Source organism: Triticum aestivum, chromosome 6B, assembly GCF_018294505.1.
Source record: "Triticum aestivum cultivar Chinese Spring chromosome 6B, IWGSC CS RefSeq v2.1, whole genome shotgun sequence".
NCBI classification, from domain to species: Eukaryota; Viridiplantae; Streptophyta; class Magnoliopsida; order Poales; family Poaceae; genus Triticum; species Triticum aestivum.
This window is the reverse complement of record NC_057810.1, coordinates 725,586,741-725,657,465: the sequence shown is the minus strand read 5'-3', so window position 1 is coordinate 725,657,465 and position 70,725 is coordinate 725,586,741. Positions and strand designations below refer to the sequence as shown.

The window sequence follows — 70,725 nt, the reverse complement described above, 5'->3', positions numbered from 1 at the left end:
CGGAGGTCAGCATCGCCTCCCTGTCAGTCCAGGAGGAGCGCTCGCTCTCGAACTCGGCCAGGAGAGCGGCTTCCTTCTTCTCGGCCTCGTCCTGCGCCTTCTTGAGCATCTCCTTCTGCTCGGCCAGCTGCGCCGCCAGCAGGTCGCGCTCCGTGGCGAGCCTGTCACACTCCCCCTCCTTGGCGCGACGGGCGGTATTGGCCTCGCCCAGCTGCTCCTGAAGAGAGGCGTTGTCTCCTGAAAAACGAAAGAGGAAACAAATCAGTCGTCAGCAAAGAAGATCGCCGGGAAGATCCGGCCCGACTGCTCAGCAGTCGGCCCGAATCTCGAGGACTATAGCCCGCGGGTGCGCCAGCGCGCCCCCGCGAAGAAGAAGAACTCACTCCGGCTTTCCGACAAGTCGACAACCCGCTTGCTCAACTCCTCAACATTGCGGTTGAAGGCAGTGGCGCGGAGGTTGTGATACTCCTGCAATAAGTCATTGAAGACGAAGTTAGTGTTTGGAACTCGCAAGAGGGAGTTCCGAACCGCCTGCTCAGCAGCCGGCCCGGAACTCGGGGACTACACGCAGTGGGTGCGCTGGCGCGCCCCCACAGAGAAAAACAAGAATCAAGAAGGAGAAGAAACTTACTCGGCCGGCCATTCGCGCGGCCAGGTGCGCTCTGGTGCAGGCTTGAAAGGCGTCGCCTTCGGCCCGCAACTTCGCCTGGACTTCCAGGAGCAATTGATTTAGCGGCCCAGTGCCGCCTCCGCGCACCCACCCGGTGGGCGCGGCGCTTGTGGCCTCGGCGTCTAGAGTTGCCGAGCTGGCAGCGCCGATCTCCCGAGGTCGCGGCGCCGAGGTCGCCCTCTCAAGACGGCGATGCACCGGCGAGGCGACTTGGAGAAGCAGCCGCGCTTCGACCTCGTCCATGGCCGGCGGCTCCGATGGATCCACCGGCTGTTTGTCGTGCGGTCTCCCAGATGGCGGTGGAGGCGGCGGCGGCGGCACGAAAGCGTCCGACATGGAGGCCTCGCCGCTCTCCTTCTCCGCGACGGGGTTCTCAGTGTCGGCTCCCCCGGTCTACCCGTGAACTCCGGAGGCGGCGGTGCAGACGATAGTGGGGGGACGAGCATTGCTGATCGGCGATGCGCGGCCTCCTCGGCACGCCGTCTTGCCGCAAGGGCGGCTTCGGCATCATCCAGCTTTTTCTGGGCGGAGGCGGCCGCCCTGTCGGCCTCCGCCTTCTCCAAACGCGCGGCCTCCTCCTCCTCGCGCTTCTCCCGCGCATTTCGCTCCGTCGCCTCCCGCAGGTCAGCGGCAGGGTCGGGCCGCCGAGTATTGGCGGACGTCTCTGCCGACCCCATGACGGAGGGGACGGCGACTCTCTCAAGGGAAAGAGGGACCCTGAAGAAGAATGAAGGGAGTATATAAACGAAGACTCGGGCAAGATTCAACAAAGAAAATAAAAGAGCGTAAAGACTTACGCGGATACTAGCGGCGGCTTTCTCACTTCCCTTCGGAAGCGGTTGGCCTTCGCGGGCGCCTCCTCTCGTCTGGTCGCGGCGGCCGCCCCCTTGAGCTTTTTCAGTTTGCCGCCAGGCGCACTCGGCCCGGCGTGACGCCTCTTCGTGTCGCCTTGGCCGGTGGAGGAGCCGGCGCCCGACGGGCCGATCCTCAGCTGGTGGCATGGAGCGACTTCGCCTTCGGCGTCGTCATCAGGCCAGTCGGCGAAGGTGGCCGAGCGCCTGAAGTCGCCTTCTGCCCCTCCTCCCCCGCCTTGGGCGTCGGCTTCCATCGCCGCTGCCCCCAAGTCGGGGTCGTCGACGTTGCTCTCCGCGCGGTCGGGAACATACTCGCGGGGCTGCCTCGTGGCGCCGGCGGCAGGCTGCATAAGAGGATTCTAGTTCAGAAGAAGCCAGCAAGAGTCAGAAGCCGGAGCCGGCTGCGGAAAAAGATAAAACAGCAGGGAGACGCGACTTACCACTGGTGGAGGGTTGTCGCGCGAGTACGGCTCCTTGCCGAACTGCCAGTCCTCCTCGTCCTCGCAGTGCGCGATGTAATTCACCATGTTCGCCACCTCCTTGCGGGGCATCTCCTTGGTGCTCATCCGACTTGGGTCTCGGAGGCCGCTCATCTGACAGATCAGGTGAGGCCGGCCTTGGAGCGAGAGAACTCGGCGCGCCATGAAGGCGGCCAGCAAGTCGGCCCCGACGAGTCCCTCCGACTGCGTCAAGACTCGGAGTCGCGCCACGGCGGCGGCTTCGGCGGGAGTCAGCGTCTTGACTTGGTGGGACCAGCTGGGGAGCCGCCCAGTCAGGGGAGCGGCGTTGTAAGGCGGCAAGTTGACCCAGTCGCCGTCGGAGGCGAGGTTCTTCACGTAGAAGTACGAGCGCTGCCACATCTTCACCGACTTGATCAGCGTGATGGGAGGCCATCGAGCGCCGCATCGCGATGAAGGCGCCGCACTAGGCCGGCACGCCGGCGATGTGCGTGCCGAGCTTAGAAGAGAAGAATTCTCCCCACAGCTCGATGGTGGGAAGAACGCCGAGGAAACCTTCGCACAGGGTGGCGAAGGCAGAGCGCAGCACCACCGTGTTCGGTGTGAGGTGGTGCGGCTGAAGGCTGTGGAACTCCAGGAACGAGCGGAAGAAGCCGCTCGCCGGCAGCCCCAGGCCGCGCATAAGGTGCGAGCGGAAGATGACCCGCTCGCCCTCTTCCGGCGCCGGCCGGATTTCCCCCTCCGGCGCGGCGCGGGCACGCACGAGGTCCGCGCTCGGGAGACGGCGGGTCTGGCGGAGGAACTCGATGTGTTATTCCTCTACCTCCGAGCCGTCCCATACGCCGGAGACGGCAGAGGCCGCGGCGGAGGAAGAGCTCATCGCCGCGGTATGATGTGCTCCTGCTCAATGGCGGAGGAAGGAGGGAGAGAAAGCAAGATGAGGCGGGGGAGCGGGGAAGAAAGGCGCGCAAGCTGTGCCGCTCCACTTCCCCCCGCCTACTTATAGCCCTGCGGGCTGAGAAGCCGAGGGGGCGGGCGCGGGATTAACTGCGCACGATGCCCCACGCCGCCCCACGATTTACCCACGAAGTTACTGCACGCAGTAACGACGTGGGAAAACCAACCGCCCTCAGCCACAACGGATCCGTCCGTATGCCGAGGCGCGGTAGTGGCGGGCCCTGCCTGACGGCCCGTCCCGTCACGCGCGTGGGCAGGCAGACTGTTCTTCCCACGTGGCGCCACGCGATAGGACCGCCCTGATGGCTGCGGGGAAGCGTATCAGCCACGCTGCCTGGCTTCCCGCCGCGACTTTCAAACTGGGGCTCTTAACCGAAGATCCGGCTTTCGACAGTCGGCCCAAGGGAAGACGGCAGCCGAGTCCGAGAGTCTGCACTGTTAAAGATTGAAGCTGTTGAAGCCCCACAATACAGCGACCGCAGGGTTTCACCAGCTTTGGGGACTACTGTCGGAGTAATGGGCCACGGGTAGGCTAACCCGAGCCCCAAGACATTTCAAGACATCGGGGCAGGCCGCGCCCCTCAGGCCGAGTCCCAGGGGCGGCTCCAAGGTATGCCGAGTCCCAGACGGCGACTCCCAGATAAGCCGACTCCAAGCTGGCGACTCCCAGATAAGCCGACTCCAAGCTGGCGACTTCCAGGGAGGCCGACTGTAGAGAGTCGGCCCAAGACTCCTCCCTTATCCCGAAGTATGACGCGGGGTACGGTCACGGCATGGCCTTTCCCCCCTGCTTACGAAGGGCCGGCATGGCTACAGTGAGCCGTACCGCTGGAAGATCTCCGGCGAAGATGCGGCACTGTTGCCATGCCTGCCCTGATCTCAGCCACAGTACGCAGTATACTGTGCCCACGACGCCGGCCTGTACGACCCGAAGGCGGTGGGGCCGCCTGTCAGTGGGTGGGCCGAAGGCGGCCTGGGCAACCCGAAGACGGACCTGTGGGAGTCGGCCTCCCTGGAGTCGGCCGACTCCTCCTGGGGCCCCACGAGCCATTAATCAGATAAGATGGGGAATGGTGACAGTGATCGCCCGATAGACGGCGGCACTGTTGCCACGACCCGATGACCGAGCCTGCGTCATCAGGAGTGCCGCTACAGTATCAAGCCTGTCCGCGGGACCCGCCAGTCGGCGGGCCCCAGAAGCCGGCGGGAAGGACGGCGGCCTGAGAGACAGACGGCTGGGACCCGCGCCCAGCCGGATTACTATTGTACCCCCGGGGGTAGGCCTATATAAACCCCCCGGGGCACCCATGCAAAGGGTTGGAACCCAGCCAGAGAGAGAGAGAGAGAGAGAGAGAGATAGACCAGATAGCCCAGGAAGGAGAGAGCTAGCCTTGCCCTCTCCTACCTCCCGAAACAGCTCCAGGAGCACCATTGTAGTCACTTCGCTTTAGTGATCATGCGGAGACCCCGCAGAGCAGCAGTAGGGGTGTTATCTCCTAGGAGAGTCCTGAAGCTGGGTAAGTTCCGCCGGCGTGCATGTCTTCGCCTCATCCCGCTTCCAGGCACCGACGACGTTCTACTCGCTCCCACCATGATAAGCCATCCTTTGGCATATGTCGTATCCAACCCCCGACACGGGTAGTCGTTGCTAAGTGGTCCATAGATCTAAATGTATTTATACTACATGATGGAAGATGAATAGATCGTTAAGTTTTTCCAAAAAAAAAGAGTTGAGTAAATAGAATAGCTGCTTTGAGAATACTAGTTGGCAACGGCGGAGCTATGTGGAAGCTTGAGGGGGCCGTGGCCCCCCCAGCCCAAACAGGATTTTTTTACTAGGTATTACGTAGTCATGTAAGTAATGGGCTAATGGCCCATCGTGCACGCACGCACACTGCAGGTTCAGAGCTAGCGTAACATGCTTCCATCCACTGTTTGCCTCTATTCCCCGTTCGGCCATTCCCCAACCACGCTCGTCCCGCCCAGCCAACCTGCCGCCATGCCGCCGCACTCGCTCGATGCGCCTGCGCCGACTAGAAGCTTGCCCTGATCCGCGCGTGCCGCCGTCGAACATCCCAGCACAGAGGAGGGAGGAACAAGGGCATCATCGTCGGGCGTCGGCTGCTCTTCACCACGGGCCTCGCGGGTCTGGTGGTCGTCCACATCGGCCGGCCACCCGCCGTCACCGGCCACTCCTCCGGTCCTCCCCGCGGATTTGTAAGTGCTCATGTGGCTGCGCCCACCTTAAACTGTTGGACACTTGGAATTTGGATCCCCCGTCCGGCCGTCCGTGTGATATGTACGCAGGACTAGGATAGTGAAATTGGGGAAACAGGGGCAGCACCAAAATTTGGAATTTTTGTTGCTTCCTGTAGGAGTTTGATTAGTAATTTAGCAATTAAGTATGTCTATTCATCTGATCTAATTGTGGATTTTTTGTGTTTTGCATCACAAATTTGTATTTCATCTCAAAACGGGATAAGATTGATCAAGTGACCATGGTTAATGGCAGCAGCGGCAACATTCAGTCCTACTTCAAAAGACAAAGGACAGATCAACAAGATGCAGTAGCAGAAGATCCTCCACCAGCCCAACCTTTACCTCTGCTTCTTGAATTGGAACAACAACATGAAAATCAAGATGAAGAGCCTCAAACATAATATCCAGTTCCTCTTCCTGTTGTGTTTCGAGGTATGGAATTCTTGGAGCGAGATCCTGCATTGCCACCACAAATTTGGCAATACCCACAAAATCAAAGAGATAGCGTGCGGAGATCAGATTTGTTGCTAGGTCCTATGCAACCAAAACTGAAGGAGTATAAAGCTTCTGGTAAAAAGGGCCATCAGCGTTGCTTTCAATATAAGTGGTTTGAAAAATTCCCATCATGGCTAGAGTACTCAGAGGATAGTTATCGTGCATATTGTTTATTTTGCTTTGTTTATAGCAGAAATTTCTCATCAAAAGGAGACTCTGATGTATTCACAGTGCATGGTTTTGATAACTGGAAGAAGGTAAATGTTTTGGTTTGCTGCAGTTGGTCAAAAAAAAAATTGTCTTTGGCCCCCCCAAAGGTTTTTGTCAAGCTCCGCCACTGCTAGTTGGTTCATATTTAAGTAATTCTGGGCGTAAATCCCGACGTTCGTCCGGCAGTTACAAATAACTTAATTCGTTGTGTCAAATAGTTCTTAGTATAAATCCCAACGATGGGTAAACGGCTAGAAAGTTTGCCGATGTTCTAGTCTCTCACGTAAATCCGGCCCATGTTCGTGAAGGTACGTGTGCCTGCGCTGATATGTCGTATCGACTGAGATGGGATGACACTGTTGATCAAAGAATAATACGGTGGCTGTTAAATGGCTACGGGGTGAAATACAAGCTAGCGAATCCTACTACGTCTGCACGCGTCTGCCACTGATCGCAAGCTAGCCTAACGCGCAGGATAGCGAGCGCCAGGCAGCTCGGCCACCAAACGGCATTTTCGGATTACAGCTAGCTACCAGCTTGAGATTTCGAGACCTTGTGGATGATTTATTGTTAATAAGATGGCCGTATGCATCATGCTGATGCAGAGGCCGGGGATCCCCCCTTTTCGAAAAAAAAGCTAGCTACCAGCTGCTGTTTGCTACTGACAGCTGGAAAGGTGGGACACCTATGAAAAGAAAAACCTGTAGAGAATAGTGTGGCTAGAGGTAGCACGGATTCCAATTTTGAAAGACAAAACTGCAGGCGGACAAAATGACCGGCTAGATGCCGAGATGCCGCCTCCACTGTCCTGTCTTGTGTACACTACTAGCTCTGAGGCCACGCAAGACATGGACGTTTGAGCTGAAAGATACTATACTACTGCAGATGGGATTACCTTTTCCAACAATCATTTTGTTTACGAGCCCCACTTTTCTTTATCTGCATCGAACCACTTACGGATGATATAAGTGATGTTTTCCATCAGGTTCTGCAATATTCGAAGAAGCTACGTGTGCTCCATTTGAGCTACTACAAGGTTTTGGGAGGATACGTGGCTTGGGGAGATGCCCCTTGCACTTCAATATCCTTCTTTGTATAACATTGTTCAACGTAGAGATGCTTACGTTGCAACAATTCTACACTCCATTGCACTCAATATTCATTTTCGGAGGACGCTAGTGGAAAATCGTTGGGAGGCCTGGCTTCATCTTGTGAGAAGATCAGCCAGATCAGCTGTGTTGGAAACTCACTAAGAACGGAGTGTTCTCGGTCATCCTTCCTCGAAGCATGTCTGGAAAGTTAAGGTTCCTTTGAGAATCAAAGGTTTATGTGGTTTGTGCATAAACAAATTATTTTGACCAAGGATAATTTGGCAAAACGTAACTGGATTGGTTCTGTAAGATGCAGTTTTTGTGACCATAATGAATCTATCAAACACCTCTTTCTTGATTGTCTGCTGGCCAAGATTTTATGGCGGTCGGTTCACATTGCTTTTAATATTAATCCGCCGAATTCTATCAACACGTTATTTGGGACGTGGCTCGATGGGATAGATTCAGATACAGCGAGGCACATTCGTGTAGGCGTTTGTGCTTTATTTTGGGCAGTCTGGAACTGCAGAAATGATATGGTTTTTAATAGAACAACAAACATTCACTTTTTGCAGGTTATCTTCAGGGCCACTGCATTGATCCGTATATGGTCGCTACTCACTCCGACGGAGGTCAGGGAGCGTTTGGTTACTGTGTCTACCCGATGGGAGATGGTAGCATGGGATATTTTCAACCGGTTTGGATGGCGGTCATGTAATAGGATAGGCATGTAGTGTTCCTATTTTTTATGCCAGCCGGTTGTGGCTTTGCTTTTCATGTTTTGCTCTTTGTGAGCATTTGTTTACTACTATGTGTGAGACTTGGAGACTCTTGTTGGATCTTTTACATTTTAATAATATTGGCCGTATGCATCATTCTGATGCAAAGGCTGGGGCGAACCCCCTTTTCGAAAAAAAAGAAAAAAACGTGTGCTCCATTTGGGCTTTTACAATAGTAGCAAGCTGCCTGAATCTGTAGGTGTGCTGAAGCATCTTCGGTATTTGAACCTCGTCAAAACTTGTGTTGCCGAATTGCCTGGATCATTATGTGGTCTTTATCAGCTACAGTTACTTCAGTTAAACCATGAAGTTAAGAGCTTGCCTGACAAATTCTGTAATTTAAGCAAGCTACGGCATCTTGAAGGGTACCACGATCTGTCATACAGGAGGTATGAAGTAGCTCTGCCTCAAATACATTATATAGGCAAGCTAACTTTGCTCCAACATCTTAAACAATTTTGTGTGCAAAACCAGAAGGGGTCTGAGTTGCAACAGATCAGTAACATGAAAGAGCTTGGAGGCAGTTTAAGTGTCAGAAATCTGGAGAATGTCAGTGGAAAGAATGAGGCCCTAGACTCTATGCTATATCAGAAAAGTCACTTCGGAACCCTGTGCCTTGTCTGGAGTTCGAATAATGACACGAGTGTGCAGGATAGTTTACGGTTGGAGATTATTGAAGGTTTGATGCCGCCGCTTCAACTTCAGTGCCTCGAAATTGAGGGTTACAATTGTGCCGCGTATCCAAGTTGGCTACTTGAGGGTTCATATTTTGAAAGTTTGCAATCTTTTAAGCTTGTGAAATGTAGTGCATTAGAAGGCCTACCACTCAATACCGAGCTCTTTAGGCATTGCACTAAACTGGAGCTCGAGAATGTGTCAACTCTGAAAACATTATCTTTGTTAAACACAATGTATATTGTGTCATATCATGTCACGTGTGGCAGAGTCCAAGGGCGCAGGATATAGGATAGATAGTTGGTTCGGTTCACATGTAATTCTATCTCCGTATCTCCTGAAACTACTTCTATCTCTTGTTCTCCAAGTTGTACACCTCCTGTAAAATCTCCAACGATGTATGCATTTCAGGGAGGTGCGCCCCTGCCTATAAACACGAAGCACGTCGCATCAGGTCAAGGTAAGATGTTTCCGCATATCGCACATGGTAATCAAAGCCTCCTCTTCCAAACCCTAGCTTTCAATCTCCATTAGTGCTAGTCATGTCTTCCTCCAGTGCCACCCAATCAAACCTAAGTGGTCAGGTCACAGAGAAGCTCTCTCGGACGAGCTACGTCCTGTGGCGCACCCAAGTCATGCCGCAGTTGAGGGGAGCCGGGGTCTATGGCTACGTTGACGGCACCATTCCGAAGCCACCCCGCCTTCTCGTCCCCAAGGACAAGGACGGGAAGGAGACATCCGCACCCAACCCTCTCCACCCCATCTGGGTGAGGGAGGACCAGTAGGTCCTTGGCTACCTGCTCAACAACCTCACAAAAGAGGTGCTTGTCGTGGTGACCATGGTGACCACCACGCACGCTCACTGGACGGCACTGGCAGGTATGTTCTCGTCGCAGTCCTTGAGCCGCGTCAACAACATCCGCACTGCCTTGATCAATACATAGAAACGGAATCAATCGATGGCCGCCTACTTCGCCTCCATGCGTGGTCTTGCTGATGAGCTCGCCGCCGCCGGGAAGCCCATCCACGACGACGAACTCATCTCCTATCTGCTGCACGATCTGGACATGGACTACCAGCCGCTCGTCTCTGCCCTGGATGCCCACATCACGCCGGTGTCCCTTGATGAGACTCTATGCCATGTTGAGCAACTTCGATCAGCGTGTCGCCCAATACCACAGCACCAGCGGCGGATTCAAGTCCTCTGCGAACGCGGCAACCCGCGGGCATGGCGGGTACTCCTCTCGTCATCGCAGTCCTCTTCGCACCAAGGGCAAGCACAGCGGCGGCAACACCAATAACTCTGGTTCCCGCGGCGGCCGCCTCATCTACACCAAGAACAGGGGTCACCGCGGCTGCTCGGGTCGGTCACGCCCTGATGTCGTTCGCTGTCAGATATGTGGGAAACCCGGACACATCGCCTAAGATTGCTGGTATCGCTTTGACGAAGACGGTGCCTCTTCGGAAGATGATGACAAGGTCGCTGCTGCTGCTGATGGATCCTATGGCATCGATAAAAATTGGTACCTTGACAGCGGCGCGACCAATCACCTCATGGGGGAGCTAGAGAAAGTGACCCTCCGCGAGAAGTATCACGGAAAGTACCATATTCACACCGCCAGTGGTGCAGGTATGAGCATACACTACCAGGGAAAACCCTAGCAGTAGCGCGGGTATTTTGCCTATTAGTAGCGCGGGATGCCGCGCTACTGATAAGGCGCTACAGCTAACATATAGCAGTAGCGTGTGTCACCCCACGCTACTGCTATACATGGCTAGCAGTAGCGAGCTTTAGTGCAGAGCGCTGCTGCTAATATCTGCAGCACTTTTTAGCAGGAAGCGCTACTGGTAAGGGAGCGCTACTGCTAACTTTATTCCCCTCGCTACTACTAGTTTTATTAGTTTCTGTTTTTTTTTTTGCATATTTTTTTATTAGAATAGGCTTTATATAATAATCTTTAGCATATACATACAAATACAAATGTAATCATAGCATATACATACAAATAGTCTCATCAAATCATGTCATCATCATAATCATCATCCAACACAAAGTGGTCTCACGTCATCATCTCAAAATTAGCGATACAAGTCTCGATTATTTGTAACTACATCGTCATTCATCTAAACAATGATATACGCGAGAAGAGCTATCACTATGAGTGATAGCGAAACTATGCAGTACATGAGTTCGTATCCCTCTCTCGCATTAGCGTGAACCTAAACTAACTACTGGTTGTCGCTCGGAAACCGGAAACCGGTACACCTGGGCCTGACACTTCGGCCACTCATCGTATACTCCTGGCGTAGCACTTCTTCGCCATCAATGATCTATGCACCTGCATCGTCACATGAGTCGAAGATATGCAACCTATATAGTTGAGCAATAGAAAGAGATGGACTTGGCAAAAATAGAAGCAACATATCATAAGCATAAATAACAAAGTTCATCGTACCCAAAATGCCCTGACTAGAGTGATCTTCGCTAGTTGAGGAGGACGGTTTAATTACATCACAAATAAAGTTTCGTCGTGCATAACTCAAAGTTTTGTCATACAGAAAGTATGGACTAAACGGACACATTGTCATATATTGACAATCAGTCCAACATGTCGTGCCATCCATCCAAGTCAGGGAGATAGTCCCCGCGCTTAGAGAAAGGCTTCAGGTCGAGACGCTGAGCGGCTACGCATGCTCGGACGTCTTCCCGCGACATTTGTCCTTCTTCGTAGAACATCCCTGTTTTTTCGATGACCTCCTTCATGATGATTTGGGCAAGTTCGCGTTGGATGTGATAGAACTCAGCTCGAAGTCGATGTTCCTCGATATCTCCTAAGTTCTTGGCCCATTGCAGAATATGGGCATCGCCTTATCTAGGTGACATGCGAAGGTTCTGGTGATCCCGTCTGTACTCCAACATGTGGTGTAGGACATAGAATCCATCATTAAGAGAATCACTCGGTTGCTGGATGCAGCAAAAGTCGGTCTTATGGCCGAAGGCGGGCCTGCCGTCCGTTTTCTTCTTGTCCTTGACCTCTCCACCCCGTGTGCCGTAGTAAAACATAGCACTTTTGAGAACAGACTTATTGTGGGTGTAATCTTTTTTGTTAATGTTCTTCGACGAGTCCAAGTAAAGAGTGTGGGAGTATCGAGGATAGACGATGATGAGGACGGCGCGCCCACCGCTGCGCAAAATAAGTACACCTCAAATTAATTAGCCTCCACCATGCAAATGAATGATTGAAGTCGAAGGAAGGATATCCGCGCGGATGACTTATAGGGGATGATAAGGCATGAGAATCGCCTCCTTGTCCTTATTGGCGAGCATGAAATTGACAATTATTCCCTCGCGTATTGACGGTGCTCTGCGCAGACTCCCAAGAAGCCCGCGTGCATGAAGTACGGGTCAGCGACACAGATATGAGGTATCTTCTCAACCCCGATGAGGTAGTTCATGTGCAAGGCATAAAGGCGGACAAAGGTAAAATACAACTTCTTCAAGTGAAACATGTCGAAATAATAGAATCGAAGGAAGAACTTCTCCGCGGGAATGTGTTAATGTACGACAATTGCCGCGGCATGTTAACCACGTAGAGTGGGTATCCTGGATTTTTCGAGGCGATGAGGCCTTTTCTATCTGCAACACATCGTCATAAAGTCTCCTTAGATTGCCGAATCTGGCCCCTAGAGCTGCTTTAGGTAGGATTGGTTCACCAGGGATATGCCATTTTGCCGCACCGAGGATATCTATACGGTCTTGAACCCAAGGTTGCTGGATCATAGAAGCAGCTTTGTTGCCTTTCCTCGATCTCTTCCTAGGCTTCTTTGCTACCGGAAGGTCGTCCATAATACGTTCAGACTCCCGAGGCGGCAATTCAAGCACCGACTCATGACACTCAAACCCTAAGTAGGCGCCAGTATTGAAATATTGTTGAGTGTCATCGTAATCCTCATCCTCATCTATGGCGACGTCACCAGCGACTAATGGAGCCTCTTCCTCACCCCATCCGCTATCATCCAGCACGACAGCCGACACTAATTGGGTAGGTGGGGTGTTGATGTTCATACCTAACTGCGTGCTCGTGGGTGTGCTCTTGGCCGCCTCCGGTCAAGCCTGCAAAGACATGTCTACGACGTGAGACATCCGAAAGGCAACGGAAACGGAAGATTATACATTTATTGAAGACGGTCGGTGTGAAGAATACCATGAGAAATTGGCAAAAGAAATTGACACTGCAGTGCCATTCATGGTACAGACTACAGAACAAGAGCAAGTCGTAAAAAAGAAGCCATGGGAATCCTCAGCTTGTTCTTTTGCCAGTAGCGAATTAGCGATGTATGTTCATGGTACAGACTACGGAAAAAAGAAGGCCCTGAAAAATGGAACACCAAGAAACTCATACTGTAGAAGTGTTATAGAAGGTACAAAACTGAAAACTATTTGCCAGAAAGCCTCCATAGTAAAGAAGAGATTTCATATTTTTGACTGAGTTCAGCAGTAGAAAAGGGAATTGAGTAGCAGAAGCGCACACACACACACACGCGCGCGCATATATAGTAATGTTAATCAACAGAAAGAATATACACATGAAAGAAAACAGAGCTACGGGAAACAGGGAGAGATTAGCAGCCGGAAATATCATTGCAAGTCAGACGATTTCTTCACCAGTGGCATCGACCATTGGCGGCTTGTGCTCCAAATTGACGGACCAATGGCTTGAACTTGCCATGATGATGATGATCCATTCCACCCTCTGCAGTTTGGCTGCCAACGTCACCATGCCCATGTAATACAGTTTGAGGCATCTAATACGGTTTCCTTTTTTTTTCAAACGACCATCAGGGCCAGATTTCATTACCACTGAGATAATGGAATAGTAAGAGAAGTGTCGGCATCCAGAGTTCCAATGCCGCCTACTGAAAACTTCAGACTTTACAGGAAACACCATGTGTAGTGGTAACGGATCAACCCAGGATCCCCAAAACAAGTTTCAGTTTCACCAACAGAAGATGTGAAGTGAAGGGCCATCAAACATCAGTCTTAACTGTTTAACATCCTCCACAGTTTCATCGTCATCGGTGATCCGGAGCATGACATGTGCAACTTCTCTCGCCCCATCAGCATGATGACAAAGAGCGTCTCTTTGAAGCATAGCCGCCCAAGCTTCCAGCCTCTCCCTCCGTGGCATGCAGGTATCCTCTGCATCTCGCGACAGCGAAGCACAAATGGGGGAACCAAAGCCATCATCATCTTCTTGTAGTTTATTACACTGCAGTGCAATACACAGTCACTACGAGTAATAGCAATACAAACAAGCAATTGCAGGACTTCTGCAGGAATTTGCCCCAAAACATTTAGCAGCTGCTTGAAAAAGGCCCGGTACATAACCGAGCGTCGCATCAAAGTATGACCAGGCAGTGGGCATCTTCCACTTGACATACCAAAACATTGGCTAAAGGAGATGATGAACCCAGTGCGAAACATGAGTGCGTTTTCTTTTCTTTTTCCAAAAACAAAACAATGCTAGCCACGCATGCAAAATGGAACCATGGGGACGCTCTGTAAGTAGCAAGCAGTCAAAAGGAAGTTACATACCCTGTACGTACAAGGCATGTATCGCACTGGGTTGAAATTGTCGTTGATGCATACAGTACCTCGTTTATTAGAGCACATCTTGTTCTGTCAGACGAATGACGTTCTTCAGACTAATTTGTTGCACCAACTGTTAATTAGAAACCGTGGGTTGCTCTTTTGACGAACGAGAATGAAAGAAAACCACATCTTTCACGTAGCCATTTTGTGGGTGAGGCACAAACAATAGGAGGAACTGATGAAACTAACCTACTATGACGGGGAACTGAATGAACAATGCACAAAACCTCTGTCTCCCTTGTAAATTAGAGATCCGAATCAGTAAGAAGAATGGTGCTTCGGTAATATATATTCACGGTACAGGATAGAGAAGAAGGAAGGAGGCTCCAAAACACGCGACATTGCACACTCTTTATTGAATTCAGCATCAGAAAGGACGATTGGCACCCAGAATCATCATAGTGAATCAGACGATTTCTTCTACTATGCCATCACTGTCATGGTAACCGGCGGATTGACCGGTGGCTTGTTCCTCGGCGGCACCACCACTTGATCTTGAAGGACCAGCAGCTTCCTCTTGGGCAGTGGCGGCCCTGCTGACACCAGAAGTTGATGGGCCATCCCCATGCCCTCCTCCGTTGCGATGGTGATGGCGATGATGATCCACCCTCTGCAGTTTGTCTGCCAAAGTCTCCATCCCCATGTAGTACAATAGGAGCCAGACATAGGTGAGGTACTCCACGCCTGTGCCCAGACCCTTGGCGTGCAGGTACCCTCTGCATCTAGCGGCAGAGAAGCACAACATCTCCACCCACACGCCTTCAATCACAGTCCACATCTTGTCTTCAGGGAGATCCGATAACACTTTGGAAATTCTCCAAGCGTCGCGGATAATTCCTCCCTGGGGGTGTTGGGTACCTGCACCTCCACCACCCACCTCAGCAATTATCCTCTGTGTAAGCTCTCTTTCCTTGGGAGGTTGCTCGTCTCCCTGGATGATGATGCCCTTCAGTTCCTCCAGTTCTTCATAAGCATCTGTGAAAAGCCTCCTTCTGCTGCCTGCCATTAACATCTCAGGATTCACATACAGCAGGTACGCCATGTAGTTAGACATTTCTCTGCACTGGATAGCCCTCTTGTGACGGCCAGACTTTCGGCACCAAGCATGAGGACATGAATCATGTGTGCACTGCGATCCATGCTGAGAATGAGATGCACCCTTGTATTGTAGTAGCAGAAATCCGTGGCGAGATGCCAGAGAAGAACACTCTCATCGAATGCAGCCTCTAAGCTCCAGCCCAGTTTCTGGTAGCATCCTTGGCATTCAAGAGTATACTGGCCCCTGTTGTCATTGGACTTCCTGTAAGTAGAAACATCTTCTATTTTGTACTTCCACCCATCTTTTACATACTGGAGCACTAACTTTGTAATGCTGAAGGATGAGAAGCAAGACTTCATGCGCCAATGTTGCTGAAGGAAGTCGGTGCATCCCAAGACTTTCACGATACTCGTCATCTTGGGATGCTTCCTGTTGCGGACAAGGAGTCCTATAAGGTTGTATTGGGAAACCATATCATGATAAGGCTTCATTTTTGTTGATAACCATGAAACTCCGCGGACCCTTGGGTTGCTGTTTAGGGAAACGCTGAAAAGCTCCAGGACAGCAGTACAAGAGAGCAAGACATATGTAACATTGACATCGTCTTCACTGTAAGCTTCTCTGTGACTGGTGGAAGAGGGCTATGGCTGCATATGGAAGGTACATAGCTAATTGACGGAGAAGAGCACTGCAAATGTAACCAGGTGAGGATTGAAATATTTTGCTGCGGGAGAACATCTTTTCTTTGGTGTAGAGGAGTTGGAAGGTATCAGAGAGCCAACTGTGCAGCATACGATAGACATACTTTTCATCAACTGCTAAGAAGAGCTGTCGCATCCTGATCCGATCATCCGTACAAGGAGATGTAAGGTCCACAAATAGGTTAAAAGGAGTGCGGTCTACCAGCATATCTGTTGGCCCCCGAATAGGCTCACCGGAGCTGACAAGGCTATTAATGCTAGCTCTATTGAGAGCCCAGGGCTTCTCGAAGCATTTAAGGATACCAGGGATGAAGAGCAATATTGCTGCCTGGAGCAGCCTCCTATCACTGCTTGGAAATGATTTGCAGAAGACGTAGATGGCCACGGTGACCTGAGACAGCGCGGTGAGGATGTGCTGCGTCCACAACTCGTTGTCTTGGATGTTGTAGGCGGTTATGCCATCCTGTCCACCGAGGTGTATCAGGAGAATAGGAGCCCACAACACCTCCAGAACACCGTGTCCATCCTGCTTCTTCTGGCGGTTGAAGAGGGTGGCAAGCCCATAGATTGCAATGGCATCACTGCCAAGGTATGCGAGCCAGATGACAGGTCTAAACCAGGATCTGATAGGGAACTTACGTGCGGTCGAAGCAACCAGAAGGATGTACTGAATCCCCAGGCTAGCAAGGACGAGGATACGCAGCTGCCACTCCTCCCACCATTGCACAGCACCTGAGACACCCATTACAATTAGAGCTCTCTCTCTCTCTCTCTCTCTCTCTCTCTCTCTCTCTCTCTCTCTCTCTCTCTCTCTCTCTCTCCCCCTCCCTACCCCATAAGATTGATAGGTGAAAAGCATATCCTCGTCCAGCTCGGGCACGCACATGCATGCAACCCTGTCTTTTCTTCTTTCTATTTTTTTACTTGCCCTGTACACAATATTTTTCTCCTTCACTTTCCTTCTGGTGGAAGCAAGGCATCACTGGTTCATTGTGCATGTATGCTTACTGTTTTTTACTTTTCCCTTTCTTTCCTTTTTCCTTTTCTTTGTCTGCTGTTGAACATTACCACCCCACCAATCAGTCTCTTGTATTCTGTTTTTTCTTTCCTTCTTTTTTTGTATGGTACCATGCCCGACTGACTAATGAGTTCAGGAGCACCAGACGGACTAATAAGTTTCGAGCAACAACCAGCCAGTTGCTGCCAGGAGGATATGAAGTCACAACGAAATGCCATATATTTGTATGGACATGGGAATATATAAGGATTGGGTGCCTATATAGTGTTCAAACAGTTATTTGCTACAATATTGTACCTTGTTTAATTGAATCGTCAAGTCAGTCAATCAAGCATCTTAACCTTGCCAGACAACTGCTTTTTCTTCCAGCACATTTGTTGCAACCGAAAATTAATTACCATGGTTCGTTTTTTTCACAAATCAGAATTCTACAAAAAAAAGAGAGAAAGCAATCTCCAACTTTTCACATAGCTGGTGGGAGACCCCAAATAGAACAAAATAACATATGATGCGAACTTAGTTTCAGCATATAATCGCATGTTCTTCATGATAAATGACCAATTAACAAAACTGCCTGGCAAATACAAATCATAATTACTGCAATTCATATTTTTGAACACATGAAAATTCTGGAGACTATTTGAATTTGTATTACAATTCCCAGATTCTGAAGTTCGCAAATTTCTCTCTGATATTTGCCCTGATTATTTACTACAATAACCATGATGATAGGGAAGAGGAAATTAGTCAAATTACTGCTGAAGCTGAGTGCAAACTTACTGGAGATGGCCCATAGAACATTGAAACTAATAATGAACTTATGCTACCCCAGTCCATATGGAAGTAAGAAATTCAACTCAACTGCAGAATAAGCCTTCAGATATGTAAGAGATTCTGGATAGGGGAGGTGGGCTTCGACTTCAAGATATAAACCACTATAAGTTACATATAGGTCTTCAGCAAGGTAGAAAGGGGTAGGGAGAAGTAAGGATCCTACTACCTGACTGTATCATGTAGACCAGAAAAAGATGTTTAATTTGAAAACTGGATGGCAGTGAATGCACAGCGAGTTGTGTAGCAAGCAGGCTGAGCCCTACATAAAATGTTTTTTTCATGTGTGAACCTTAGAGCAGTTGAACAAGATAAGCATGGTTCCAAATAATTGCTGGTAAAACTGCACAATTAATTATTTCCATAATGACATTACCATCCAGCCATCCAGGCTGTGCCGACTTACTGAGGCGGGTAGGGTGCCCCCCACCCAGTGCGCGCGGTGCAAGTCACCTCTCCCTCCCTCCCTCCCTCCCCTCTCTCCCTCTCCCCTTCTCCCCCCTCTCTCTCTCTCACACACACACACACTCTCCCTCATAACACCCAGCAAAGGCAGCCACCTGCATGCAGCCTTTTATCTTTTTTTCTTTAGGGGAGGCAAGGCATCAATGATTCGTTGTGCATATGTGCATGCTTTTTTTTTCAGTTTTCTCTTTCTATCTTTTTTTCTTTTTCTTTGTCTGCTGGTGAATATTACCACTCCACCAATCGGTCTCTTGTCCTTCTGTCTTTCTCTGCTTTTTATAGGCACCAGACTAATGCGTTTATAGGCACCAGACTGGACTGATGAGTTTTAATAACAAATGAACAGTTGCCGCCAGGAGGATATGCAGTCACAATGAAACGTCATGTACTTTATATGGGCATGTGAATATATAAAGGATTGATTCAGATAATCAAGCATCTTAACTTTGCCAGAAGACTGCTTTCTTATTCTTAGCACATTAGTTGCAGCCGAAAATTAATTGCCATACTTTGCTCTTTTCACAAATCAACAAGAAAGCAAACTCCAACAAACACGATTTGCCCCGAATATTATCTACTTTGCTCTTTGAAGTATTTGAAAAGTTGGGATATTTTGGTGCTCAAAAATGCTCAACAATTTTCTCTCCGATACCAGGTTGCCCTTTTTTTTTATTTGCCCTGATTATCTACTGCAGTAAGCATGATGATACAGACAGAGGATATTACTGCTGAAGCTGAGTGTAAACTTACGGGAAATGGCCCGTGGAACATTGGAACTGTATTGAACTTATGCATACCCCAGGCCATACTGAAGGAAGAAATTTAACTCGGACTGATGAAATTATGTTGAACAAATACATCTAGCCCTCATGTATATTCAGGATAAAGGGGGAGGTGGGCTTCGAGATAAAAAGCAGAAGTTAGATATAGGTCTTCAGCAGGTTAGTAAGGCTGGGAGAAGGGAGGATTCTATACCTGGTTGCTTTGCCGTAGACCAGAAAGAGATCCAAATTGTCTGAGATTCTTCCGACTTTGGTAGGTCACCAATTTGCCAGTGAATAGCACCTTCAGCGGTTTGTACATCAGGAATGGTTCCAAATAATTGCTGCTAAAAATGGACCCTGCCTTTCCAACGAACAACATAAAAGCTTAGTATATTTTTCCAACAAAAAAACAGAATTCAGAAGTTTAAGAAAAATCTGGAGTGGACCAGTGATAATGTGGCACAAACTGGACCGCATAAGGAAGTTATTGGACCCAGAATTTGAGTGGTTTTTATACCTTGCTCCAGTCCTGCCTTGTATGCAGCCCATTCAAATACTGCAAAAATATAAACCACAATAATTCATTTATGATCTTCAGTACAGCTGCTATTTTTGAGTTATCTCTCTCCAGGCCACGGCTAACAAATCCAGTATGATGTACAGACCATGAATTCAGCTAGGAGCATTTTATGATCTCAAACCTCACAAATAATGATTCCAGAATAAAGGGACCAGGAGGTATGCAATCCCAGCAAAATACCAATGCTACTGTTCTTAGCATTTTGTCAACACCATGTACTTAAATACAGTGTATAAAGCTCGGTTTCTCGGAAATAAGAAATGTATAAGGCTGGAATATGCTGATATGAAGTTGTACCTTGTTTATTAAAGTATCAAGTGGTACATCAAACATCTGCTGACAATGTATATATAAGGCTTGAATGCTCAAGACTGAACACTGAAGACTTACAAATTTGTTGCAAATGGACACTGATTACCACAAGTTGCTCTTTTCACAGATCAACACGAAAGAAAACCTCAACTTTACATAGCCGGTGAAGTAACATAGGATGGAAAGTTGATTTCAACATATAAACAATCCCATATTCTAGATGATGGCCAATGAACAAAACTGCCCCCTCCACTGGAAATTACACTTCTGAATCCGCAGAAAGAATGACGCTCCAGACTTCATGGTACAGAAAAAGAAGCCCCCAGAAAATGGAAAAAACAACAGCTTGCATTGTATACTCTTTACTGTTACATAAGGTACAAAACTGAAGAGTCTTGGCCAGAGAAACCTTCACTATTGCAGCAACGCCTCCAAATATTCATCAACATATGCCAAACATGGCCAATGATCTGTTCTTATCCTGACCAATGTGGAGGCATAGCCTACTTCCATTGAGAAGAGGAGGTGATACCTGGGTGGCAGGAATATCAGAACGCGCACGACACCCATATCCCTCTTGCTTAGATGAGCAAACCTCTGCGCAGCGATCGCAATTTCGTCATCATCAATGTGCTGAAGCTGGAGATTGTTTTCCATGGAGTATGGAACCAATGCATCAGCACCAACAGCAGCATCCGAGTCGCTTTCTTCCCACACGACATTCTCAATGACTCCATTGCCTCTTAGAATGGTGATAAGTGAACGCCCAGCAACACTGACAACAAAGGGAGCCAGGTACCTCTCAAGAGCTCCTATCAGAACCTTTGGAGTCACCTCAAGAAGCTTGACAGACCGGGTTCCACTGATCGCAGCCAACCCTTTCCCTCCGCTCAAAGGGAAGGTCTCACGGCCTGTGTTAGATGAACTGTTACAGGCCTCCCATAGAGCATGAAACAGGTCCTGGTAATACTCAGCTGTAGCATCTTTCGGAGTATCAGGAGGTACGCTGGCCTTCAAAAACATGTCCTCGATGCCAACTGTAATGGGCTGAAGAGAACCACATATGACTTGGCAGTTCTCTGTGTTTGCTGCTATTTCAACGTCAATGAGACCAGGTGATGGCTCTCGGGGCTCCAGTTCTATCATTACTGATGCACGGTAACTTGATTCTTCCTGGTGGCAGTTATCTATGGGGACAATGTCCACACCAGAAGCTGGAGGCTCACCCAAAAGGAAAGGCACATGACATGAAGGAATTTTTCCAAACTGTGCACTGGATGACAAGCTAATTATCACTGCATAAAGGGCAGGCAACTCATCTTCCCCTTCAGAACTTGGAACAGGTGAATCAGATACCCAAGCTGTGTTAAATGGCTCTGAATCAAATCTAAATGTGCAATGTATTTTGACTTTGAGACCGCCAGTTGAGTGCAGGTAGTCAGGAATGCATGAAAAGTGCCTTCTAAGGATTTCCAAAGTTTCAGCCCCCTTTGAATCCATCACACGTAGTGCTTCTTGTGTATAGCCAATTCTCTCGATGGTAGGTTGTGGTGGCTTTTCTTGCTCTGGAGGAGTCACACTCACATCCTGTATACTTAGGATGTGACTAGACGCTCTGCTCTGGACACTGAAATTAGGCAACGTGAGGGCCCATGACTGCTTCACAACCAGAGGCACAACTCTTTCAAGATGAATGTATGATGCCAAAGCAGGCATGCTGCTAGGATCTTGAGCAGGCCGTTCTGATGGGTCATCAAACATGGAACCCGGATGCGAGGGTGTGGGTTGCTCTCCAATCCCCATGAGATTCCTCAGTTTTTTGCCAGGAATGCAAGACAACATCCGCAAACATATCCTGGACGAATCATTTCAAGCAGTGAGAAGGCAATAGGGAAACAGATAACACAAGCAAAGCTATGCCAGAATTATGTGTGCCTGATTTAAAGGAAAAAAAAAAGATGAAGATACCTTGCATGGTCCCGGATCTCTAGGTCTGGAAATGACTCGATGGTGCGCACGAGTAAGTGGGTGAGGGGAAGGAATATATGAGAGCTGTGATGGTGCTTCAGCATGATACGACAAATGCCCACAACCTTGCTGCCCTGAGACCAGGACTTCAGTTCTGTGTCCGGGTCATGCTTCTTGGCAAGAGAAATCATCTGCTTGGTGAGCAATTCAATTAGGCGGAGCTGAGGGACTGCCTCATTCTGTGCAATCTTCTCAAAAAGAGGGTAGTAAGATGCGAGCTGGTAGCCTGGTTCAAGCCTCGGAAGCAGACACTCGTCAACAGTTCGGAGCAACTGTTCCCCCACCCACCGATGTGTGGTGCATGCTAGCAGGCGGTTGATGAAATCAGCAATCACTGGGACTAAACTCTGATGTTCTGATGCCATATCAACAAACATAGCCTGCATAAAGATGACACACAAACTTAGGATTCACTAAATTCCAATGCAGTAGGATGGAATGAGGGTCCTTGCAAGTTGATGAGTGTGCCTATCATTAGATTTCTCCATAATTCTACCTGGAAATGGTGGAAGGTAGTTGAATTCAGGAGCTCACCAGCTCCGGAGCAACCCTTGTCATTGGTGCTGTGAGGAGCAGCCCCAACCAAGACCCTGTGCAGCGCTCGGAACGCGACACCTGTCTCGGTACTCCATGCTGGCAGCCAACTGAAGGCCGAAACACAGACTAAGCCATCATCGATGAGCTCAGTTGTCTGCTGACCATAACTGCCTCCTTCAACCTTATCACTGTCGACGGTAGCAGCAACAAACCCAAGGCAATCAAGCTTTTTGGCCTTGAGAGCCAGGGGGTCGAACATGCCAGGATAGAACCATTTGGCAAGGCCAGGCACTGAATCTCTGAACCTCCCGGACCCAAGCAGCCAATGCAAGGCCAGCAATCGCACTGGCAGTGGCCGGTGCGCCTCGCAGGCAGCCGAAGCCAGGCGGCGTGCCATCTTGTGCTCATCCTCGGCCCCAAACGCATCAGGGAACTTCGCGAACAGCGTGAGCACCGAGTGCAGCAGCATCGGGCTCGACGAATACGCCATCCCACTGAACTGCACTTTGACATGTGCCGCGATGGCCGGCGCCCACTCCAGCACCGCCGTCGCCACCTCCGCAACGATGGCGGTGACCTCCATTGCCGCCGCGGGCGTCAGCACCTGCGGCCTCTCCATGACCAGCGCGAGCACCTTCCTGATCTCCCTCACGTTCTGCTCCGACGGTGGCAGGGGAGCGGGCGGCTGCAGCGGCGAGGAGAGGAGGTGCGCGGGCACCAAGAACGGGACGGGCGGGCCGGAGACCGCCAGGATGGAGGCGCTGGATCCGAGCCTGCCGAGGCGGACGGCGCCGCGCGCGGCGGAGGCGAGCAGGAGGATGTAGGACTGGGCCGCGGGGGAGCGCTCGGCGGAGGCGAGCGCGTAGGCGTGGCCGAGCACGTCGGCGAGGAGTCCCGGGAGGGCCTCGTCCAGCGCCCTGAGCGCGTCGCAGGCGAGGGCGCGCGCGGCGCGGTCGGTGGCGTGGTTGGGGCGGTTGGCGGCGGCGAGGAGCGCGCCGACGAGGCCCGCGAGCGGCGGGGCCTCCCCCTCGGGGTCGGCCAGCGGGGCGGAGAGCGCGGACGCGAAGGCGGAGGCGGCGGTGGCGACGAGGTGGTCGCGGAGCGGGTGGTCGGCGGGGAAGGCGGGGAGGGCGGCGAGGAGGAGCGGGAGTTGCCGCGCGGGGGCGGCGGGAGGGAGCAGGTGGTCGTCCACGAAGGCGAGCAGCAGCGGCTTGAGGTGGGAGGGGAGGTCGCGGCGGGGGAGGGAGGAGAGCGCCAGGTCGAGCAGCGGGAGGTGGAGCCACCGGTCGCGGCGGGGTGGGGGGGAGGAGAAGTCGTCGAGGAGGTGCTCCCACTCCTGCGCGGTGAGGGTCGGCTGCTGCGGCGGCGGGGAAGGCCGCGGCTCCATCGCCGGCGACGAGGACCGGCGAGGGGGGAGACGGAGACCAGATGCGGTGGTGGTTGTCAGAGGAGGATGCGAGTGTGGATGTGGGCTTTGGTTGGGTCGTCGGGGGTAGGTGGTGTGGAGTGTGCCGTTTTCAGTTGGGCTCAAACCTCAATACTGACTAGGCTAGTGGGCTGGGCTATTAACTTCCTCGCCCGCATTTTTCGGGCTACATGGAAAAACATCCCCTCAAAGGAAAAAAATAAATTAAGAAAAATAGTGTAGATAGTACTAGTAGGGAGCACACAAAAATTTCCACGCAAATCCAAGCCGGAGGACTTCTTATTCCTCTATATCTTCACAAAATATTCCGGATCACCGATTACCAATTTAGGGCGCATTGACTCTCGGATTCCTCCAAACAACTGGAGTCAACAATATTATTCCTAATACTAATATCACATGTTATATAAATCCTCAAACAATTAGTGCCAGGAAAATGCGAGCACCACTACTAAGGAAAGGCTTATAGGTGGGCTCAAACTAGAGGCATGCGGAGCAATGTACTTCCTCCGGTCCTTTTTACTCTGCACATTGGATTTGCCGAAAGTCAAACTTAACTAAGTTTGACCAAATTTATATTAAAAATTATTAGCATCTATAATATCTAATAAATATAATATGAAAATATATTCCGAGATGAATCTAATGATATTGGTGTTGTTATGTAAATGTTAATAATTTTTTATATAAACTTGGTCAAAGTTGGATTAGATTGACTTCGGACAAACCTAATATGCAGAGTAAAAAGGACCGGAGGGAGTACCCGCCACGGCTATTTTGAAAAAGTTCGAGTGCTAAGTAGAGAAAAAAAAAGTCAGCCACTGGCCAAATGCTCAGCGGATTCGCCACACCTATGTTTTCACAGAAATTACCCGTGAGATGGAAACAACAGTGCGGGTGGGCCACGGTGCCCACGCGCGCCGCTCCATGGTCCGATAAGGAAGGACTACTCACTCGTTTGCCAGAGCGTCTTTCCTGCTTCGGTAGTCGTGGTTGACCAGCCCACCGTTGACCCGCTAAACGTTGCCTTTCTGATAAAAACATAATTTTAAAAATAGCAGGAACTAAAAAATGTTCACAGAAAAAATCATCAATTTGAAAAAGTGTTTATCATGTTCAAAAAAGTTTACAGACTTAAAAGACTTCATTTGTTCTGAAAAAAAATTCATCAATTTTGAAAAAGGAACGTAAATCTGAATAAATTTCTTCATCTTCAATTTTGAAACACCATTCATCCATTTTGAAAGAAGTTGATCACATTATAAAAATGTCCATTGATTTAGAAAACGAGTTCCTCGATTTTTTTAAAGTATTCATCGAATTTGAAAATTGTTTGTGCGTTTTAAAAAAGGAAAATTTTAAAATATATATATAAGTAATAAAAAATATTTAAAAAGGAAAAGGGAAAAGAAAAAATACACAAAATCAGTCTAGGGAAAAATCATATAGATGGGATAAAAATAGTGATAGATTAGATAAATAGATCGTGAACAAGTGCAAAATTAAAGATGCAAATAAAAAAGGGCAGCAATGTATTTTCACTGCTGTTGCTGCACCTGAATCTGCAATGGGCCAAGGAGGGGGAGTGCCCTGTCTGCCTCTGCTTCTTCTCAGGTGCTCTTCACAAGGAAATTTCTTCACCTCCTCTCACTTTCTGCTGTTGCTAGGAGTAATATTATGTCAGGTTTTCTGACTGCTAGAATAGAATGATATGGTTTGGACTCATCACCAGCCAAGTTGGTCTCCATCTATGCTTGCTTGTCCCACCTCCATCTTCCCAGATTTTTCTTACACTCTGTTTCAAATGCAGTGTGCACCTTGTTTCAAATATTGTCAGGTCAAGTCAAGCTGAACCTCAATGGAAAAGTCCTACCATACAATGCCCAATGCCATAAATTGTTTGTCTGAAGTTGTCGATTTGTCAGATTACTTGTGCTATCCATGAAGATGCAAAGAACATGCTCTGGACGCCAAAGTCCAAAGTTTATTTTAACTGAACAGAAGAAAGAGAAAAAAATATTTTTATTGCTGTGACATGGGATATGAGGAGCGCGTAGGGCTGCAAGAAAAGCTGGAGGCCCGTGAGCCAATTGAGATCGACTCGTTTTTTGGCTCGACTCGAAAAGAAATGAGCTGAGTATGAGCCCTAGGCGCGCGGAGTTGGCCTGGGAGTTCACGCTCATCAACCGGTGCAAGACAGACGTACGGCTAGCGGTGACACCGGGCGAGAGCTTTGGGCTTCGGCGGCCCCCGAGACCAAGGGGCCCCTTGCCCGGGTATGCGTCAGTACCATCCTTATCACAAATCCCAACCATTGAGAAGGTGTCGTCACTATCCCTGTCGAGGGCAAAATTGAAGGTGAAATTATGAAGGATGTTCCAATTATCTACTAAACTCCCCCTCTGCAAACTACGATCCTTCGTTGGAAATAGTTCAGTTCTAAAGAGAGCACATGTCAATCTTTTTAAACCATCTCAAATTTTTACCATGACATCATGAGGTCATACCATGACACCATGCCAAGTATCAGGGTTTTTAGACTTTATCTTCATTTTCTAGAATTAGGGAAACCATAAACTCCGTGTTTGCGGTTGACCGTTCGCCAAAATGTTATTTGAAAGTTCCCTCGTTTTCAGACTTCATCTTCATTTTCTAGAATTAGGGGAACAATAAACTCCGCGTTTGCGGTTGTCCGTTTGCCAAAATGTTATTCGAAAGTTCCCTCATTTTCAGACTTCATCTTCATTTTCTAGATTTAGGGGAACAATAAACTCCGCTTTTGCGGTTGTCTGTTCGCCAAAAAGTTATTTGAAAGTTCCCTCTATTCCTTGCATATGGCATGTACATGTGCACAAGACCCTACGTATGAATTTTCAAGTCACTTGTCTCCACTAGTTCGTGTACTGGCAGTGCAAAATTGAATTATTTCAGCTAAATGCCATATAAATGCACTAAATGACTTAATTGTACCAAATCGGGCCCCAAAAATGCCAAATTTGAATATGAAGGATTATATTGTGTGTGAAGAGCATATAAAAAATTCAAGTTGATGCGACGAAATGTTCCAAATATCAAACTTGACAAACGCCCTCTCCAAATCACGATCCCTCGTCTGAGATGGTTTGGTGTCTAGAGAGAGAGAGAGAGAGTACATGGCAATCTTTTCCAAACCATCTCAAATTTTTACCATGGCATTATCAGGTCATATCATGACACCATGACAAGTATCTGGTTTTCAGACTTCATTTTCATTAACTTGTAAAACCATGTACTACATCGGTAAAATCAAATGATCCAGCATAACACATGCATATATAATTCACACAAAAAAGATACCGAGTTTCCGAAACAAGAACGATCCGGAAGAAACTCACAAAACCAATCAAGCCAGTAACTCATAAAGCCACCGGTGTTGCGTGCCGAGAGGGCCAGGCAACGTCGCCCACGCTACTACGGAGGCGAAGGGGGACCGCGTCCCTGATCTAGATGCAAGCGGCCCAATGCGATGCGGAGAGCAACCACATCGACATCGCTCTTGTTGCTGCCAGAGCCAGAGCTGCTGCGGTCGTCTGCCATGGATCAGATATGAAGAGAAAGCGGTGGATTGGGAAGCGGAGTGGATGGAGTGGAGTGGACTGAGCGAGCTGTGGTCTAGGGTTCATCAAAGGGGTTATTTGTTGGGTCAGTGATGGGTCGGGCTGAAGTGGCGGATGCACCCGGGCTGCCTCATATCCGTCCTATATTTGTGCTAGATACGAGGGATGCCGGACGGCCCAGAAGGTTTTAGTTCCTTGCTTTCCTTTTTTGATTTTTAAAGTCGTCGGGATTACTTCTCCGTCCGGAAATACTTGTCCATGGTATAGCCGGCCAAACGGGCCGTGCTAACTGGGTCGGCCCGATAGCACGTAGGAACGGCACGACCCGGGCTAAACGGGCCAAGCCCGGTACGCAGCACGCCATGGGCCATGCCTGGGCCTGGAGGCTGGGCACACGAGCCGGCATGGCCCATTTTTTCCAGAATTTTTTATATATATATGATCTAAATTACAGCCCGGTATGCCGGCCCGTTTAATAATCAGGCCGTGCCTGGGCCAAGGAACGATGCCCGTGGGCCGGCCCGACTATTAAACGTGCCACCGCGGGCAGTGCTGGGCCGGCCGTTTGGCCATGGGGCCGGGATCACCTACTTGCCTCTCGATGCTAAAAAAAACCTACCTGCCTCTCGTTGTCTCAAAAAAAAAAACCTGCCTCTCTGGAAAAAAAATTGCTCCACTCTCTTTGGGAATTGGAATTGGAATTCAAGCGAGCGACCGGAGAGAGAGGCGAGCGCCGCTTCCTCCCCCAGCCCACCACCGGAGCCCTTCCCGAGCGCGAGACCTAGGGTCCAAGCCGCCGCCGCCGCCACCGCCGGCCCTCCGCCGCGGCGTGCCCAGCCAGCCGACCCTCTCGCTGCCCCGCCGCCGGCGCAGCAGCGCCTCCCTCCCTGTCCCTGGAGCAGCCGCCCCCGCCCAGCAACGCTGCCGCCCGGAGCTTCGCCGCCGACCGGTCCACAGGCAGCAGGTAGCCACCGCTCCTCCCTCCCTCCTAACCCCCTCTTCCCTCACCCCCCCTGCTCCTTCCTCTTGCATCCTCTGCCCGCTCAAAATTCCCCCCCTGATTTCTGCATTGGATGAGCGCCTGCCGTAGATCTGACATATATTGTTGTGAGAAGATGACGATGGTTATCTCTTGATGAGCTAGTACTCGCCGCATGAGTTTTCCCGTGCGTGCTCAAGTCCACCACATGTGAAAGGATTTTTGCTTGGTAGGTGTTTGTGGTAATGCCTGCAAGGGCAGATGCTTACCAATTGTATGTAGTTTGGATCTTCTTCAGATGCGCAAATGTTTTGGTTTCAACATGTTATCAGTAGTGAACACATGCAATGGCTTACGATGATATATGAAAAGGGAGAACATCAAGTTCTTTTTTATCTGACATATATTGTGAGAACACCATGATGATTATCTCCTGATGAGTACTCGCCGCATGAGTTTTCCTGTGCGTGCTCAAGTCTCCTACCCGTGAAAGGATTTTTGCTTGGTAGGTGTTTGTGGTAATGCCTGCAAGGGCAGATGCTTACCAGTTGTATGTAGTTTGGATCTTCTTCACATGCGCAAATGTTTTGGTTTAAACATGTTAGCAGCAGCGAAACCCGCAATGGCCGACGATGCTATATGAAAAGGGAAAACATCGAGTTATTTTTTAATCTGCACAGCCTTGACCTGAAACCAAAGCTTAGTAGCAGCACTAAACATGCAGTTTGAGAGAGCGGGAGCTTTGTCTTGGTTATACTGGCCGAAATTGATTGCTTAAAAAACACTTAACACATCAGTACTACTAACTAGTGGTGTTGTTGGCATGATGGATGCCCCAGATCTCGTTTATGATTGGGAATATAGTGGTGCTGTTGCGCTGTGTTGTTGATTTTAACAGTCAGACCTGAACTGTCAGTACCGTTTAAAGTGATTGCTTCTCCTTTTGCATGTTTGTTGGTTGATCTTCAGGTTCCACCTTCCGTGTTACGCCAGGATAGATGTACGGCTAGCTAATGATTTCATTTTCTGCTCCACATTCATTCCTACACTTGCTAAAAGTCTAATTCTACCCCTTTTGAACTTGGGAGTTGGAACAGGGCATCAGCATTGTCAATTGGAGAGGCCTGGAGCTGCTTCGGCACCCACAGCAAAGTAAACAAGAAGGCGTCAGTTCTTGAAGCTTGCAGAACCCTCGCCCACGCGGATGGAGAACCGAAAGAACACTGGCCTCAGGGTACTGCCACCTAACCCCGTCCTCACTTCTGTACTCTCCACTCTTTGTCTCATTTTTTCTCCCCTTTTGCGCTACTGCGTTGTTGCACACAAGACAAAGCTTCCAAACGATGGGATGGTGCAGGAGCAGGAGCCTGCTATCAAGGTGATGTACCAAGGTAAAGCTGAGCGAATTCTGTCCTTCTCGGTCGGAGATGGGTGCTTTTTTATGAAACGTTTTGTGATTTAAATGATGCAGCCCTGAAGGAGATAGAAAGTGAGCTCCAGAACCTCCGGGACGACAACAACCAGCTCCATGATGAGCTGTAAGATCTAATGCTTGCGTCGTGCTTGCTGATCTGGGCTCGCTTTTATTTTTGGGGACTGACGGCTGAGACACTGATTCCTCTTCTTTTTCTTGTTTGATTCTTTTATGCCAGCCTTGGGAAAGACCGACAGCTTGCGGAGACACGGACACTTCTAGTTGACAGGGAGCACAAGCTTTCGAACACCCAGGCACTTCTCGTTGACAGGGAGCAGCAGCTTGCGGCCCAGACACTTGTTGTTGACAGTGAGTTTCCTTGTCTAAATTTTGAGTTGCACTCCCTTTACCATTTGGTCCAAGTTGATGCTTGGAATTTTAGAGAATGGAGATCGGTTGTGTGTCAGCATAAAACATGCATTTACGCCTCCTCAACGACCAACGGTTAACAGCGGTTCTGTGGAGCGGTTTTGCGAGAATAGCTCTGTTTGTAAAGCGTCCCTAAAGCGTCGCTTAAGCGACGCTTAAGCGTTAGAGCGCCCTCCAGGCTCAAAGCGTCCAACTCGCTTTAGACATGTGTCTAAGGCGTCCGCCTTAGACACTAAAGCGTCCGAAGCGCCTGCTTAGGCGTCCTGATTGGCGCTTTAAGGCAGAGAGGACGCCTTAGACTTGCTAGGCAGGGGAACAGAGATTCCTAGCAGGGAAAAAGGGCTGGGCGGGAAAACTGGGCTCACATGTGAAATAGTTACAGGAGGGAAAAGAAAGAGAGAGAACCAAAACCAGAGCATGCAAATATCCAGGCTTTCAGCTCTTTCCTCTCTCCTCTGGCAGCAGCTTCCTCAGATCTGCACTAGCCTTTTATGCTCTGTTGTGTGTTATGCTATGCACAGCTCCTCTGCTGTTAGGTGCTACTGCCTCTCTTATAGCAGTTGGCTAGTTGCTTACTGCTTAGTGGATGGATCAGAATATATGTGCTCACTGGTGGATTAGAATCAACATATATATGTCTCACTAAATGGTGCTCTATTATACTGCCCATCAGGTTCAGAGTCTGTCTAAAGCGTCACCTCATTTTACGCTTTATCGCTTAAGCAGTGAGGCGCCCCCTGATGGATAAGTCTGTGTACTAGGGTCTTTGTGGGGCCGCAGCACATGGTCCTTGTGGCAGTTAGGATAGAGTTCCTGACCATCAAGGACTGGCAGTTAGGATAGCATCTCAGACTAGCTTCATAGACTAGCATCTTAGACTGGCATCTTAGCAGCATCTTAGCATATGCTTGGCTGGCTAGCAGCCTATAAGTATGTATCCCCAACCCCTCAGGTTGGGATGGCTATTGTGTGAGAAATAAACTAATGAAAATCGTCCCAACTCTCCTAGTGTCATCCACAACTACCAATGCTCAGGCTGAAAGGTCTAACAAGTGGTATCAGAGCCAGGTTATCTTGCACCCTGAGCATTTCCTGTGAGCAGCCCAAGTCGGTGGCAGTAGCTGCTTCGTCTGCCTCTGGTTACCCCCCTCCCTTTGGACTGTCGAGCAGCAGTTCGTCTTTAACAGCCTTCTCTTCACGCAACAGCCACCCTACATCGAGCCATGTCTGCAGGTCGCTCTCAGCACACGGCCACCTCGAGCATACGGCGCCGGCAGGAGGCCGAGCGCGCCGTGGCAGAGGAGCGTGAGCGAGCAGCTGCAGCAGCAAGGGCGTCGAGGCTGGCTGCAGCGGAGCTGGCAGCAGCCAGAGCGGAGGTAGAAGCAGCCAGGGCGGAGGTAGAAGCAGCAACAGCAGCAGCAGATTGCAGGGAGGAACTACAAACCTTCAAGGTTTTCTCTCGCTCGGGGTCTCAAGTGATGCATTTTTTCTTTTTCTTATCAGCTGTGAATGTGCAGGGCATCGGAGAGAAGAGAGCAAGAATGATACTGGAACTTCGCGAGCTGTCCCCAGAGGTCTTTGCATCAGTCAAGAATGTCCTAGATTCTATTGAAATGAAGAAGCCAGAGGTACTGATAGAGTGCTCACTGTCTATATATGTGATGGCTAGTTTGTGGTTTTGAAGTCGCTGTGTTTTTGGCAGGTGTCCAATATGATGTGGGACATGATGGTCGGGCCCTAGTCGGAATGGTGAAGAAGACTGTAATCATCCATCAATCAGCTTAATATTCCATCCAATTTTAGCATGGTACTTCTTCTTGCCCTGCACTTGACTTACAGCTAGCTATTCTACTCCCTCTGTACCTAAATACTTGTATCTAGTTACAGAGGGAGTAGTAATTTACCCCCTTGAGATGGGCAAATGCATGCAAATTTATATGTTGAGATTCTGTTTGAAATAAATTGCATGTGTTACTGTCTTTGTATGCCTTGGATTCCTTCCACATGAGGTTCATTCTTGCTTGATGTTCCATTTGGGATTCTGCAGCTTGTTTTTCTGTCAACAATCATTCCCTCGGCGGATAATGAGTGCTCGCTCATATATTTAGGCCTCGTTTGGTTGCGGTGGATCCCGGGGGGGGGGGGGGGGCCTTCCAATTCCCCGTGTGGGAAAACCACGGGTTGAACTGGCCCCCGGTGAGCCCATGACGCTATTTGCTCGCACACGACCCCTGTCCTTTCCCCGGGCCTTCCCCGGGAGAGACTTCCACGCATCAACAGGTCGGGGAGGAAACCCTCGAGCTCGAGAGGCGACCGACTGGATCCACGCCTCCACCCCTCCCAAGATTCTCCCTCGGACGACCGGCGGCGACGCCGCGAAGGGATGCGCCTCCACGCTCGTGCCCTCCAGCGACATCGACGGCCCCAGCTGTCGTCGTCCTCCATCCTCCGAGCTCAACTCAGTCACGAAGCTCTTCTTCCCTAGGGCGACGCCGGCGGCGACATCGACAGCGTGGCATTCCTCCTCCTACTGCAACCAAGGCTATCCCCATTCTCCTTCCCCCCTCGTCTCTAGTTTGCTTCTCCGTGTTGATGCCTTCCTCCCTTCGCCATGTGCAGTCTTACTGCTCCAGATCCACAGGCAACCTCTGGCTCGGCTTTCTTGTTGCATCTGCAGTGACTTTGGCAGTTGTAGATCAGTAGAGGTAGGTGTCTCTCGATTAGATCAAACACTTCAACCGGGACCAGGCCATCTCAATTTGTTATGTCGGGCTTATGATGTATAGATTCTAACATTCTTTGGCCCGTTGGACTTTTGACGGGAGATAAAAGCTCCCACTCTTGCATTATTTATTTATATATTTTTGAGAATCTGTTGGCATTCTTCTCAAATATCGTACTTTTACAAAATATATAAATTCGTATACATGTGGTCTCTTCTAACAAAGTTAACAGAGAAAATACAACGATATTCTACATGATGTTGACAATGTATAATATACTTCGCAATTTAACATCAGTTTTAAGCCGAAGAAAATTACTTCAGGTTTCGTGGTGGTCTAAATATTGCGGCTAGTGTGCTCATATGCTGAACTTAATACGCAGTTTAATCCTTCGATTCATATATCTAGCTATGCTTAGTCTCAGATTTGGGTTCCTGAACAATCTTGTGATGTTATGTACCAGATCTTGAAAGCAAACTTTCTAATTTATTTACTTTGCCCCATTCTTGCCAAGTTACTGCCTCTTAAATCGGCTACATGTCTAGTGTGTTTGTGCTAAACTAGATACATGCCTATTGCCTCCGTGTATATACAGTCATGCAAAGAATATGATGTGGTCTGAAAAATAACACATGGAAGGGGCTAGCCTTGCCCTAATTTTAACTCTGAATCTTTAGGATAACCTGAAAGACGTGGCGCACGCGTCTGGGCGCGTCCGGGTGTCCCCATATCCGCCCCGGCAGCAGCGTGCCCGTCTCCCTGTACCTCTGGCAGACCTCGGCCTTGACTTATGCACATATATTAAACGTGCGGTCTATACGGATAGACGCGAGCAGGATGGGGTCGTGCGTTGGAGTTGGCCTCATCCATTATCTGTGTCCACTTTACACTTTTCTCATAATAAATTGGACTAGTGTCTATACAATTGAAGCTATAAGGATTGTTTCAAATTTGTTTTCAGTTTAACATTCTTTTCTTGCCAAATGATACCTTTGATGCAGTGTGCATCCAGCAATCAAAGAGAAAAAAAAATATTCATAAGAACATAAATCAGCGTCTGCTTACTATGTTTATATCTAGTCCTTTCGGAAACATACATGTAAGTAAAAAAATATGTGCTTATATCTAGTTTCAAATTTTATATTGTATAGCAACTACATTGTTCGTTTCTGATTTGCAGGTTTCCTAAAGCTAGCAAATGAAAATGGTTAAAGAAGTTAATGGTGGAGGCTTCAGACTCTTCCAACAGCTAAACATTTTGACATGGGGCAGTCACATTAGGCATCTTTTTAATGAACTGAGTGTTAATTATTGCTTGATATCTAACTGTAGTTAGTATTTGTGATGGTAAGACCATGATTAACACATTAATATCCTTGGTGCAGTGTTACTCGTGCGAATTTGACATGTATAGCTTATGGTCAACGTGTATGATTGGGTTGAATTATTTTACTGTCGTGCTGATTATGTGTATATTTCATGTTTCCTACTTTTCTTTGAAATTCCTGAATTATTCTCAATTTTCTCAAGAAATTTGTGTCATTCCTGAATTGTCTGGATTTTTAAGGAAATATATGTGCATTTTAATTAATTTTGAACTGAAATGATGCTTGTGTAAAAAGAACCAGGGTTTGTTTACATGTTTTTTGGACATTCTAATTTTTCCCAAGAAATTTGCCAATTTTCTGAAATTTTCCTGCACATATTCCCCTCCCCCACCTCGTCACCAAACTCACATGGTGATCTCCCCGTGGTGGGAGGGGATTAGAGTCCTGGGATAATCTCCACTTTCAACCAAACGAGGGGATTATTTCTTTACAGAGGGAGTATTTGTCTGTTTTTGGAGCTCTCCTGCTTGCTTGCTGGTTGTGAAGCAGGCATGATCAAGCATAGCTTCTTTGGACACTCAAAAGTTTGTTGTTGTTGTTGTTTCGGAGATCGATGGGTCGGTTCATCGTTCGGCAGTGGGTGCTTATTGTTGCTGAGATGCTTTTTTGAAATTGGCTACTGCCAATGCCATTGCGAGAAATCTAATGAACATGCAAACTGTGTAGTGTAGTGTAGGCCTCTCTGGCTCTCTGTTTTCTTCAGCGATTCAGACAAGAAACAGAGTAACTGAAAACAGAGGAGACAGTAGTAGTAGTACAACGAATGCCTGAATCTGAACATTTGTACTACAAGATTTAGTTGCCAACACAGCCGACTTAAGCACAAAGCTAGATACATGTTTTGAATGCTTCTGTTCTTCTCCCTCCTCGAATCTCCTTCCTCCGAGATTCTCCTCTGTAAATCAAGCTATACTCTGAATTATTCTTAAATAGAGTGAATTAGTAGCAGAATCCTAACAGAGCAGCGAAATGTTTTTGTTGCGACAAAATTTCGACTTCTTGCACAAGGGCATACGAATGAGCCGACCCAGTTAGTATTGTGTGGTTTTCCATGTTTAGAAGGTTTACGGTCACCAGAAAAACAAATTATGGTCTATTTTTTCCGGTATTATGAACCTTCTAGAATATTCATGTTCGGTTTTAATGATTTTCTTTTTCAGTTTCTATTGCCCGTTTTCTAAATTTGTTTTCCTGTTTTACTTTTCTCTTTTTTATGGTTTCATTTATAAAAACAATGATAATATTTTGGTCGGAAAGTTACATATTTCTAAAAAATACTCATGTTTTTCTTTACAAATTTTCATATATCTAAGAAAAAAAGCATATTTCTAAACATATTCACTAATGGTTTATTAAATATTCATTTTATAAAAATGTTCAATGTTGTAAAAATATATTATTTTTTTTGAAGTATGTTCACATTTTTCTAAAAATATATTTTCTGAAATGATATCTGTTTTACTTGAAATAAATAAAATTTTCTGCTGTTTCGCAACCAAATAAAAGAAACAACTAATAAGTACAGAATTAGCACTAGAAAACCAGGAAGAAAATTTGTTTTTTGTTAGACAAAGAAAATTGGTACATTTGCATCGTTGTTCAGTACCGAAGAGTCCCACTTACCAAATGGGCCGGCCCAATAGCATCTCCGATGACATGGACTGGCGATTTGAGGAAGCAAGCGTCAATGCCAAATCCTATTCGGCGCCTTAAGCGCCGAATATAGGCATTTTGGTACAGGGCGCACACCCTCCCGTACGCTAGGTTTCTATAGCAGGCCGACACATATGCTCCTTTTCTGTTTCTACAAAAAGTGCACATATTCCCCTCCCCCACCTCGTCACCAAACTCACATGGTGATCTCCCCGTGGTGGGAGGGGATTAGAGTCCTGGGATAATCTCCACTTTCAACCAAACGAGGGGATTATTTCTTTACAGAGGGAGTATTTGTCTGTTTTTGGAGCTCTCCTGCTTGCTTGCTGGTTGTGAAGCAGGCATGATCAAGCATAGCTTCTTTGGACACTCAAAAGTTTGTTGTTGTTGTTGTTTCGGAGATCGATGGGTCGGTTCATCGTTCGGCAGTGGGTGCTTATTGTTGCTGAGATGCTTTTTTGAAATTGGCTACTGCCAATGCCATTGCGAGAAATCTAATGAACATGCAAACTGTGTAGTGTAGTGTAGGCCTCTCTGGCTCTCTGTTTTCTTCAGCGATTCAGACAAGAAACAGAGTAACTGAAAACAGAGGAGACAGTAGTAGTAGTACAACGAATGCCTGAATCTGAACATTTGTACTACAAGATTTAGTTGCCAACACAGCCGACTTAAGCACAAAGCTAGATACATGTTTTGAATGCTTCTGTTCTTCTCCCTCCTCGAATCTCCTTCCTCCGAGATTCTCCTCTGTAAATCAAGCTATACTCTGAATTATTCTTAAATAGAGTGAATTAGTAGCAGAATCCTAACAGAGCAGCGAAATGTTTTTGTTGCGACAAAATTTCGACTTCTTGCACAAGGGCATACGAATGAGCCGACCCAGTTAGTATTGTGTGGTTTTCCATGTTTAGAAGGTTTACGGTCACCAGAAAAACAAATTATGGTCTATTTTTTCCGGTATTATGAACCTTCTAGAATATTCATGTTCGGTTTTAATGATTTTCTTTTTCAGTTTCTATTGCCCGTTTTCTAAATTTGTTTTCCTGTTTTACTTTTCTCTTTTTTATGGTTTCATTTATAAAAACAATGATAATATTTTGGTCGGAAAGTTACATATTTCTAAAAAATACTCATGTTTTTCTTTACAAATTTTCATATATCTAAGAAAAAAAGCATATTTCTAAACATATTCACTAATGGTTTATTAAATATTCATTTTATAAAAATGTTCAATGTTGTAAAAATATATTATTTTTTTTGAAGTATGTTCACATTTTTCTAAAAATATATTTTCTGAAATGATATCTGTTTTACTTGAAATAAATAAAATTTTCTGCTGTTTCGCAACCAAATAAAAGAAACAACTAATAAGTACAGAATTAGCACTAGAAAACCAGGAAGAAAATTTGTTTTTTGTTAGACAAAGAAAATTGGTACATTTGCATCGTTGTTCAGTACCGAAGAGTCCCACTTACCAAATGGGCCGGCCCAATAGCATCTCCGATGACATGGACTGGCGATTTGAGGAAGCAAGCGTCAATGCCAAATCCTATTCGGCGCCTTAAGCGCCGAATATAGGCATTTTGGTACAGGGCGCACACCCTCCCGTACGCTAGGTTTCTATAGCAGGCCGACACATATGCTCCTTTTCTGTTTCTACAAAAAGTGCACATATTCCCCTCCCCCACCTCGTCACCAAACTCACATGGTGATCTCCCCGTGGTGGGAGGGGATTAGAGTCCTGGGATAATCTCCACTTTCAACCAAACGAGGGGATTATTTCTTTACAGAGGGAGTATTTGTCTGTTTTTGGAGCTCTCCTGCTTGCTTGCTGGTTGTGAAGCAGGCATGATCAAGCATAGCTTCTTTGGACACTCAAAAGTTTGTTGTTGTTGTTGTTTCGGAGATCGATGGGTCGGTTCATCGTTCGGCAGTGGGTGCTTATTGTTGCTGAGATGCTTTTTTGAAATTGGCTACTGCCAATGCCATTGCGAGAAATCTAATGAACATGCAAACTGTGTAGTGTAGTGTAGGCCTCTCTGGCTCTCTGTTTTCTTCAGCGATTCAGACAAGAAACAGAGTAACTGAAAACAGAGGAGACAGTAGTAGTAGTACAACGAATGCCTGAATCTGAACATTTGTACTACAAGATTTAGTTGCCAACACAGCCGACTTAAGCACAAAGCTAGATACATGTTTTGAATGCTTCTGTTCTTCTCCCTCCTCGAATCTCCTTCCTCCGAGATTCTCCTCTGTAAATCAAGCTATACTCTGAATTATTCTTAAATAGAGTGAATTAGTAGCAGAATCCTAACAGAGCAGCGAAATGTTTTTGTTGCGACAAAATTTCGACTTCTTGCACAAGGGCATACGAATGAGCCGACCCAGTTAGTATTGTGTGGTTTTCCATGTTTAGAAGGTTTACGGTCACCAGAAAAACAAATTATGGTCTATTTTTTCCGGTATTATGAACCTTCTAGAATATTCATGTTCGGTTTTAATGATTTTCTTTTTCAGTTTCTATTGCCCGTTTTCTAAATTTGTTTTCCTGTTTTACTTTTCTCTTTTTTATGGTTTCATTTATAAAAACAATGATAATATTTTGGTCGGAAAGTTACATATTTCTAAAAAATACTCATGTTTTTCTTTACAAATTTTCATATATCTAAGAAAAAAAGCATATTTCTAAACATATTCACTAATGGTTTATTAAATATTCATTTTATAAAAATGTTCAATGTTGTAAAAATATATTATTTTTTTTGAAGTATGTTCACATTTTTCTAAAAATATATTTTCTGAAATGATATCTGTTTTACTTGAAATAAATAAAATTTTCTGCTGTTTCGCAACCAAATAAAAGAAACAACTAATAAGTACAGAATTAGCACTAGAAAACCAGGAAGAAAATTTGTTTTTTGTTAGACAAAGAAAATTGGTACATTTGCATCGTTGTTCAGTACCGAAGAGTCCCACTTACCAAATGGGCCGGCCCAATAGCATCTCCGATGACATGGACTGGCGATTTGAGGAAGCAAGCGTCAATGCCAAATCCTATTCGGCGCCTTAAGCGCCGAATATAGGCATTTTGGTACAGGGCGCACACCCTCCCGTACGCTAGGTTTCTATAGCAGGCCGACACATATGCTCCTTTTCTGTTTCTACAAAAAGTGCACATATTCCCCTCCCCCACCTCGTCACCAAACTCACATGGTGATCTCCCCGTGGTGGGAGGGGATTAGAGTCCTGGGATAATCTCCACTTTCAACCAAACGAGGGGATTATTTCTTTACAGAGGGAGTATTTGTCTGTTTTTGGAGCTCTCCTGCTTGCTTGCTGGTTGTGAAGCAGGCATGATCAAGCATAGCTTCTTTGGACACTCAAAAGTTTGTTGTTGTTGTTGTTTCGGAGATCGATGGGTCGGTTCATCGTTCGGCAGTGGGTGCTTATTGTTGCTGAGATGCTTTTTTGAAATTGGCTACTGCCAATGCCATTGCGAGAAATCTAATGAACATGCAAACTGTGTAGTGTAGTGTAGGCCTCTCTGGCTCTCTGTTTTCTTCAGCGATTCAGACAAGAAACAGAGTAACTGAAAACAGAGGAGACAGTAGTAGTAGTACAACGAATGCCTGAATCTGAACATTTGTACTACAAGATTTAGTTGCCAACACAGCCGACTTAAGCACAAAGCTAGATACATGTTTTGAATGCTTCTGTTCTTCTCCCTCCTCGAATCTCCTTCCTCCGAGATTCTCCTCTGTAAATCAAGCTATACTCTGAATTATTCTTAAATAGAGTGAATTAGTAGCAGAATCCTAACAGAGCAGCGAAATGTTTTTGTTGCGACAAAATTTCGACTTCTTGCACAAGGGCATACGAATGAGCCGACCCAGTTAGTATTGTGTGGTTTTCCATGTTTAGAAGGTTTACGGTCACCAGAAAAACAAATTATGGTCTATTTTTTCCGGTATTATGAACCTTCTAGAATATTCATGTTCGGTTTTAATGATTTTCTTTTTCAGTTTCTATTGCCCGTTTTCTAAATTTGTTTTCCTGTTTTACTTTTCTCTTTTTTATGGTTTCATTTATAAAAACAATGATAATATTTTGGTCGGAAAGTTACATATTTCTAAAAAATACTCATGTTTTTCTTTACAAATTTTCATATATCTAAGAAAAAAAGCATATTTCTAAACATATTCACTAATGGTTTATTAAATATTCATTTTATAAAAATGTTCAATGTTGTAAAAATATATTATTTTTTTGAAGTATGTTCACATTTTTCTAAAAATATATTTTCTGAAATGATATCTGTTTTACTTGAAATAAATAAAATTTTCTGCTGTTTCGCAACCAAATAAAAGAAACAACTAATAAGTACAGAATTAGCACTAGAAAACCAGGAAGAAAATTTGTTTTTTGTTAGACAAAGAAAATTGGTACATTTGCATCGTTGTTCAGTACCGAAGAGTCCCACTTACCAAATGGGCCGGCCCAATAGCATCTCCGATGACATGGACTGGCGATTTGAGGAAGCAAGCGTCAATGCCAAATCCTATTCGGCGCCTTAAGCGCCGAATATAGGCATTTTGGTACAGGGCGCACACCCTCCCGTACGCTAGGTTTCTATAGCAGGCCGACACATATGCTCCTTTTCTGTTTCTACAAAAAGTAAAAAAGTGCGTGCTACCCACATTTCGAACCCGCGACGCGCTACTTAGGACTTCAACACCATAACCACCCGACCAACGAACCTCAGGTGCTACGTACTGGTTTGTTCGGCCATTTCTTCTTCTTTGTTCGTTTTTTTGAAGTCGCGAAACATTTTTCTTTCTTTCGGAAGAAATTCGTGAACTTTTTTCTTGATAGTAGATGAACTTTTTTCAAAGTTGATGAACTTTTTTTTCAAATCCGTAAACTTTTTCCTAGAAAGTAGATGAACGTTTTTCAAAATTGATGAACTTTTTGTAAAACTGATTAACCTTTTTTCAAATTCGTGAACTTTTTGTAAAACTGATGAACGTTATTTTTTCAAATTCGTGCTTTTTTCAAAATTGATGAACTGTTTTCAAAACTTATGAACCTTTTCAACTTCAATGCATTTTTTCAAATTCAATGAACTTTTTCGATTCGATGAACTTTTTTTCAAATTCGATGAACTTTTTTACAAATTTGATGAACTTTTTTTCAAATCTGATGAATTTTTTTCAAAGTCCGGGAACTTTTTTCAAAACTGATGAACTTGTTTTCAAATTCGATGAATTTTTTTTCAAATTTAATGAACCTTTTCAAATTTGATGAACTTTTTTCCAATTTTGTGAACTTTTTTGAAAATTCATGTCCATTTTTTAATACATGTTTTTTTATATTTTACGTTTTTTCTGTTTTCCTTTTTGCTTAAACAATAAGGCTTTTTTGACAAGTGCTCGCAAGGAAAAAAAAAGGGCTATCAAAGGAGCGAGCCGCAGCGGTTGAGCGAGCGAGCAGGGGCGGGCGAGCGAGCGAATGGGCCACGGCCCACTAGGGGCACGCGTGAGCGCCAGGAAAGCGATCGGGCGCTAAAGGCGGAATTTCCTATTTGCCGCTCGTTGCGTCAAACTGCCAGCGCTTCGCACAGGCGAGCGACCGAGCAGCGACGCAACGGTCCGGCCCGTTTAACCGTTCCGACGCTCCCGGTTTTGGGAACCTTCTAGAGGTTTCCAGCTGGTTTTTCCCGGTTCTAGGAAACTTCTAGAAGGTTCCTGAATCGGTTTTTTATTTTCCTTTCTTTTTCTATTTCTGTTTCGTTTTTCTTTTCTTTTTTTCTTTTTTATTTTCAAGTTTATGTTTTGTTTTTGAAAAAAATGTTCGCATTTTTTGGAAAATGTTCGCACTTTTACAAAAATGTTCAGAATTTGAAAACAATTCGTGTTTTCAAATTTTGTTCACAAATTCAAAAACTGTATGCATTTTCCAAAAATTATTTCGGAATTTTCAAACAAAATTGTGTGTTAACAAAATTGTTAAGAATGTTTTTGTTCACACTTTTGACAACTTTTAAAAAAATGTTCGGGATTTCAAAAAATGTTTCAGTTTCAGAAATTGTTCGCAATTTCAAAAAAGTTCAGTATATTCAATACTTTGTTCGGTTCTAAAAAAGATGTTGGAATTTTTTTGTTCAGGTTTCAAAAAACATTTAATTCTTTTCAAAAAATGTACAAAATTTTGTTTGTGTTTCCAAAATTTGTTCGGAGTTTTAAATTTTGTTCATGAGTTTCAGAAAATGTTCACATTTCCAAATTTGTTCATTTTTTCAAAACAATTTGGGATTTCACATTTGTTCCCATTTTTCAAAAATTGTTCATATTTTTATAAAAAATTGTTTGTGTTTTCAAAAAATTGTTCGCAGATTCAATAAATGGTCAGCTTTTCTACTTTTTGTTCAGAAATTTCAAAAAATGTTCCTGTTCTTACAATTGTTCATGTATTCAAAAAAAAAATTGGAGTTTCAAAATTTGTTTGTGTTGTTTCACAAATGTTCAAACTTTGAAACATTACTTACCTTAAAATTGTTCATAATTTTCAAGATTTGTTCGAATAAATCAAGAAGTGTTGTGTTTTGTCACTTTGTTATTCTTAGATATTAGCGCTGTAAATCGGACAATTGGAAACTTGGAATCATTAGCACGCATATAAACTGAATTTTTTTTGTTCACATATTCAGAAAATGTTTCTGTCTCCGTTTTTCTTCTTCAGGAATTCAAGAAATGTTGATACTTTTTCAAAATATGCATTAAAAAAAGTTCACCCCAGTAACTAATTCAGATTCGCTACAATAGCTAATTTTCTACAGTACTGGTTCCAGGTCGCTGCAGGATACCGTTTCTGTTTTACATTTATGACTATTTCTTTAAGTTGTGCACTGCTTTATTTGACAGCAGTAGTGGTTAGTTGGAGTGGCTACTAGTGCGTGCTAGTACGCAGCTGGTCTCAAGTTCGATTCCTGGGTAACTCGCGTTTCATTCTTCTCTTGTATTTTTGCATCCTGCGGTAGAACTGCATGGGCCGGCCCAGTCGGGTCCCTCTCTGTGCGGCACGCCGCCAATTTGCCGCAAAGCGCGGCGTATAGGAGGTCCCACATTTCGAACCCGCAAAGCGCTACTTAGGACTTCAACACCATAACCACCCGAGACCTCAGGTGTTACATACTGGTTTGTTCGGCCATTTCTTCTTCTTTGCTCGTTTTTTTAGGTCGCGAAACATTTTTCTTTCTTTCAGAAGAAATTCGTGAACTTTTTTCTTGATAGTAGATGAACTTTTTTCAAAGTTGATGAGCTTTTTTTTCAAATCCGTAAACTTTTTCCTAAAAAGTAGATGAACGTTTTTCAAAATTGATGAACTTTTTTTCAAATCCGATGAACTTTTTTCAAAGTCCGGGAACTTTTTTCAAAACTGATGAACTTGTTTTCAAATTTGATGAACTTTTTTTCAAATTTAATGAACTTTTTCAAATTTGATGAACTTTATGAAAATCCATGTCCATTTTTTAATACATGTTTTTTTATACTTTACGTTTTTTTCTGTTTTTCCTTTTGCTTAAACAACAAGGCTTTTTTGACAAGTGCTCGCAAGGAAAATAAAAAGGGCTACCAAAGGAGCGAGCCGCAGGGGTCGAGCGAGCGAGCAGCAGCGGGCGAGCGAGCGAGCAGCAGCGGGCGAGCGAGCGGGTCTCAACGTCAAGAGTGCTATATCTTGAAGTTCTCGCCTGTAGCGTCAACGTGAGAGCTATATCTTGCTTATACCGAACGGAAGAAGTTCTCGCCTGTAGCGTCCGTAGTTAAGAGCCGGGCCATGTTCGAGCTTGCTTTCTACACTTGTTCGGCCGTCATAGTCGCATTGTATTCTTTTTGTCACTATTGCCGTGTTTGATCAGGTTTTCTCAGGTGTTCTTTTCTGTTTCTTTTTTTCTTAAGATTTCCTTTGTTTCTTCACTGGATTTTTGTTTTTCTTTTCTGTTTTGTTTTTTCGTTGGTTTTCTTCGTTTCTTCCTCAATTTTAATTGAGTTTTTTCGTTTCTTTCTTTTTTCTTTGTTTCTTTCATGCTTATCAGTGAATTTTTTCTATGTTTTTCTTTGGTTTTTCCTGTTTCTTTCTTGTTTTTCATCAATTTTCTTTGTTTGATTTTCCTTCTATAATTTCTTTACAGTAGATTTCTTCGTTTCTTTTTTGTAGGTTTTCATTATTTCTATTCTTTTGGCATTGGTTTTTCTTCTATTTATATTTTAATTTCTTTTACTTTTTTTCCTTGTTTCTTTTCGGTGGTTTTCTTTGTTTATGTTTCTTTCTTTGTCAGTTTTCTATGGTAGCTTTTTTACTAAACACATGACTACTTTTCTCAGTACAGAAGGTAAAACTTTCTAGTGTACTCGTGAAATATTTTTGTTGCACATGTTGATTTTTTCTTTAATACACGATGCACATTTTTTTGTAAGTAGAAGTTCTGAACACTTCTTTGAATATATGGTCAACATTGTTCACGTACAAGGTGAATATTTTTTTAATGGTAATAAATTTTTTCAAGAAAATGTATATTTTTCAGAAACATTTTTTAATACAAAATTAACTTTTTGAAATTTTTGTGTTTTTGATGTCTACTTTGATTTAATGTATGTTCTATATGTTTTTCCGTTTACTCAGCAACATTTTCATACACATTGTATATTTTATGTATACATTTTTCGTATAAATAAGAAACATTCAAATTTTTGATTAACCTTTCAAAAATACTTGATTAACATTTGTCATATGCTTTATTAACATTTTTACGGACTCGCCGCTAACCCATGTGCAACCCCATATCTAAATGAGACGCCACATGAAGGAGAAGTCAGTGTCGCCACTGCATAGCCAGTATACCAGCATCAACCAGCCGGTTTTATGAACCTTCTAGAATATTCATGTTCGTATTTTAATGGTTTTCTTTTTCAGTTTCGGTTGCCTGCTTCTCTTATTTCTTTTCCTGTTTTAATTTTCCTTTTGTTTTCTTTTCTCTTTAGTTTTCATTGTTTCCTTTTTCAAAAACAATCATAACATTTTTGTCGAAAAGTTACATATTTTCAAAAAATATTCAGAACAAAATCATAATTTCTACTCCCTCCGTAAACTAATATAAGAGCATTTAGAATACTAAAATTGTATTCTAAATGCTCTCATATTAGTTTACAGAGGGAGTAAAATATTCACGAACGGTTTATTAAATATTCATGTTTTCTAATATGTTCATTATTTTTAAATATATTCACAATCTTTTTCCTAAAGAATATCTTTTCTAAAAAGATGTCTGGTTTTCTTGAAATAAATATATATTTATGTTGTTTGGCAAGCAAAATCTAAAAAACAACTAATAAGTACAGAATTATCACTAGAAAACCAGGAAGAAAATCTGAGTCACGAAATGGGCCAGCTCAATCGCAACTCCTACGATATGGCATGGCAATTTGAGGCAGCAAGCGCCAATAGTTGAGATCAGTAATTAAGGATCACTCTTTCCAAAGGTCACTCCCTGCAGTGCGCCACTTGTCACAACCTAAGAATTTTTCTTTTCTTTCATTGATTCATTTTTTCAAAATGTTTTATTGAACCGTTTCCACCGCTGGATTTTTTGCGTCGACATCTTCAAAAACAGATCCCCTGTTAATAGGTTTTGATGAATTTTAGTTTTTCACAAAAAAAGGTCGAGAAAACAAGACAAAAAACAAAACCAGAAGCACGTTTTTTAATCTTTCCGAAAGAGGCATGAGTGTGCCTCTCGCGGAAGCAAATCTGTGCCTGCACGAAGTAAACCCGCGTCTCTAAAGGAAAAAAAACATGCTTTTTTCGTTTACGAGAGGCACGGGCCGTGCCTCTAATGGAAGCAAATCCGTGCCTCTTGGGAAAGCAAACCCATACCTCTCACGGAAGAAAAAAATGTTTTTTTTTTTTCGTTTTCGAGAGGCTCAGCCGTGCTTCTTGCAGAAGCAATCCATGCCTCTCGCAGAAGCAAATCCATGCCTCTTACGGAAGATTTTTTTAAACGTTTTCTGAGAGGCACGGCCGTGTCTCTCGCGAATGCACGCAAGAGATGCAATTTTGTGCCTCTTGTTGATGTAAAAAACACTTTTTTTTGGTTTAAGGCACGAAGCAGCAAATCTGTGCCTCTCGATAAAGCAAATCCATGTCTTTTGCGGAAGCAAAAAAATCATTTTTTCTCTTGCAAAAAATGCTTTCCCTTATTTATTTTTCCAAAAGCTAAGGAAGACCGGTAAAAAACCGAGAAGCCAAAAAATAACAAATCTAAAAAGCCGAAAACGTGTGCGAAAAAATCCGAAGGAAGCTGCCAATGCGCGACACCTGGTCTGGCGACCTCCCACCCCAACAGACTCTTAGGGAGGCTCCCGAAGGAGTGCTCCTTTGTTACTTGCTATCGCGAGAGCTATATCTTGCTTGCTTATAGCGAGATGGAAGAAGTTCTCGCCTGAAGTATCTGCAGTTATGGGCCAGCCCATTTTTCACGCTCGCTTGCTACAGTCATTTAGTCGTCATTGTCACTCTGTTTTTTTTCTTGTCACTGTTGCTGTCTTCGGCCGTGGACTGCTCCGGTTTTATCGGGATGTTATTTCTGCTAATTTTTTGTTCGTTTTCTGTTTATTCACCGTTTTTTAGGTTTTTATTCTGTTTTGTCAGGTTTTCGTCAGTTTTCTTCGTTTCTTCCTCGGTTTTCATTGGTTTCTTCATTTCTTTTTGTTCTTTTTTTCCTTGGTTTTCCCTGACTTTTTTCCTTTCTTTTTTCTTTGATTTTTTTGTTTTGTTTTTCATCAATTTTATTTGTTTGATATTCTTTTTCACAGTCTACATTCTTTGAAATGGTTTTCTTAGCTTAAATTTTGATTTTTGTTGATTTATTTTGCTTTTCTTTGTAGGTTTTCACTATTTTCATTTTTTTTGCATTGGTTTCTCTTCAATTTATATTTTCCTTTTCCCTTCGTTTTTTGTTGCTTTTCTTTGTTTTCTTTCTTTCTATGTTGGTTTTCAGCGGTAGCTTTTTTATTCAACACATGACTATTTTTTATCATTACACAATGTAAATTTTTCTAGTGTAGACGTGAAATATTTTGTTGACACACATTAAACATTTTTTGAATACACGATGTTATTTTTTCTTAAATAGAAGTTTTGAACACTTGTTAGAATGCATGGTCAACATTTTTCAAATACATGGTGAACATTTTTTAAAGGCAATAAACATTTTTCACACACAATATATATTTTTCGCATACATCAGGAACATTTTTTAAATGCAGAATTAACTTTTTTAAATATATGTGTTTTTGATGTCTACTTTTATTTAGTGTGAGTTCTACATTTTTTTCATACACTCGGCAGCATTTTTGTACACATTGTATATTTTGTGTATACATTATTTGTATACATGAGAATAATTTTTCAAATGCTTGATTAACTCATAAATACTTTGATTAACATTTTTGCAAATGCTTTATTAACATTTCTCACCTGATACCACCACATGTGCATTATGCAGAGACCACACAATGGAGGACATAACTCATATTCTTTTCAGCTGCCCCTTTAGCCAGGGTTTCTGGTGGAGTATTGGTGTGGGGTGGAACACTGATTTAAGCATTAATATACTGATCATGGATGCAAAAAGTAGATATAAATGGGTCTTCTTCATGGAAGTTCTTATCACAGGATACTGGGCCATTTGGAACCAGAGAAATGATGAAATATTTGAAGACACAAGATGTTCCTTACTACAATGCAAGATCAACTTCACAAGACACTTCAAAGACACAATGATTAGGGCTAGGCCCAGTATCAAGGAGGGCATGATTTCGTGGCTAGCTAGATAGAGTGTAATATTTTTTTATGTAATCATGCTCCTTACTAACTGACTGTAACTAGCATGATCATGCCATCTTGTAACTCTTTTTAACCCCTAATATACTAATGAAAAAGATCACAGTATGGATTTTTCCCTACTGTAAATGGTCAAAAAAAAAACCTTGGTGTCCAAGTCAGACGCCGCGTGAAGGTGGAGCTAGTGTCGCCACAACATAGCCGGTACAACAGCGTCAACCAGTCGGCGGCGGCGCCACGCTGCGACTGGCATGGCAAGGCTGTGAAGGCGGTGATGTTGTCGGCGGTCGCTAAGGCGCCGGGGCACCTCCTCCACTAACTTGCATTCGTTAGTATACCTTGTGTATTTTTCACACATTATTTGCATACATGAGAAACATATTTTCTATACACCTTTTTAACATTTTTTAAATGCTTGATTAATATTTTTCAAATACTTGATTAATATTTTCTTCAAATGCTTGATTAATATTTTTAAAATATATTATCAACACTTGCATACACATTGTATATTTGGTGTATACATTATCCGTATACATGAGAAACATTTTTCAGATGCTTGATTAAGCCTTCTCAAATACTTGATTAACATTTTTCAAATGCTTGATGAAAATTTAAAGGACCCGTCGCGTGAAGGAAGAGCCGCCGTCAGCCCCCGCAACTACAGCGTCCAAATCAGACACGCGTGAAGGAGGGACTAGCGTCACCAATGCATAGCCGGTACAACAGTATCAACATGCCGGCATCGCTGCTACGTTGCGACTGGTGTGGTAAGGTTGTGAAGGAGTTGGTGCCGCCGGCAATCACAGAAGGCGCAGGAGCGCCTCCTCCACTAACTCGGTGGTGGGCGGCTCCTTGTCCTCGCGAAGCATCGTCACATAGGAGGAGAGAGCGGCCAGGCAGGCGACGTGGCAGGAGCGGCGCAACGCGGCACGCTGCTTGGGGATCGCCAAGTTCGACGAGGTGCCAGCCTTGGTCAGCGTGGACACCAACATCACGGAGGCTTAGGCCTGCAACCGGTCGTGACCACCATGGAGAGGGCCCCGCGGCAGCTACGCCATCTCGACAGGGAGCTTGCCAAGATTGACAAGGAGTGGTCTCTCAAAAGCGAGACCAACGTTGCCGTCATTGCCGAGAGGGGCAAGAGCAAGGCTTCCCGACCAGGGTTGGAGTCAGCCATGTAGGCCCTCCACACGGTGCTCGAGGAGGTGGAGCGACTCCTTTGCAAGCGCCAGGCGGCGGCTTGCCCGCCCTCCCACCGCTGGAAGGACCACTCTACGACGACGAAGATGGTGGTACCATTGGGCAAGCCGGCCACACGCACGAGGTCCTTGTCCGCTATAAACTAGTTTACGTTTTTGAACAAACGAAATATCATTCGTATTATATAAATTATGTGCGAACTTAAGTGAATTTCATCATGTTTGCATGAAATTCATCTTGTTTGTTCAAATGCCGTTTGAAATGTATTTGGGAAGGTTTGATGACCGGCTCCCATATCACTCTCCGTGGACAAATACATTATTTGTTTTAGGGGTCCGCGTTGGAATGCCCTAATTAAGGGGACGAAGTTTTCTTCTCGAAATGGCATGCATAGGAATTCTGATGTGTACATAACATATAGACGCATATCTAGGTAAAATATAGTCTCATATCAGCCAGAACATTTTATTTAATATAAGAAGGAAATTCGGGTCAAATAAAAACTAAAGCATACCTACAAATTAAGGTATGAATATGTAGCACTTATGCAGTACCTAATTTAAAATGGTCTTGTGTTCGAGTCACCGCGATAACGTGTTATATGGGCAAAACTGAAGTTGGTTTACGTATACAGTTGTGTGGCAGCTGGTTAAACACAAAACTTTTATTGACTCAAGAAACCAATTCTGCATGCATGGCTCGTTCGGCGGAGATGCATGCATGGCTCGTTTGTCCATGAAACAATCGCCTTCTTGCGTAGAAAACAAGAGGAGAACTTTAACACAGCCAGGATGTCTGATGCAGCGGGCGAGGATACCATTTTCTACTTCTGCATGAACAACACAGAAAACTACTCTACATTGTATGTTAGCAACCGAATATATAGCTATGGACAGCACGCGGATCAGTCTAAGATTTACAAACGGTACGACCACATACATGGGGAGCGTGTAATTAAACAAATGAAGCTTCAGCCAGAAGAGATCTACTTCTAATATATGTTTCGATGTTAACGATGCACCCAACAGCTGAGAATAACCAAGCAACTACTGCTGGCTTCTTCCTTTTGTCAATAACAAGGGTTTCAATCTGCAGTGCCAAGTAGCTAACACGCCCTATCTTATTCTACTAGCCAAGAATTGAGCGACTCGTTCTACCATATGAACAGAAAAATACAACGTATGGTATTTTAAAATGGCAGTCTTGGAAGTATTAAGCAGGCGGGGATAGTAATATAATTGGAACGGCGATGAAAACCTGGTTGGATGTGCAAGTATAAGGCTGAGGTTGGGAGCACCCATTCGACATACACTGCTACTGCAACCAATCATCCACACAATAATAGCTTTGTGAGCACTAAGTTGCCTACGACCACCACAGCGGACCATGGAGGGGGCTCTGGTGAGTGCGGCGGCAGGAGCCCTGAGACCCATCCTCGGGAAGTTGTCCGCCCTGTTGGGTGATGAGTACATGCGGTTCAAGAGTGTGCGAAAGGAGATCAAGTCACTCACCCATGAACTCGCTGCCATGGATGCTTTCCTCCTGAAGATGTCAGAGGAGGAGGAACCCGATGTGCAGGATAAAGTTTGGATGAATGAGGTGCGCGAGCTGTCCTACGACATGGAGGATACCATCGATGACTTCATGAAACATGTTGATGACAAAGACACTAAGCCTGCTGGTTTTATGGACAAGATCAAGAGCTCGCTAGGGAAGATGAAGGCTCAACATCGGATCGGAAGCGAGATCCAAGAATTGAAGAAGCAAATCACTGAGGTTGGTGATCGGAATGAAAGATACAAGTCTCGAGACATCTTCTTCAAACAACATGAGGCATCCTCCAACACTAGAAACGCAGTTGTTGACCCTCGAGCTCTTTCTATCTTCGAGCAAGCCTCAAAACTCGTCGGAATTGATAAACCCAAGCTTGAGATAATCAAACTATTGACTGAACAGGATGGATGTGTTTCAGAAAAACAACAACTAAAGTTGGTCTCTATCGTTGGTTGTGGAGGAATGGGCAAGACAACTCTTGCAAACCAAGTGTATGAAGATCTCAAAGGGAAATTCGAGTGTGGGGCCTTCTTATCGGTGTCGCGAAATCCAAACATGATGAATCTCTTGAGGACTATTCTTAGTGAAGTTAGTGGCCAAGATTATGCTAACACAAAAGCAGGAAGCATACAACAACTCATCAGCAAAATCATCTATGTCCTTGCAAACAAAAGGTTTGTTTCAATTCACGATTGTCATTATTGGATGCATGATAAACTTGTTCAGATGTGTAAGGTAAACCACACCCATAATTTTATCATAAAAATGTCCGTTACCTATGTATTTTATCATATACTTTCTAAGATGTTAGAAAACATAATGGTCAAATATGACCATGTTTATCTCTAAAATGAGATAAAGTACAAGTGTATACAAATCAACAAACTACCCTAAGGGACCATGCATTCTTTTCTTCTTCCCACATCACTACTAGAGATAAGTCTAGTAGTGGTGCGTGGTAAAGGCCTAGCAGTAGCACGGAGCCCCACGCTACTACTAACGCACTATACAGCTAACTATATAGTAGTAGCACGAGGTACGATCCTGCGCTACTACTACATATCTTAGTAGTAGTGCGGGTTGCACCCCGCACTACTACTAATTAGCTGTAGTGCGGGACTGGACCCCGTGCCACTACTAACTATGTGTATTTTTTCCTTATTTATGTAGTATTTAACAACAATTATACAAGTTTTTATACAGTCCAACATACACATACACAATTGGAAGTATATGATACAACAATGTTTCTTCATTATCATCATAGTGATATAATAATGTCTCATCATCATCATCATATGTTAATTAACCATTAGCACATATTAGTCATAACACGATCGATGGTACTAGGACCTATACCTCTCTTTTAGTGATAAAAATGTCTCATCATTATCATAATGATATAACGATGTCTCATCACCATTGTAGTGATATAACAGTGTCTCATCATCATCATCATAAGTTAACCACCAGCTAATTGTTATCATCCTAGGTAAATAACTTCCGAGCACATAGTAGTCATAACCCTAGATCATGACAAGTACTAGGACCTACTCCTCTCTTTTAGGGAAAATAGAATAAAATAGAAAAAAAACCTCCATCTCCATGATGGAGCACAGGGATCCACCGGTCTCCAGTTTGTGGCATGCGCTCATTCACTATTTGCCTCCATCCTTCAATTTTGAGGCATCCATTTGGTTGGCATTCAGCCGTCTATCTATATTTGAAACTAGTCTTCAAAGGGCAAATAATTGTCATCTCACCTTCCACATCCAAACAACATTTGGGAGCTTCTGTTGAAGAACATAATAGTAACACAATAGAAGATTGTATGAAAAAAATGGAGTCGTGACACAATAGTAAAAAATCTGATCATGATTTTTCTACGAATGTTAGCATCGCTCAACTTGTGGACTAGTGACATGTATCGTCTAGTATTTCAGCCAGCTCCATAAAGGCTCTTAAACGGCAGTACATCATTAACAAAGAAGACAAGATAATTCTTCTCCTCCCAAGTTAGATCTAAGCCAGTAGTGTAATAGGTCTCGTCTACTATATTCCGTGTATTTCTTGAAGATAGAAAATAAGCTGTCAATTATGCATAAACAAGTTAAGTTAGGGGTGAATAACAACTTTTTAAAATAATAAATATAGATTACTTAACAAATTTGTTTAACCAAACTCACACGGAGGTAGAATTAAAATCATGTCCAGATCCACCCAAATGTCTTTATCACATTGTGGACAGATGATTGGATCATATTGAGGAGCGATGCCAATATCGAAGGTTATTCTCATACCCTCCTTAAATTCGTAAGCCTTGCATAGTCCTCTCCAATTTGCACACTACTTCATTGTAGATCGTAACCTTAAAAATGAAACCATGTTTTTCTTCAGGTGAGTTGTTCTCCTATCCACCTTGTCCATGCCATCGAACTTGAACTTCGCTAGGACATAATGTCTTGCATAGCAGGGGATGCACTAGTAGAATTATAAAGAACAGAAATTACACGTTAAACAACAAAATCTTAAGCCATTCTTAATTAAGAAGAAATATGTGCCGCTAAATTTATATACCGTATAATATTCGATGGCCTCTTTAAGCATGAGGGAGAAGCACCTACCGTTTTCCTAGTGAGGATTGTCGCACATGGCCCCCTCGTCGGTACAGTAATTGCACTCAAGGATCCTATCTCGTCATCCATTTGCTGTGTTCATAACTGAAAGATTCAAAATGGACTAAAAAATGCCACTATTCAGCATGGGTTGGCTTTCGGTCTGTCGAATCTCCCTTGAAATCCTCTCATCTCTGAAGTGGTGGTGTATATGGTGGACACTCCCTCACTGATATTTTGGATGAGTGCATTACGAAGGTCGACATAACACACGGAGAAGAAAGAGAAGCAACCCCCAAACAATAGTCGGGATTCTTCCATCAAGAACACCAATCTATCACATAGGGAGCCTCATCATACTAGAAGTCAACCCTAAGCATCGATCAATTACATATATCAAAAGTCATGCCAAAATGTCCGGGCACTCGATATGATCACCAACTCCCGGTCCCCATGTCTGTCCATGAGCCCCGACAACTAAAGCTTCAATTTCTCCAGTCCCGCCTTAGTGCTCTCCAGCTCCACCTCCGTAACCTCTGTCTCCGGAGCCTTGGGAACGGAAGTTTTCCCCCTCCACGTCACCGCCAAGAGATCACTAGGCCGATGATATGCTCAGCCCACCAAGCTCGGTTTCAGCAGGAGCGGAGGGCGGTGGCCTTCTTGGGACCCGAGTGGCGGCGACCTATCGTGCACTACTCTTCCTCACTGGTTGTGGCGCTCGCAGATGTTCCGACTGCGTGGTCGTGGCGGCGAGGTGCGGCCTCGGCGATGGCGGCGATGTCCTCTTGGCCGCCGGTCTTGCCCCACACCTCGTCCGTCGCCTCGTCGAACTCCTTGTAGGCGGCCTCCAGTTCTGCCTGATGCTAGCAGTATCGCCAGCAGGCGAGGCGGATCTCACAGGTGGAGCGGTAGGACTTGAGCAGCTCGCCTGCTCGACCAGGTCTGCTTCCGGCGTCCTGGTCCTGCTGGCAGCAATCTGCTCCTCTGCCTACTGGTGCTCCTGGAGGAGCTGGTGATTGTAGGCGGCATTAGCCTATGCCTCTCGAAAGTGCTCCTCACATTTCTCCGGCACCATGTCCATGTAATGGGCCGGCATGGGCCTCGCCGATGGTCATGGTGCAATGCACTGGCAAGGGTGATGCAGAATGAGAAGGTGGCGCCGACTTGTCGTCGGCCGTGTCCTCCATTGGGACGTCTTCGTCCTTCGGCTGCCTGCCGACCTGCCAGCCGGTAACAATGGTGTCAATCTCCTTCTTCTGCTCCAGCATCAGCCCGTCGTAGAGAGCTTTGGGGCGTGAGGATTTCATAGTGGGATTGGTGCGAAGAAGAGAAATGGATCAGAGGCGAATGACAACGGCAATTGCCGAGGCTGCAATTTATATAGCAATGGTGGGTGGCAGAGGGACGCATGGGTGGCGCCAGAGTAGCCACCTCGTCAACTACATCTCATTAATGTGGGCGACAGACGGACGGCCAGCCGACCGTCATGTCGTTTGAACGCGGAGCAGTCACATGCACCGGGAAGCGTCATGGCGGCGGTCTATCGGCCGGCGTGCTGCTTCAATGGCGGCGCTAGTGAGAGGTCACGTCCGCTCTGGCCGGGTATGAATGCAACACTGACGCTCTGGAGCGGCGTTGATTGTTTTGGACGGGAAGCGCGCTGGGGCGAGAGAGGGGGTTTGGGTGGGCCAAGGCGGTCGGAAGCGGGCGTGGTAGCGGTCCGGACACCCACAAAGTCCCCCACGTTTGTCTTCTGTTTGCAGGAAAAAACACGTCTGGACCGCCGTACGGATCCATACAGACCCGGGTTGGATGGCTTATATGGTCCGGACAGCGCGTTCCGGACGCATGCGGGCGGTTTGAGGACCGGTGTTGGAGATGCCCTTAGAGCCACGCCTAGACTCTTGGTTTGTTACATGCACCCTCCCAACACTATTTGTGTAGATATGACTGATTCTTGACATGATACTTCATATTTATTTCGTGCTATACTTTATATTTAAACTATTTACCTTGCCCGTGTTTTTCTCTTTTTGCGGGTGAAAACTTGTGTTACTCAACTTAGAATAGGCTTACAACCATCAGCAACTAGCTTGACAACTTCCTCGGGTCCGGAACCAATCCAAGTGATGGTTCTTCCATACGAGCAAATTTTGCTAAACAGTTACTAACTCTATTTTGGAAACGAGAAATATGAGTAATAGAAGAATCACGGATACTCAAAAGATGTCTAATTTCTGTAACTAGCAACGAATAAACTGATCTATCAACTTCTTTAGCTTGAATCATCTTGACTGTCATAATTGAGTCCATCTCCACGGCGACTGGAATATCACTTCTCTGCAAGGAAAAGGAAAAACCCTCCATGCATACACACAACTCCGTTTCAAGAGCATCTCTACAGGAGAACAATTGCCTACAAGCCGAGAAAATAATATCACCCATGTCGTAAATAAAAGGGTGTAAGAAAGCTTGGGGGCACAAAATCAAATCCCGCGCACACGATTTATGTCAGCATCTGTAAGCTATCAATTTGAAAATGTCATAATGTATGATCTATATTAAAGCCACACTCATAAATGCATGTGGAGGTACTTTTTAGAGCAAGTACAATAGTAGGCTATAAACCCGCTTACATGGCATTTTTATTTATGTGGAGGAGAGAGACAAGCAAAAAGGAAGGGAGTGGGCTCTAATGCTAGAGCCAACCTCTACACGTGCTCCTAGGTAAAATGGGTAATTGAGAGGAGAGAGAAAGAGACAATGTGAAAATTATCACTAGCCTAAGAGTCAACCTTATAGGCAATCCTATTGCATGAATGGATGATATTGCTAGCTCTTAATGACATGACAATCTTATATAGCCAGCTGCTGGCTATATTATTCACCATGCTCTTATGTTATGATCTATATTAAAGCCACACTCATAAATGCATGTGCAGGTATTTTGTTGTTGTTGACGATATATGGGACGTGGATACATGGGATGTTATTAAGTGTGCATTCCCCATGACCAGTTCTGGGAGTATAGTAATCACCACTACTCGTATGAATGATGTTGCCGAGTCATGTCAATCATCATGTAGTGGCTCTATTTACAATATGAGGCCTCTTGAAATGGTGCATTCAAGGCAACTATTTCATATAAGACTGTTCAATTCTAATGAAGATTGCCCTTCACAACTTCAAAAAGTTTCCGATGCAATTTTGAGAAAATGTGCAGGCTTACCTCTGGCAATAATTGCCATATCTGGGTTATTGGCTACAACAGAAAGAACAGAATGTATGTGGAATAAAGTGAAAGATTCAATTGGTCGTGCACTTGAAAGGAATCGTAGCGTCGAAGCAATGATAAAGATACTGTCACTTAGCTACTTTGATCTTCCTCCTGATCTAAAAACTTGTCTCTTGTATCTGAGTATATTCCCGGAAGATTCTATTATTGAGAAGGAAGCCTTGATATGGAGATGGATTGCTGAGGGATTCATTCATAGAGATGGCAGATATACAGCACACTGGTTAGGCGAGAGGTGTTTTAATGAGCTCCTCAATAGGAGTTTAATCCAAGTTGCATCGATAAATGAATATGGTGAGGTGGAGAGTTGTCGGGTTCATGACATAATTCTTGATTTCATCGTATCGAAGTCCATTGAAGAGAGCTTTGTCACTCAAGTCAGTATGCAGTATATAGCTCGTGGGACACAAAGCAAAGTTCGCCGTCTCTCTCTCCAAGTCGACGAGGACGGAAATTCTATAAGAAAGATAGACATGGTATTGTCTCATGTCCGTTCACTCAATGTGTCTGGGTATTCCATGGAAATCCCTCCTCTCGGTAAGTTTGGGCATTTGCGTGTTGTGGACCATGAGTTTTGCCACCAAGTGGTAAACAGCCATCTTATAAATATTGGGAGGTTGTTTCAGTTAAGGCACCTGAACCTGGGATGGACGGGAATAAGTGAGCTCCCAGAAGAAATCGGCCATCTAAAATGCTTAGAGATGCTGGACATAAGAGGTACCAACGTACAAGAATTACCAGCCACTATTGTGAATCTCGGAAGATTGGTGTATCTGCTTCATGACAGTAGTGTTAAGATTCCTAATGGAATTGAGAATCTGCAAGCATTGGAGAAGTTGGAAGAGGTCAATGTCTATCGGCAGCCATTTAAATTCTGTCGAGAACTTGGGCAGCTACAGAACGTGAGGGTGCTAGCCCTTGATTTTGGAGGCGATTCCATCCCTTCACAGGAAAATGTCGTAATGGAATACAATGAAGCTATTGCTTCTTCTCTTCGTAAATTAGGCGGTCATATGATGTCTTCTTTAACTCTTAGTAATGCAACTACCTTCTTAAGACAAGGACCTTTCTGCCATGTTCCGCTTAGCGTCCAGGAATTAATCATGACCAAGAACTCACACATGCCGCAGGTTCCCAAGTGGGTGAGTTCCCTTGTAAATCTCCAGCTTTTGCGCCTAGAAGTGTATGAATTCGGGCAGGAAGATGTGTGCATCCTTGGAAGCTTACCGGCGTTGCTCATTCTGGAAGTGACCGGAATGGGGAAGGGCAGCGATACAAGCTTAACAGTTAGCCGTAACGTTGGGTTCCGATGCTTGAAGAAGTTTTCCTTGGGAGCTTGTGGTTGGATGGTGTTTGAAGCTGGATCCATGCCTAAGCTAGAAAAACTCGAAACTGGAATTCAGTTCAACAAACAGCCCGAATCTCACACTGCTAGCGGTAATGCTTTGGATATCGGGATGGGATTGGGAAACCTCCCCTCCCTCATTACTCTCAAATTTTCGATATATGCCTGGGATGATAGCACGCTTGCAGCTGCACAGGCTGCCATGGAAAGAGCAGCCGTCACACATCCCAACCGCCCTACTCTGATCTTTCAGAAAATCGGCACTAGCCGCATTGAGGTACGTACTATTAAATCCCAAGATTTTACATACTCTATGATCTTCCTCTTAAATCTGTTGGCTCATCATATGTTCATGTTTCCTTCCCAGTACAAGGCTACAAGCTCCAGCTAGATAGTCCATCCGCGAGCAAGGGACTAATGCACTCTCAGCTCCCATGTCTCTTTGAGGAGACAAGGCGTTTGTACACAAGTTTCATCATGTTTGACAGCAAGCACTACTGTACTTAGTAGCGGCGGAATTTGGAACTAAAAGCACTGGTACGAAATGCCTCATTTACCGGCTGGCAACTGTTGGAACTCGGCCCTCAGGATCGATCGCATCAAATCACGATAAACACGCGCACGGAAAAAAACTTTTGCCAAAGGCACGTGTCGTGCCTGTTTTCTCTCCGCGGTATTACAAACTCATGATACAGCTTTGGCCATGTATATATGCACGACCTGACCTAGCTATCCTAGACCTACACGGAGTCAAACATCACGCACGCCTACAAGTACTTGTACACGTACATGCATTATCTATTAACTACAAGGACATGACTAATACTACTCGCAGCCGGACTCATGACACTAACCAACTAAACAAACCAGCTTAGACAAGATTATATCTAACAGCAACAGGAGCATTCTTGTTACTAGTGATGTTGCTACCACTCCCTTCGGTGCTATATTGTACTCTCACCTCCTCTTTGAGATCAATATAATGTAAAGGCATTTCTAGATTACGCCGCAGTTTCTTGTTGGGTAATTCTTTCAGATTTTTACTCTTATTTTGCTCCTTCCCTGAGACATTTACGTTGTGAACTTCACTTAAATTGAGAAGACCTATATATATGCACCTCAGTACCGGATTGAGCATTATGGTTGCCGTATGTGGCCTTTTGTTTTGATTTATGATTGTCTTGATCTTGTAATATTAAAGACCGCTGATCCAATTTGTGGCCTGGGTTCATAGTATGTATATAGTTGTGTGACTGAAGCTATTTTACATGGTCGTGTGACTGAAGTTCTTACTAACTCGCGCGATCAAGTCTTCAGTTGTAAAGATACACGCGGAGTTTTTTTGAGGAAGCAATATAAAATTTTCAACAAACCTTATGCCTGATGCACCATCCGTGGATGTCATTTTATTCTTAGCTAGGCATAAACAATATACATTTATAGACAATGACATACTGCTGATCCATAGATATAGTTAACGGCAGTACGCGGCTTAGACAAGTTTCAGAAAAGAGGCTTGACCCCCGGCCTCTGCATCATTTCGATGCACATAGTCTTAATCAGACATCTTCATTAAAAATGTCTTGTCTCCTAAAAGTTTCATCATTTGTACACAACGAGCGCGCGCATTCGTTCGAGGTGAAGTGGCAGGTGAGTATGCAAATTAGGCCCGAAAAGCTTTACATAATACGTGCAATAATTGCCTTTGCCATGCCTTCTGTATTCTATTTCGTTTGTAGTGGATGTCACCGTTATACGATTGGTTGATAAGCATTGTCCATGAAACTCGGGCCGCCGGCATCTTCTCCGACGGTGGGCACGAGTGGATCCAGGTTCTCTTGCCTGGACTCCGATCTCGACGTCTCTGATGGCTAGGAGGAGCTGGCGGTGGGAGTCAAGATTGCGCTTGCGGTTTTGAGGGACAGCGACAACAGAGCCAGATGGACATCGCAGGTCGCCGGAGACGGAAGACGGAGGTGAAGATTGTCCAAGAGTTTTGGAATGATGGTGCATTTCCTACGCCGGCGTCCATGTTTTGGGGGAGGCGGTCATCATCGCCGACGGGATCACCATATGAGCACGAAGCGCCTTTGTTGCATTGACGAAGATGATGCTGATGGATAAACGTCAGGGCCTGTAATATAGACACAAGACATTTACACTACTGAAGATCCTGACACGTGCCACCGCCAACTATTTCTCTGGAGCACCATTCGCTCCGTTAGGTTACCAAACTCTAGGCGCCCCATTTTTTGAATGGTCTTTGAGTGGATTTTTTTTCTTCAAAACCTAGCTATCGTAGAATTTTAGAAAGTGAACCAAGTTTAAAACATATTCACAAATTTAATAGATATTCATGAATTTAATACATGTTCAAGAAATTCAAACTAAATCCTGAAGTTCGAAAATTTTATTCAACTATTTTTTCCATGAATTTTGAAAATCTTGTAGATTTGAAAAATGTTCATAAATTTTAGAATATTCATAAATTGCAAAAGAAATTCATACATAATTATTCAAGAATTTAAAAGAATCTTGAATTTCAAAACTCACCGTGGAGGGATGAGCAAATACGAATTGTGTTCGGCCTCGTTTGCTAGCCCAGTTACGCATAGCTTCATTGGTTAGTCCATTTCTGGGGGAAGCCACTGCCCATTTTTTTTCTGAGAGCACCATTTGCTGCGTTAGTGTACCATCCTCTGAACACCCCTTTTTTACTTCTGATTTTTTTCCCTAAAAGTCATCGACAACATGATTTTAGAAAATGCTCTGATTCTTTTAAAAAGATGGCCAAATATTTATAAAAATATCATGAATTTCATAAAATGTTAGCGAATTCAAAAACAATATTCCATAATTTGAAAAATGTTTTTGAATCAATTTTTTATAAATTTTTATAATATTCTTGAATTTTATAAAATGTTCATGAATTTCATAAAATGTTCACGAACTTGAAAAGGTCTTGTGGATGGGACCTTTGTTTCGCTCATAATGTGTGCAGTGGACAAGCAAATGCTCAATTTAGCGCGTAGCGACTGTGGGGCTTTGTTTGTTGGTCCAGGTATGTACAGTTTCGTTGGCCGCACCATCTCCACTCATAACTGCCTTAGCTTACGAACCTTCTGGCACCCCATCATTACTACTCCCCCCGTTCTAAAATAAGTGTCTCAACTTAGCACAACTTTGTAATAAAGTTAGTATAAAGTTGAGACACTTATTTTAGGACGGAAGGAGTAGCTTTTAGTTTAAGTGTTTTTTTCCTAAATACAATTAATGGCCGGATTTTAGAAATTGTTTCCAAATTCTAACAAGTATTTTAAAACAAATTATTTTCATAAATTTAATAAATGTTCACAATTTTAAAAAATATAGCAAATTTAGAAAACCATGAAATGAAAATTGATATGAAGCGTGCATTGATAAAGTAACTGGGTTTGAAACATTTAACCGATGTTTTACTCGTATCTCAAGACATGAAAAATTTGAAGTGTGAGAAATACAGTACTCCCTATGTTTCTAAATATAAGTCCTTTTAGACATTACACTATAACTATATAGAGATGTATGTAGACATATTTTAGAGTGGAGATTCACTCATTTTGCTTCGTATGTAGTCTATAGTGAAATATATGAAAAGACTTATATTTAGGAACCGAGGGAGCATTCAACATGGGTCTTGCTGGAAGGATCTTTTCAAGATAAAGGTAGTGAAAAAAGGATACCACGTTGGGACATTTGGTTTAAATTACAGTCATTTCTCGGTTCTTGCAAGAGGGCATTTCGGCTTACGAGCGCACATGCTTCTGCACGAATAGTAATAGTCTTAAGCAAGACCTTCTTTTAACAAATAAATAATCTCGCTTAGCTAACTAATCTCCTCGGGGCGAGAGCGAGAGCGTCCCCGCCCCCACCGCCGTGCATCACTCCGGCGCCGGCGTCCACCGCGCGTCTCGCGCCCCGGTTCGCGCCACTCCGTCCGGTCCGGCCACCTCGTCTTCCACCCTGGTCCTGGCCCCCTCTCTGGCACCGCCGCTTGCTGCTGCCATGACCTCAAGCCCCAGATATGTTTCCTCCACGACCCGGCCGGAGGGAGAGAGTCCGATTGTTTCTGGGCTGGGGATCTCGAAGGGCTCGGCGGAGTCCGACGCCCTGCCGGCGGTGGAGTCTGTGCCGCGGCCGGAGGCCTCTGCCACGGCGTGGGAGCGGCCGCCTCCGTCCAAGAAGGAGCTCTGGCGGCTCCGCCATGGCGAGGGGAATCAGGCGGGTCCCTCTAGGGCCAGGCATGGTGGACCGCCGCCGCTGCGTGTGGAGGTGATCCCGGAGTTGAGGGACAAGTGCTTCAGGTGTCTTGAAAAAGGCCACTTTCGACATGACTGCACCAACCTGGAGGTCTGTTTCCGGTGCGGGATGCCTGGCCATGGCTCCCGTGCTGCAAGCGACCCAGGAGCCCGTCCTCTGCTGATGAGCTCATGCGTGAGGCTATCGCCAAGGTGGCTCGCCGCGCCTACCCGCGGGTGAGCCCGGATCGCCCGGTGGCTCGCGCGGCCGCCCCGCTGCCGCCGCCCCCGTCGCTTCCACGGGCGGCCGAGGTGGCGTGGCCTCGGCTAGCGCCCCCCAGGCTCCATGTCACCATGGAGACGGTTGAGGGCGAATCGGAAATCTGCGTGGTCCGGCGTTCACAGTCCACGGAGGATCTGGAGCGTCGGCTGCACTTCGCCATGGTTGCCTACGTGGGCGGTGCTCGGCGGAGGCTGGCGCCACAGCGGGTGCTTGAGGTTCTGGCGGGTAAGCTCGACATCACGGAGGATCAAGTCTCGGTTCACCAGTACAGGCCGGAGGATTTCTTGGTGGTTTTTGCCTCGGCGGCGATCAGGAACAGAGTTGCGGCGTGCCCGGAGGTGGAGTTTCAGGGAGACCGGCTGTTTTTTAGGCCATGGAACCGGCAATCGCAGGCAGTGCACTCCATCTTCGGCTTCAAGGTTTGGATCTTCATGGAGGGGATCCCGCCCCATGCTTGGGAGAGGGAGACGGCGGAAGAGCTGCTTGGGACGACCTGCAAGGTGGACACGGTGGCGCCGGAAACTAGCTCCAGGGCGGATCTCTCTGCTTTCAGGCTGACGGCGTGGACTGCCGATCCGATGATGATCCCTTCCCTTCGCTGGCTCGCCATCCCGGAGCCCGGATCGGAGATGCCTCCGCCGCTGTTGCAGTACAAGGTCCTTATCCACATTGACGCGGTGGCGGACTTCAGGGAAGCAGGGGAGCCTTGGTTCTTGGGCGGCTCCTCGGACAGTGACCAGAGTGGACTGCCAGGCTCACCGGACAAGTTCAGTGATGGCGGACAGGGCTCAAGGCCGCGGCAGCTAGTTTGGCAGTTTGGTGTGCGTGATGTGCGAGGCGGTGAGCTTGGGCGCGAGGCTGGCGACGGCGGCCATGGCGATACGGCGAGGTGCTCGGCGGAGCCAGACTGGCGCCTGCCCCCGATGGCCCCCACCCTAGTCGCCCTGCCTGGTGGGCCACCTGTGATGTTGCAGGATAGGGTGACGGCTCGGAAGTCAGCTTTTGACCGCCTTTCAGGTCAGCAGATGGGTGGGGACGCAAGGGAGAAGGTTCCTGAGGGCAGTTTGAACAGGGTTGGCGCGATGGCGACTGGACAAGTGGTGGAAGCGCATGTATTACCGTTGGAGGAAGATGCGACAAACCGGGTTGGGCAGGATGTGGATCCCCAGGCCGACAAACGGATGGCGACGGGGCAGTTGCCTCTCCAGGGCACGCCTCGGGACAGTGTGGCGACGGTTGCGTCGGGGGGTGCGCAGGCCCTGTGAGCCAATGGCGAGCCCCCTGCGCCCAAGGGAGAGCGAGTTGGTCCCCATGGGTTCTGGGGGATTGGACCCACCTAAGATTCTCGTGTCTGGCTCAATGCAGGAGGACAGGAATCAGCTGGTGGGACCCGCTGAGCCACCTATGGTGAGGAAGAAAGACAGGTCTGGCGAGCTGCAGGATAAGGCTCTGGCCTTGGGCGGAGAGCCATCAAAGAAGGGCCATGCAGTGGCCACCGAGGGTGGGGGCCATGACGGGAATCATGCACATGCATCATGCATGGAGGCATGCACGTACGGCGCCACAGATTACAGTAACATGGTCGTGGAGGGCGATCACGCTGAGGATTTAGATGGGATTAGGCAGCAGCAGATGGCCATTGTACCTGCTGAACCTGGGCTGCACAGGGAAATGGCTGCTGCTGGCCACGAGGAGAAAACTAGCGACGAGACGGCAGGCACGACGATGCAAGAGGCCCAAGCCTACGGCAAGCTGAAGAGTTTTTGCTCCAACATCATTAAAAAACTTGCTCCTCCCCTGCTGAAGGAGGTGCAGGCTGTGCAGTTGCATCCGGATGCAGAGCCTTTCACGCCCAAGAGAGCTACGCGATCTTCGAAGAAGGCTACGGGACAAAGAAGAACTAAGGAGAATCCGGCGGAGAACGTGCTGCTCCATGCCCTTGGCATGGTTCCGGAGGATATGGTGGTCGATGATGGGGTGGTCCACGAGCTCAAGGCTCTGTTTGATTCTCCACTGCGGGAGCAACATGTGAGAATCATTGCTGCTCTCTTCGGCAAGACCATCCCATCGGCGGTGGATTTGGAGGCGAGCAACTCGGTGATGATCTCCGTCAACTAGGAGGTGGGAGGTGGGGTGGGTGGCAGGTCTCTCTATGGATCTACACCCCCAAGTGTTGTGCTGGAATGTTCGTGGCCTGAACAATCCGGCAAAGCGCAAGGCTGTGAGAGAATTCGTGGGTACGATGAAGTGTAACTTGGTGTGTTTCCAGGAAACCAAAATGGATGTAATGGACCATTTCATTGTTATGCAATTTCTAGGGCCATCTTTTGAAGGCTTCACTTACTTGCCGTCCAATGAGACGAGGGGTGGCATCTTATTGGCGTGGGATAGCTCGGTGTTGACGGTGGACTCTTTCCAGTACAACGCTAACTTCATTACGGGTCTGGTACACACGAAGATTGGAGACCCTTGGTGGATTTCGGTGGTTTACGGGCCACAAGGTGACGAGGAGAAGTGCCAGTTCTTGCTGGACCTAGACGCGAGACGTGCGGGGTGTCCGGGGCCGTGGATGCTGCTGGGAGACTTCAACATGATACTACGTGCCGCGGAGAAGAACAATAACAACCTTAACAGAACGATGATGAACAAATTCAGGCAGTTTGTGGATGACCAAGAGCTCAAGGAGATGTACATGCACGGCCGTAAATTTACGTGGTCCAATGAACGAATGATGCCGACCCTCACCAAGATTGACCGTGTGCTTATTTTGGTGGACCGGGAGTTAGAGAATCCTGCCTATCTGCTGCAGGCACTCTCTACTGGAGTTTCGGACCATGCACCTTTGCATCTATCCACGAGCGCTAACTTCCGCCCAAAGAAAAGGTTCCGCTTCGAGCTTTTCTGGACGAGAATGGATGGCTTCGAGGATGCTGTGAGAGATGCCTGGGTGTGCGATGCGAGCATTGTTGATCCATATAAGAGGTTGGATGCTTTTCTGCGAAACACGGCTAGCCACTTGCAAGCGTGGGGCCAACGCAAGTTAGGAAATGTGAAGATGCTCATGCGGGTGGCCACTTGGGTCATTCATAGGCTGGACGTAGCCCAGGAGAACAGAGTTCTGCAGATGGAGGAGGCGTGGCTACGACGAACACTGAAACATTCGCTCCTTGGTTTGGCCGCGCTCGAGAGAACTATTGACCGGCAGAGGTCGAGGCTCAAGTGGATCAAAGAGGGTGACGCCAACACCAAGCTGTTCCAAGCTGTGGCCAATGGCAGAAGGACCAAGAACTACATCCGGCATATCAAGCATGGAGGCGAAATCATCACAGACCAGGAGAGAATGGTGGATACATTCGGGGAGGTGTACAAACAACTGATGGGCACGGCACAGGCCAGGGATCACACCCTCAACTTACAACATCTGCAGATGGAGCCGGCTGAACTGAGCATGCTTGAGGAGATCATCATGGAGGAGGAAGTTTGGCAGGTCATCAAGGAAATGGCACCGGATCGTGCACCGGGACCGGATGGTTTCATCGGAGCGTTCTTCCAAAAAGCCTGGCAGATCATTAAACCGGACATCATGGCCGTGATGCTTAAGCTTTATGTGGGGGACACTAGGGGCTTTGCTAAGCTCAACAAGGCGCACATAATCCTCATTCCAAAAAAACCGGATGCGAAGGAGATTGGGGATTACCGGCCGATCAGTTTAATCCATAGCATCCCCAAGCTCTTTGCTAAGGTACTCGCCAACCGGCTGCGCAGTCAAATGCCGGAGATTGTGGCCATGAACCAATCTACATTTATTAAAGGAAGGCATCTGCATGATAACTTCTTGTTGGTGCGGCAAGTGGCGAGGAAGATTCATGCTAAAAGAGTCCCAGGAGTGTTCATGAAGCTGGATATCTCAAGGGCTTTTGACTCGCTATCATGGCCCTTTTTGTTCGAGGTCATGCGGGCAAAGGGTTTTGGGCAGAGATGGATGACTTGGATAATGGCAATTCTGCACTCGGCTAGCACCAAAGTGGTGGTGAATGGTGTTCCGGGAAGGAGTTTCTTGCACGCCTGCGGTCTTCGCCAAGGCGACCCAATCTCGCCAATGCTCTTTGTCATTGCCATGGATGCGCTAACGGCGCTTGTTCACAAGGCCTCAGATTTGGGAGTGCTCAGCTCATACACCGGCATTTCGTCACTGAAAAGGCTCTCGATCTACGCGGATGATGTAGCGTTGTTTGTCAAGCCTTCGTGGCAAGACTTGTCGGCCGTTCGGTAGATGCTGGACGTGTTTGGAGAGGCCTCGGGACTAAAAGTTAACTACCGCAAATCTTCGGCGATTTTGATCCGAGGCGACCAGGAGGACAAGGATCGGGTGGCTGGATTACTGCACTGTGGGCTTGCTGAATTTCCATGCAAGTATCTTGGCCTACAGCTTGCGATCAGAAGCTTAACGCGGGCCGAATGGATGCCCATGCTGGACCAAGTCCGGAAGGTGATTCCTGCCTGGCAAAGAGGCCTTATACAGCGGCCCGGTCGGCTTGTTTTGGTCCAGTCCGTCGTTGCAGCTAGACCGGTGCACCACCTGATGATTACGGACGCTCCAGTATGGGTTTTCCAGGAGATGGATAATTGGATGAGGTCGTTCTTTTGGGCTGGTAAGGAGAAAAGCAATGGAGGACAATGTCTGGTGGCTTGGGACCAGGTCTGCAGGCCGAAGCAGTTTGGAGGGCTGGGGATTAAGAACTTGAAGGCCCAGGCCCTTGCCTTGAGAGTGAGGCGGGAGTGGCTTAGGAGAACTGACCCCGGCAGACCATGGCAGGGTTTACCTATGGCAGAGGATCACAATGCAAGGGCCGTGTTCGACGCCATGGTCAGGATTGAGGTTGGGAGGGGTGATAGCGTCCTGTTCTGGAGGGACAAGTGGATACACGGGTTCGGCGTAGCTGACATCGCGCCTCGCTTGATGGAGACGGTGCCAACGAGGATTGCTAACAGCCGGACCGTTCATCAAGCTCTCGCGGAGGGTAGGTGGTACGAGGACTGCAAAGCTACTGCTTCCTTCACTGCCCAACTACAGTGCATGCACCTCTGCCATGCGCTGGCTTCGGTGCACCGAGACGAGAATGAGCCAGCCAAATTTGGTTGGCCGGCGACGACCACGGTGACCTACTCGGCCCAATCGGTCTACTCCTACCTTTGCTCGGGGCTCCAGAGATCACCGACGGCGGCTTGTACGTGGAGAAGCTGGGCGACGCTCAAGTGCAAGCTATTTATCTGGCTAGCGCTGCAATACAGATTATGGACATCAGACAGAAGAGCACGTCACGGTTTGCAGGACCAACCATCTCCCTGCTTCACGTGCTTACAAAGCAGAGGACAATGTTGATCACATTCTGGCCAAGTGTACTTTTGCGCAGGAGGTGTGGCACCGAGTGTTTGACATGCTAGGTATCAATGCTCTAGGAACAACTCTAAATGACACCTTCTCGGACTGGTGGATGAGAGAAAGGAAAAAATTTAGGGAAGCAGACAGAAGAGGTTTTGATACGCTGGTGACGGCCGGGGCTTGGATACTTTGGAAGCAAAGAAACGCAAGGGTGTTCAATAGACACGATCAACAGAAGCCGGCACCCCTTGCTACTAACCTAGTGCTCGATGAAATCACGACATGGCACACGGCAGGACTTGGAGCGGAACGTCTACAACGATTCGTGAGGAGTTAGTCTAGCGCGCTTGGAGTTGGAGTAGGTGTGTGTTTCCCATCCTGGGTTGTTCGCATCCGGGATGAGCCTCTTGTAAATAACTCTCTTTTCGTCTATAAAGATATGGTACGTCATTGGCGTATTCTTGAAAAAACAAATAAATAATCTGAATTTTTTGCGTGTCACGAGAGGGGACACACGACGCGCATTCTACCAGGCCACATGGAGTTTGGGCCCACATAAGAGAGAGAGACAGGCACTATAGGATAAGGCCAGACGACGACGACCTCTGCTTCTTTGTTTACGCGTTGTGGTGACCGACGAGCAGATCCATCCCCTTCTCGCTCGATCCACTCCACACTCCCTCGGCATCGTCTCGCTGTGCGCCTGTCGCCGGCGTTCGAGCTTCCTCGCCGGGCTACTCCGCGGCGCACGGCCTCTCCATCCCGCTAGGTACGGCCCCGTTCCCTCACCCACTGCCGGTGCTTCCATCTCCTCCGGCGCGCATTGGCCTGCTCCCCTAGCACGGAGGTCGATCCCTAGCTAGCTTCTTCGGTATGTGCAGCACTGGTTTGGCTGACCTCCGTGAATCCACTCTCTTTCAGGGTTCACATCCACGACGCGCGCAGAGAAGGGAATGCGATTCTACTGTTCACTGTCACTGCGCTTGATCCATACCGCCAACAGAGCGAACCAACTCTGAGTCTGAGCTGCTACTAGCCAAGAAAGATCCCCGTAGGCACGGCCGATCTGTAGCTGCGTTCGGTGTAACAATGCTTCTTTGACTTACTTGGATTAATTCTCTTTCCGGGGAATCTATCGGTCGTGATTTGACCTCCAAGGTATGATCCGCGGGCCTCGCATCGATTTGTAGCTTTTTCAGTGCATTAGTGCTTGGGCTAGTGGCTTACTTCGATTGATCCATCCTTTTTCAGGGTGTAGAGTGTAGATTGAAGACGCAAATCTCGTTGCTTATTACTGTCAGTGCACTAGGCGGCCTGACCTCCACACAGAGTTGACAGAGCTAGCACAGGGTCATGGAGGCAGCTCTCGTCAGTGTGGCAACAGGGGTACTGAAACCCGTCCTGGGGAAGCTGACCGCCCTGCTTGGCGATGAGTACAAGCGTTTCACGACAGTTCGCAAGGAGATCAAGTCTCTCACTCATGAGCTAGCTGCCATGGAGGCTTTTCTCCTCAAGATGTCCGAGGATGAGGATCCGGATGCGCAGGATAAGGCATGGATGAATGAGGTCCGGGAGCTGTCCTACGACATGGAGGATGCCATCGACGATTTCATGCAAAATGTCGATGACAAAGATGCTAAGCCAGACGGCTTCATGGATAAGATCAAGAGCTCACTGGGGAAGATGAAGGCTAGACGTCGCATTGGCAGCGAGATCCACGATTTGAAGAAGCAAATCATTGAGGTGGGTGAGAGGAATGAAAGGTACAAGAGCCGCACGGCCTTCTCCAACACCAAAAATGCAACCGTTGACCCTAGAGCTCTTTTTATGTTTGAGCATGCCTCAAAGCTTGTTGGAATTGATGAACCCAAGGCTGAGATAATCAATCTGTTGACCGAAGGGGATGGATGTGCGTTAACGCAAGAGCAACTGAAAATGGTCTCCATCGTTGGATCTGGAGGAATGGGCAAGACAACCCTTGCAAGCCAAGTGTATCAACAGCTCAAAGCAAAATTTGAGTGTAAAGCTTTCGTATCAGTGTCACGGAATCCAGACATGATGAATATTCTAAGAACCATTCTTAGTGAAGTTAGCTGCCAAAATTATGCTCACACTGAAGCAGGGAGCATACAACAGCTGATAAGCAAGATCAACGATTACAGAGCAGAGAAAAGGTAATAATATATCCGTTTTAATCAACTTGTCATCCTTGAAAAGTTCTGTTAAGATTTGTCACATAAAAGTTCCATATCTTTTTTTTCACGAGAATAAGTAATGGTCAAATGTTTGCAAGCACTTCTTCTTTGCATGTACTTAGCTAGTTCACTTGGAGGTTACATTTGGAGGCATGTGTAAGCGGTAAGCGGTAAGTGCATATTCATATGCAGACTGAAGGAAAAAAAAAAGGGCAACCTGGTGCATGTAGCTCCCGCTTGCGCAGGGTCCAGGGAAGGGTCCGACCACTTTGGGTCTATAGTACGCAGCCTTTCCTCCAGGGAAAGATATTTTTTTTGTAATACCAAATTAGCATCGATCTTCTATCAAGCACATATGCTACAAGATGTGCTACTTGAAAGGTATAGAGCTCTATTGGTTTTTTATGACCTACATATGCTACAAGATCGTCTATGGTTTTTTTTTTTCTGGCATGATCTCCGTTTTATGTTCGATAGAGCTCTCTCATTATCCTCTGCATGTTGTCAGAGAAGTTTCTCTTTCTTATTCTTTTATCTGTACACTTCACTTTAAGGTGTCATATTAACTAATTCCAGTAAAAAAAATTCTTGTGCAGGTACTTCATAGTGATTGACGATATATGGGACAGTAAAACATGGGATGTTATCAAGTATGCATTCCCCATGAACAGATGTGGCAGCGTGATAATAACC

At 46.1% G+C, this 70,725-nt stretch overlaps 3 protein-coding genes and 1 pseudogene across 6 annotated transcripts; 2 read left to right on the top strand and 2 right to left on the bottom strand.

The window, feature by feature from the left end:
• Window positions 1-12,906: 12,906 nt before the first annotated feature.
• LOC123140092 (uncharacterized) lies at window positions 12,907-20,094 on the bottom strand. Of its 2 annotated transcripts, XM_044559821.1 has the most exons (5): window positions 19,962-20,094; window positions 19,797-19,922; window positions 19,437-19,475; window positions 19,131-19,280; window positions 12,907-13,718 (listed from the first exon to the last, which is right to left on the bottom strand). In XM_044559821.1, the coding sequence occupies exons 2-5, from the start codon at window positions 19,830-19,832 to the stop codon at window positions 13,446-13,448; spliced, it is 498 nt and encodes a 165-aa protein (XP_044415756.1). In that variant the 5' UTR covers window positions 19,833-19,922; window positions 19,962-20,094; the 3' UTR covers window positions 12,907-13,445. The 2 variants fall into 2 exon arrangements, with proteins under 2 accessions (XP_044415756.1, XP_044415755.1); XM_044559820.1 differs by lacking the exons at window positions 12,907-13,718; window positions 19,797-19,922; window positions 19,962-20,094 and adding an exon at window positions 13,728-19,054 and having other exon boundaries at window positions 19,131-19,276; window positions 19,437-19,679.
• Window positions 20,095-20,141: 47 nt separating this feature from the next.
• LOC123140091 (uncharacterized) lies at window positions 20,142-23,852 on the bottom strand. The gene is made up of 3 exons (XM_044559819.1): window positions 22,336-23,852; window positions 21,780-22,219; window positions 20,142-21,666 (listed from the first exon to the last, which is right to left on the bottom strand). Exons 1-3 carry the CDS (start codon window positions 23,761-23,763, stop codon window positions 20,226-20,228), a joined length of 3,309 nt encoding a protein of 1,102 aa, XP_044415754.1. The 5' UTR covers window positions 23,764-23,852; the 3' UTR covers window positions 20,142-20,225.
• A 4,195-nt stretch (window positions 23,853-28,047) lies between these two features.
• On the top strand, window positions 28,048-34,410 carry LOC123140090 (protein GRIP). Of its 3 annotated transcripts, none has more exons than XM_044559818.1 (9): window positions 28,048-28,362; window positions 29,475-29,611; window positions 29,735-29,768; window positions 29,849-29,915; window positions 30,030-30,160; window positions 31,427-31,671; window positions 31,738-31,848; window positions 31,923-32,027; window positions 34,124-34,410. In XM_044559818.1, exons 2-8 carry the CDS (start codon window positions 29,582-29,584, stop codon window positions 31,959-31,961), a joined length of 657 nt encoding a protein of 218 aa, XP_044415753.1. In that variant the 5' UTR covers window positions 28,048-28,362; window positions 29,475-29,581; the 3' UTR covers window positions 31,962-32,027; window positions 34,124-34,410. The 3 variants fall into 3 exon arrangements, with proteins under 3 accessions (XP_044415753.1, XP_044415752.1, XP_044415751.1); XM_044559817.1 differs by having other exon boundaries at window positions 29,705-29,768; window positions 31,454-31,671; XM_044559816.1 differs by having other exon boundaries at window positions 29,705-29,768.
• Window positions 34,411-68,423: 34,013 nt separating this feature from the next.
• LOC123140089 (disease resistance protein RGA5-like) overlaps window positions 68,424-70,725 on the top strand; it is a 4,546-nt pseudogene continuing 2,244 nt past the window's right edge.

Excerpts from the sequence above, each read along its gene's own strand:
- LOC123140090 (XM_044559816.1), top strand. The coding sequence starts at position 29,582 with ATGGAGAACCGAAAGAACACTGGCCTCAGG. Across the intron at positions 29,612-29,704 it reads GAAAGAACACTGGCCTCAGG|ACAAAGCTTCCAAACGATGG; the intron begins GTACTGCCACCT and ends GTTGCACACAAG. Across the intron at positions 30,161-31,426 it reads CCAGACACTTGTTGTTGACA|CCACCCTACATCGAGCCATG; the intron begins GTGAGTTTCCTT and ends TTCACGCAACAG.
- LOC123140092 (XM_044559820.1), bottom strand. The coding sequence starts at position 16,727 with ATGTGCGTGCCCGAGCTGGACGAGGATATGCTTTTCACCTATCAATCT.
- LOC123140091 (XM_044559819.1), bottom strand. The coding sequence starts at position 23,763 with ATGGAGCCGCGGCCTTCCCCGCCGCCGCAGCAGCCGACCCTCACCGCG. Across the intron at positions 22,220-22,335 it reads CTACCTTCCACCATTTCCAG|GCTATGTTTGTTGATATGGC; the intron begins GTAGAATTATGG and ends ATCTTTATGCAG. Across the intron at positions 21,667-21,779 it reads GAGATCCGGGACCATGCAAG|GATATGTTTGCGGATGTTGT; the intron begins GTATCTTCATCT and ends TGATTCGTCCAG.